The following is a 72,089-nucleotide window of genomic DNA, read 5'->3' on the forward strand; positions in this document are numbered from 1 at the left end:
GCTGCCTTGGTACCAAAACTTGGTTACTTCAGCGCTAGCCTCTGCTTATGTGGGGGTAGCAACTTGGGAATTTCTCTGTGGTAAAATCCATACTTCTGCAAGGAAGATGAGTTAAAAAAAGTGTTCAATACTCAAAATTCTATTTTCAAGTATTTGGTTATGCCCTTTGGACTCAGTAATATCTTCTGTTTCCAGAATTTGTCATAAAATTGTAGATCAAAAGCTACTAATTAATTTGCAAAAGTCATCAACTATACTCAACCGGCCCATCTGCAGGGGCTTAAAAACATCCAGCGTTTACTTGGAATTTCTAAACTAGCAGTGATAGTTTATTCCACACTGCTGCTCTCCAATAGAGGCCATCACCACCCTCACAAGAAAAAAGATCAAACCAAAAATTAGACTCCAGAGGCAGAATTGGCTTCTTCAGAAGATAAAATATGCCTGATCTTCTGCCACAGTCTTTTATTCTCCTGATTCAGCCCTTCTTTGTTGAGGGAAACCCTTCTTCTGTTGGTGTTGGAACCCTACTCTCCGAAAAAGGCAAAAAAAAGGGAAGCCTCACTCTTGATGCTTCTTTTTCAAGGCCTTTTTTTCTGTAGAGAAAGATTACAATATTTGTGATACTGAACTCCTTGCCAGTGAACTTGTGAATAGTGGAGGCACTTGTTGGGAAGGGTGGGCTCCTCCAGTGATACTTTATACCACACGCCAAAATGTGCTCTATTTAAACACTGCATAGTAACTGAATCCCCAACAAGCACATTGGTCCTTTTTCTTCCCTAGATTCAATCTCGTCCTGCACTACCGACCAGCAGGTAAAAATGTGAAGGTGAAAGTCCTTTCTCTATCTTTTGACCCTAAGTATGAAACTCTTGACCCATTTACAATCAAACCAAGCCAAATTCTTGCCAAAGCACCAATCTTAAACATATTTCTCTTTACAAAATTTTTGTTCCTCTATGATTTGGAGTATGGATACATTCTTGGGGAATATTTTTCCAAACCGGCAGGTCATACTGACAGATGGAAAAGTTTGAATCTCTTCTTACACACCTACTGGGGGCCTTTTCTGGCTAAGGATGTACATGACTTTATAAGCAGCCTTTTTTAATACAAATCATTTTCTTTCACATCGGTTTCAATAATTTATTGTAAACCATAGGAACGTTTCAGACTACTTGTCCTTCATCAGTGCAATTGGGTGAGACTCTCCATTCTCTGGCTGAGAATGACACCTTATGCCCCATAGTTTTCGTAATGACGCCCCAACCTATATTTCTCGACCCTATGACACAGTGGGTCTGAAAAATTGAGATTTTTATATACATTCTAGTGACAAAAGTTCCATAAAGACTGGATATGATTGGTTGTTACCCCTTGGCTAATTTGTCCTGGAATGACCCCTTATAGAGTTTGAAGCATCCAGTGTGCACTTGCAGAAGTTACATGAAATTGAGCCTCTGAGATGCCAATATAGTTGGAAACACATTCAATTTCACTGCAGTTCCTTAGGATATATGTCAACAAGTAGAGCATCTGACAGTTGTTTTTAAATGGTGTGTGGTTTAGATGACATCAGGGGGTCAAGGTTGTGTGTGTACTATTCTTGTGTGAATGTGTTATGTGCTACGGTAATGGTATTCCTTGACAAGATTTTATGTACTTGTCTGCAGGCTGTGGGGATTTCACAAGTCCCCGGGATAATTATTATGTCATTTTCAATTCCAATTCAACAAAGCATAAAATACCTATATATTAATAAATCAAATGTAAGAAAAGTAGTCAAAATTCAACTTTTTTTTTTTGCTTTTTTTCTCTAGTTCGTTATGGTACAGTAGCTGTTTTTGCAAAGTGACAACAATAAGTCAAACCATTGTGGTTAAAAGCTTTAAATTAGCTTCCTGGTAAATTAACACTTTTTTTTACTGATAGAATACGTGACAAGATGACAGATTGTTTTCAGTTTCTGAGGTGCTAATTCAAAAGTGACAACCAAATTAGCTGCACTTCCTGTTAATGTCAGTTTTTCAAAAATTGCTGCTGCAACTAAATAGAAAAATGCTAATAGCTCTGCAAGTAAAACACAAAACATCGCTTGCTGCTCTAGCTTCTAATTTAATAATGTACGGTGCTCCTATGTCTTGGCCTAAAGTCCTTCGACCCCTTCTTGCTGCAGACAGTTTTGGTTTCCTGATGAAGTCCCATTTTTCAAATCTCACATGTGTCACTTTAAGTGGTAATACCTTTGGAATGCTTTTACTCATCCAAGTGATTCTGATATTGTTTTTCATAACAAATTGTACTTTATGTTAATGGTCAATTTTTGTTTCATGTTCATTTATTAAGAAATCCTAAATTAATAGAATATTTTTGAAAATTTACAATTTCAATTTTTGATTTCTTTTTTTACTGGTTATGAAACAGATACCACGCAAAATATTTAATAATTACCATTTACCATACAGTTGGTCCAGAAGGTCTTTACTTTTTTTTTAAACATTTTGTTATGTTGTGGCCCCATCATTCTGGACTTAATACCCCATAGTGACAAAGTGAGGACAGAATGTTAGAAATCTTTGTAAATGCTTAAAAAATTAAAAACTAACATTTTGCATTGACATAAGTATTCAGACCCTTTAGTATGACACTTGAAATTCAGCTCTAGGGCCTCCTATTCCTCTTGATCCTCTTTGATTGGAGTCACCTGTGGTAAATTCAGTTGATTGGACACAATTTTTAAAGACACATCCTTGTCTGTATAAGGTCTCAAAGCGCATAATTCATATCAGAGCCCAAACAAAGCCATAAGGAGGAAATAAATACATTAAGAGCTCAGAGACAGAATTGTGTGGAGACACAGATCTGGAGAAGACTACAAACCATTTTTGCTACACTGAAAGTTCTCAAGAGCACAGTGGCTAATACTTAAATGGAAGAAATTTGGAACAGCCAGGAATCTTCCTAGAGCTGGCTGACCCCGTAAACCAAGTAATCGGCTGATAGGGCCTTGTAGGTTATTTTTTTGAACCTCAGAAACCTTAGAAGTTTAGAGGAAATTTTTCTACTTTTGAAAAGAATATCTAAGACCTACTGTATGTTCTAAAGGACAAATTTAGGTCTGATGTGACTTTGAGGAATTTATATATCAGAAACCCCTATAAATCACCCCAATTTAAATACTGATCCCACCACAGCCTTTGCTATAAGCTAAAAGCCACAGTTGGGTTCCCTTAAAAAACAGCCTTTATTGATATGTATTAAAATATATAATAATAACAATGAATTAAAAAATCAAAGTCTCAATATAGTGTGAATGAGTGTAATATATTAGACTAAACCATATGGCTGCCTGCACACGGGCGGAAATTCCGCGGCGTGATTTCCTGCGGAGTTTCCGCCGCTGGAAGCCTGCATAGGGTTGCGTTAACAAATGCAATCCTATGCAGACGGCTGCGATTTGGCCGCGCGAAATATCGCGCAGCAAACAGATCACGGCATGCTCTCTTTCTGTGCAGGGCTCTGCGAGCCCCGCACAGAAATGTCACTCATCCGCCGCCGGCTGCGGTCTGCGCATGCGCCAACTGCGCGGCAAGCCGGCACATCCAACAGCCGGAGCCGGTGGGCGCGGGTGAGTACGCGCTGGTCCCTGCAGGCGCTCGGGTCGGGTCCTTCGGTGAGAATCCTCGCTGCCGGATCCGACCCGCCCGTCTGCAGGCGGCCTAAGGCAGACATTATCCTGCCTTGCTAATTATACACAAACATCAGGGTCACAACTGTAACACTTGCTGCAAATGGTGCGCCCTACCATGCAGTAATACAGTGCTATATACTGAGGTTCAGCAAGTGATTAGATCCCTGCATAAACTGGTAGCATGTATGATAAGAGTGAAATAAGCTTAGCAGGATATACTACATGAGGCTCTGTGCTAAAAGACCAACTCCCCCAACATGTTTCACCAGAACTCTGACGTCATCAGGGGTATAGGATCTATAGTTGAAGCCTGGCTTTTGACAGGAAATAATAAAGGTGGAGAGCGGGCTCACTAGGATCCATGCGCGCAAGGAAATGGCATAAGGTCATAATGACTGAGCCAATAGGACTTGGGATTCTTTCTCTGACATCCTGCTATCATAACCAAGCACAGCAAATGTTTGCGACAGCCAATGGAGCGGCATCTAAGAAATAGCATCACAATAGCGCTCAATGATCAGACCAAGAATATGTATGGTCTTTGCTTTGCTCGCCTATTGTCTCTGGGCTTTGCCTTTTTGCCTCTAGATCTGTCTACAGCCTTTGTATGGCTCTGCCTATGACCTTTTATGTGTCTGCCTACGGCCTGAAAGCCTTTGTTGGTTCTCCCTATAGCCTTTGTTGTCTCTTATAATAGCCCTTGATGGCTCTTGCTATAGGATAATAGCACTGGATGGCTCTGCCTAAAGCAAACGGTCCTGGTTGGCTCTGTCTATAGCATAATGGCACTGGATAGCTCTGTCTATAGTATAATAGCCCTGGTTGGCTCTACCTATAGCATATTAGCCCTGGTTATGGCTCTATATATAGCAAAATCGCCTTTATGGATTTGTGTAATAGCCTTATAGCTTTACCTACTTGCATTTCGGCTCTGCCTGATAACTTTAATGGCTCTGTCTATTGCCTGATAGCCTTTATGGCTCTGCCTATAGCTTTACAGCTCTGCTTGTAGCCTGATAGCCTTTACGGCTTTTCCTACAGCTTGATAGCCTTACTGCTTTGCCTGTAGCTTGATAGCCTTTAGGGCTTTGTCTATAGCCTTACAACTCCGCCTGGTGGCCTTTGTGGCTTTGCCCAAAGCCTGATAGTCTTATGGCTCTGTCTTTAATCTGATGGCCTTCATGGCTTTGCCTATAGCCTTATGGGTTTTCCTGTAACCTGATGGCCTTTGTGGCTTTGCCTATAGCCATATGGCTCTGCCGGTTGGCCTTTCGGCTTTGACTGTAGCTTGATGGCCTTGTGGCTGTGCCTGTAGCCTGGTGGTCTGTAGGTAAGGGCCATGGGGATTGTCGGTCTGTGGCTGGAGACGGGGGCTGTGGGCAAGGCCATGAAGGCTTTCTGCTCTGTCTTTACCCTGATTGTCATACGGCTTTGCCTGTAGCTTGATGGCGTTTATGGCTTTGCCTGATGGCCTTTAGGCTCTGCCTGTAGCCTGGTGGCCTTAGTGGCTTTGCCTATGGCCTGATGGGATTACAACTTTGTGGCCTGATAGTCCTTATAGCTTTGCCTGTAACCTTTTGACTCTGCCTAATAAACTTTATGGCTTTGCCTATAGCCTTTATGGCTTTGTCTATAGCCTTGATGGCTCTACTTATAGCATAATACCTTCTATGACTTTACCTATAACCTTACGGCTTTGCCGAAAGCCTTATGGCTGGCTGCTACTTTACCTATAACCTTACGGCTCTGCCGATAGCCTTATGGCTGGCTGCAGCCTTTGTCTATAACTTTTGTGGTTTTGGCCCTGTGGCCTTTGTGGCCTCTGCCTTATCACCTAAAAATCTTGTATGACTTTACCTGTAGCTTTTGTGGCTTTGTGGCTCTGTCTATAGCCTTTGTGGCTTTTGCCTTGTGGCCTAATAGCCTTTGCAGGTTTGGCCTTTTAACTTTCGTGGTTTACCTATGGTCTATAGCCTTTGCTTATATCCTTTTTGTGTCTTAATTAGGGCCTCCATTTAGGTACTAATAGCGACTGTCCTTGGCCTATGGCTTTTGGCCTCTGGGCCTCACCTATTTAGGCTTGCGGCTACTTAGCTTTGCCTATGGTTCTACGAGCTGCCTTTAGCCTATAGTCTCTAGGCTCTGCTTATGACCTGTTTACTCATATCCTCTGTGTTGGGCTCCTAGCCCATGACCTCTGATTTTGACAGGTGATCTTCAGTGCAAAGATAATAGATGAAGCCTATTTTTCCTCATCACACATCATCAGTAAGAATGGTAAAGAATACCTTTGGAAATCTGAGGTAAGGCTAATCTGATGATTGCATAAGAACAAGATGACAAATAGATGGAGGTTATAATTTATCTCTGATGGGGAATTTTTATATAAGAATCTTTCTGGGATTGCTGCCATGCTGATAGTCTGGTGCAGGTTTTGCAGGTGGTTCTCCATCTTCTGGCCCTGGTGGGTGTGGTATTAGGTGAGACATTCTTAGCCGCACCTCGGGTAATTGTTATGGCTATTTAGCCTGGCTGATGCTGGGCTAAATTGCTGTTGAATCTTCAGTCAAGCTCTGCTTGTGGTCTCAGTCAGAGCTGGGTCCTGGACCTATCATTTGCCTGCTGCACTGCAAAGCTAAGTTTGTGCTTCTTATGTTATTTCCCTGTCCCACGTAGGGTTAACTAAGGACCAAGGTACTGTCAGGACTCGGGGTCCGGAAAACTGGAGGTCCCTGAAAAAACCCACAACCCCTGTCCCTACCTACTTGCCCCTTTGGGCTAAGCCCCAGGGCGACAACTGGGTGACGGTCCCTACACTCACTAAGGAAGGGAAACTCGGGGACTAACGAACAGACAGACACTGGAACAAAACAACAGCAAGGCGGGTCGGCAATGAGAAGTCCAAAAGCAGGGAGTCAAAATCAGGAGTCAAAACACGAAGTACGTGGGTGTAGCAGGAAAACCAAACTAACACTGGTATGCAGACACAGCCAGGTTTAAATCCTGTCAGAACTCCCGCCCAGCAGCTGGGGCGGGGAGTCTGACAGGAGCCAGGTACAGCCAACAGTGCTGGGGAACTTGCCCCCAGCCATGAAGGAGGCAGAGCAGGAGAAGCGTGCCAGGTTGCCATGGTGCCGAGGACACGGTGTAGGGCGATCCCCGCCTCGTCCCTAGCAACCCGGCAGCGAGAAGCCCGGCGGCCGGGGTAGCGAGGAGCGGGGCTCCCCTGCGCTGCATGGCAGCCACCTGAGTGACAAGACCGGCAGTGTGGACACAGAGGACCCACGAGCCACCGGTCCCGACAGGTACAAGGTCAGGTACGTCCTTGTCAGAGCAAATTGCCTGCATGTAGGCAGGTCCCTGTCTCTGAGGTTACTTAGATGGGGAAAAAGTTGTTTTAGTTTATTATTATTTTGACAGTTTGTGTGTTTATGTGCAAGATCTGCGAGTTATGGTTCCAGCACGTCCTGGGTGGACTTGACAGTTTCTTCCTGAAGTTCAATCCTTATGTGGAGTAGTTATAGGATGCTTTTATACTTTGTAACATTTATTTTTGATAAACTATCTAAACGGATCCTTCTAGCTTTAAAATCGAGAACTCAAGCTAGAATTTTGGCTTAGATTAATCCTAAGTACAATATATGAGTCTAATATTGTGTAAATAGTGTGTTCTTTCTTGGGAATCATACTTCCTAAGAACAGCATCAGAGCATATTCCACAGTTTAGCTAGCTCTAATAGAGAAACCAGTACAATGGGGCAAGTTGAAAAGGTGGAACATCTATTTGACAGTTTTCATCATTAAAAGGGAGTGTCAATACTTCCAGCGCATCAAGTTAGTTTTGGAGTTTCACTCGTACTTTATTGTTGGATTCTCCAATCCAATGAGTTTTTAGCCATCAGTAGAATATTAGTTCAGGCTATCAACCTTCCCTAGTTATTAATCTTCTTTAATCTCTCACTGGTACTGTCATGGATGAAAGGAAAACATAGGATTACTTACTGATTACTAATCAGTTCTCCACAAACACATGACAGCACCACTAATCCCCCCTCCATTGCAGTATTTAAGTTTAACTTTATATAATAAAATGTATTCATTTTTAAGTATACACAGTTGTGCAAAGGTTCATTTTGTGTGGTATGTCTTGTAGTTTTCGTTGGTGCCATTTTTGAATACATACGACTTTTTGATCACTTTTAATTACATTTGTCTTGGAGACGGTGACCAAAAAAGTGCATTTCTGGCGTTCTTAATTTTTCTTCGGACAATGTTCACAGTGCGCGGTAAATAATGCATTACTTTGCTAGATCGACTTTTACAGACACAGCAATACAAAATATGTATTTTTGTTTTATTATTTAGATTCTTTTATTGTAAATATGGCAAAAGGGTTTTTTTTTAATTTAGTAAAAATGTATTGTTCTTATTTTTACATTTTCTTTTAGTCCTCCTAGGTGACCACAACATACAATGCTTTGATCCCTCCTGCAGTATGATGTAATGCCATAGCCTTACATCATACTGCGAGCTGGCAGGCAGCCTATCAAGCCACCCCACGGGGACCAGGTGGAGCATGATCTCCCTGCATACACGTCCTGCAGCTGCAGGATGTAAAAACACTACAGGGCCGTCCCTAAGGGGTTAATGTATGTTAATAGTGGATCGAGCTCTGTTTTTCTAATGCAGATCTTCAATGCCTCACTAAAGACAAAAAGTTAATAAACTTTTATCTCCCTGCACCCACCACTAGGGGAAATTTAGGAGCTACCTTTCAGAATATTCGAAATCAATAATAAATGCACCTTGAGGAAGCTGCTGAGCAGATGATGTATGGATAAGCTGCTGTGCCTGGCTAAATAATGAAAGGGCTGCCTTCCCGACTGGAGCATAGCAGTCCCATCACAAGTTGGTGCACTATCCCAAGGAAATATTAAAGTTTCTGTTTTAATGATAGCACTCACATATGTCAAAAATCATGAAAAATTGATAACTTTTAATTCTGCAATGAATAAACATTATTTGCTGACACTAGAAACTCTAGTTGCTGTCATTGTTGAAAAATGCAATTTGTATGGCAAATTATGGTTTATGCACAAAGCGCAATAGTGATATTAATAATAAGGTTGCCGTACAGGATGAAGTCATAAACATGAGAAAATACAGAAAACCCATCCTAAAAGACACCACACTTACCGATGACACATGGTGGCAGAAACAATACAACTAGAGATGAGCGAGCGTACTCGGAAAAGCACTACTCGCTCGAGTAATTTGCTTTATCCGAGTATCGCTGTGCTCGGGTCTGAAGATTCGGGTGCCGGCACGGAGCGGGGAGCTGCAGGGGAGAGCGAGGAGGAACGGAGGTAAGATCTTTCTCTCCCTCTCTCCCGCCCGCTCTCCCCTGCTCCCCGCTGCGACTCACCTGTCAGCCGCAGAGGCTCCTGAATCTTCAGGCCAGAGCACAGTGATACTCGGATAAAGCACATTACTCGAGCGAGTAGTGCTTTTCCGAGTACGCTCGCTCATCTCTAAATACAACACATCACCTCCAATTGCAAGCTATTGGCACAGACAGACTATTTACACAGACATAATGAAACGGCAAATATATTGCAAGAGCTCGTACATAAACACAAAATATCAGACACTCATATTTCATACGACAAATACAGTCCACGGACAGTCCTAGAAAACAACATGCACAAACCACAGACAAAATAATCTGCCACAATAGACCAGACATCACACTCTTTGACAGACACAACCAACTACATCCATCATAGACATATCCATCCCAAACACAACATTCACAATACATACACTGAGAAAGTGAATAACTACACTGAACTCCCGCAGAAGGTGAGACGCCTATGCAGAATGGATGGGTACTTATCGTGCCTGTCCACCGGGGTTGGACCACAGACACTACACAAAAGTCCAGAAACTTTCCATCCAAACAAAAACGTATTCATGTTACAGCAAAAAGCAGCCGGACTAAATCCATATCACATTGTCAGGAAGTTTCTAGACCCGAGCACACACAGACAACACACAGGTTTAATATTGAAGCTTCCCTTTTAATAACAGCACTCCCATGCTTTGGTCGCTCTGTCTTAGGGCTCATTCACACGGGCTTATGAGTACAATGCTGCGAGTCTCTCAGTGTTGTACTCATCACAGCCCCCACGCTCTGCCGCAGAGATCGTGTACAGGCTGCGATAGGTACTGCACATGCTCAGAATTATGGCATCACGGACATGTACAGTGTGGCGCTTTTCTCAAATCCCCCGCTCTGTGCAGAGGGGGCTCCATATTAAACACTGACTATTTGCAGGCAATGTGAAGGGGCAGCGGTTCAATTCGCAGTCCTTCAAGGGCTCCGAATGAAACGCAGAGAAATAGAGCATGCTGCGATTCATGTCTCCTGCGTTTTATATGAAGTGGTTCAATGCACCTGTTAATGGAAGAATGAAAGACAATAGACTTTCATTGCCTCCATTCACCGCGTGTTACGCACAGGTGACAAAATGCCATGTGAATGAGCCCTTAACAGTTATTCGGCTTAAAGGGGTTGTCCCGCGCCGAAACGGGTTTTTTTTTTTCCAATAACCCCCCCGTTCGGCGCGAGACAAACCCGATGCAGGGGTTTAAAAAAAAAAACGGATAGTACTTACCCGAATCCCCGCGCTCCGGTGACTTCTTACTTACCTTGCGAAGATGGCCGCCGGGATCTTCACCCACGGTGGACCGCAGGTCTTCTCCCATGGTGCACCGTGGGCTCTGTGCGTTCCATTGCCGATTCCAGCCTCCGGATTGGCTGGAATCGGCACACGTGACGGGGCGGAGCTACGAGGAGCAGCTCTCCGGCACGAGCGGCCCCATTCAGAAGGGAGAAGACCGGACTGCGCAAGCGCGTCTAATCGGGAGACGGCACCATGGAGACGAGGACGCTAGCAACGGAACAGGTAAGTGAATAACTTCTGTATGGCTCATATTTAATGCACAATGTACATTACAAAGTGCATTAATATGGCCATACAGAAGTATATAACCCCACTTGCTTTCGCGGGACAACCCCTTTAACATTTGGTACCGGTATTAAGAGAGTTAAATATTCAACACATCATAATAACAATTGCAAATATTTTTTATGTCACAGGTTCTCCGTGTAACCACTTGGTTTGTTGGCTTCTGCTTCCTGGCACATCAGTGGGTCTTGTCAGTATCCGATTTCTATCCACTTGAAGTTGGAAGCGGGCAAATAGCTAGTTTTCTGCTTTCTTTTTTCTATTCCTTGCTGAGTAAGAGTGGTTTCACATCTGTGTCAAGGCTTCCGTTTCCCTGCTCCATTCGGGGAGCAGGAAAGGGTAATCTTCTGGCCGAACAGGTCCGTCTTATGACAGAACTGAAATCGGCGAACGGACCCCATTGACTATAAGTGTTCCGTTTGGTTTCCTCTTTGCAGCCCAACATTTTACCGGAAGAAAAAGAGCTTCATGCAATGCTTTTTATTCCTATATTTTGTGCCAAATCTATGACGGAACCTCAGACAGGAGCTTCTAACACAGATGTGAATCCACTTTGGTACGGTCATATATAAAAATCTTTGATGCTGCTAAGTCCCGATTTCTTGGATTAAAATCCAATATTCAGTGAGTTTATGGGTATGTCACCCCAGAATGTATTTTTATAAACGTCTTACCACATAAAATATTAGCATGGTAAAAAAGAGATGCTAATATTAAAGTATTCTCTGTGGTACAGTATCTAGGAAAGGTTAAAGCCACCATCAGAAATCACTTCTATCATCTACAAGTAGGATGAACATCAGCACATATGTAATTCTTTGCTATTTTTCTTTACCACTAGTTACCTGAGAAGATTCCACCTGTACCAACAACTCTGCTGAAACTACTCCTTACCCCTCCTCTGGCATCCAGTGCTGAAGTTCTTCCATGGTTCTGGTGTTTGTTGTGGCAGATGACATCAGCGAATGTCACCTGACTGCTACACTATTACCGCCTCGTCTCATGGCATCAGCATTCATATCCTGGGCGTCATGATATCAGGAGTTCAGAACATTGATGCTGCAGACTCTGATTGGCTAAAGCAGTCAGGTGATATGCGCTGATGTCATTGGCCACAAAAACACCAGGCCCATGGTGAGGCTGCATCAAGGAAGAGTAAGTATTTTAGAATGTCCTTACAGAGATAGGCAAGAACTGTCTGGATTGTAAAAGCGCAGTTACTGTCATCGCTGGGACGGCCTGTCAGGCATTTGTGCTTAACAGGTCATTATATGCAAAAGGGGCAACTTGTTTGCAACATGCAAAGGCAGCTGAGGAACCTCCAAGAGGTTTGCCCCTGAGCTTAAAGTCATTCCACATCCTTTGTTGTGGGTCCTAGCAGCGGACAGTGCCAAGCATCCTTTTCAGCAACCGCATAACTTGGCTGATGATCTGTTCCTTCCAAGAAGTTGGATGCTGATAGAGCCCTTTTAGCACGTTGTAATCTTGCTGGCCCATTAGCTGGACTATTAAACTTTTCTCCTTAAAGTTGTATCGTTTTAGGTCACTCTCACACACTGTTTTTTACAGCATTTAGTGCGGCATTTCTACAGCCTAGAACAGTGAAAGCATGTAAAGAAAAACTGGGCAGCCTCAATGTACAGTACTGTGCAAAAGTTTTAGGCAGGCGTGGAAAAATAATCCAAGTAAGAATTTTCTTGCAGAAAAAAGGAAAAAAAAAAAAAGGGCCCGGACTGCCTCAAATTTTTTTGTGCAGTATGAAAATGATGACCCCAAACACACAGTCAATATCAGTAACAATTTTCTTCAGCTTTAAGAAGAATAGGGTTCCTGGATATGATGATATGGCCCCCAACATTATCAAGTTTGTCGGGGATTACATAAAGAGACAGAAGGATTAGAGAAAGCTACGTCCACAGAAGATCTGGGGTTAGTTTTTCCAGATATTTAAAAAAACAAAACTTCCTGCTAATTTGCTTTCAAAACTGCAAGTGTATCTAGGAGAACTGACCTGTTGTGAAGGTAAACGGTGATCACACCAAATACTGATTTGATTTAGATTTCTCTTTTGTTCATTCACTTTGCATTTTGTTAATTGGCAAAAATAAACTTCTAAAGGCCCATTTAGACACAAGGATAATCGCTCAAATGATGTCGCTCAAGCGACTTTGAGCGATCATCGTTGTTGTGTCATTTACAGCTCAAGATGAGCGATCACCTTGCACTGCCAGGGGAGGATGCAGAAGACAAGCAGGGTGTCCCCGCTTGACTTCTGCATACAGCTGTTCCCCCGCTCCAGCTGTTATACAGCCGAGTGCTGGGAGCGGAGGATGCAGAAGACAAGCGGGGTGTCCCCGCTTGTCTTCTGCATCCAGATATTTTCTGCATGGAGCGCCCAGCTGTTATACTGCCAAGTGCTCCGTGCCGGGTATGGAGAACAGAGCTGGACTGCTCTGATCTTCATACTGAGCCTGTTATCGGGGACGGGATACAGCTGAAACAATAGTATCAGCTGTATCCCGCTGTGAATCCCTGATAAGGCTCATCATCGTCTTTCAGCACACTGGAAGACAACGAGCGACGGCTTAATGAAATCTGCACAATGGGCAAACATTTACACACAACGATTATCGCTGAAAAGACGGCTTTTGAGCGAATTTTGAGCAATAATCGTTGTGTCTAATTGGGCCTCTACGCTTCTGTTTTTGAAAGCATTCTTACTTTGCAACATTTTTCCCCACACCTGCCTAAAACCTTTGCACTGTACAGTAGACATGAGCATCACCCTACAGTAGGAGGGAGACAGTGTATAGCAGTGTTCCCCAACTCCAGTCCTCAGGGACCGCCAACAGGTCATGTTTTCAGGATTTCCTTAGTGTTACACAGGTGATGTAATTATTGTCAGTGCCTCAGACATTGCCACAGGTGTTCTCACCATAGGATATCCTGAAAACATGACCTGTTGGTGGTCCCTGAGGACTGGAGTTGGGGACCCCTGGTGTATAGTATGTGCTGGGTGATCACGCAGAAGGAGGGAGTTTGCAGTATGTATCACTAAAAGAGAATTCATAGTGGGTTCAAATTTGGAAATGTTCTGAAAAACAAACCTGAAAAGGTAAACATCAAAGCAACAAGAAAAATAATATTCAAATAAAAAAAAAAATAAACAAACTAAAGCGTCTCTTAAAGATGCAGGTAGTCTGAAAATAAGAATGTTGAGTGTAAAAACTGAACTCTCACTTTAATTGCTTTTAATATATTTACAAGGTTTTTGTTTTTTTTCGTCTGAAAATCCGATCATGTTCCAAAATAGTTTTTTCTTCTAACACAAAGTAAAAAGCAAAACACATCAATACTTTAAATAAATCACAGAACTGCAAACGTGTGGATTCTTGTGGCTATAAAAACACCCATGTGGAAGGTGATGGAGATAGTCTTGCACCCCAAATAAAAGAATGGCAATGATATTTAACATCATTTAATGAATATAAAACATTTTAAAGATTGCATAGAAAGGCTGCAGTCAAATATTTCAAAAAATCCATTTCCGAGTATTGTTTTTGCCAAAAATACATAATATCTGCGAGTGATTAACATACCGTTGACGTTTTGGTTTACCCTCTTTTTTTAACACCTGTAGTTTGCAGAAAAAGGGAAAGGCAAAAACTTCATATTTGATTGTACTACCAAAGGAAGAGAAGGCCCTAGTTATATCGGCTAACAAAGCTGTAATCAACATTTAAAAAAGAGAAAGGGTTGGGGAACATTTTTTTTTCCTAAATCCTTACATCTCTAGCAAAAAACTAGGATGTGCCTTCAGAAATCAAAGTTACAATTAGAAAATCGACTAAATGGAATTCTAATTTCAAAGTGTCTCATTAGATTCTTAAGGCCCGAACTGTAAGGACTGACACACTGAAGTCCAGTCTCTTTAAGAAAGTATCAGCCAGCTTAATAGTAATTTTCTTCTTTTAGGAATCCTTCCTTTAGCATTTCTCGAGGAGTGGTGGAGATGAAAAGCAGCTCCCGTTCAGTTTTGTGTCATTCCGCCCTGGAGTTTATACTTAAGTGATACACATCTTAGTAATTCCTCTCCTCACAACGGAAAGTGATACACTGCAGAAGAGGACAGTGTGTGCTTTGTCTTCTTATGCTGGTAAGCTGAGTTTCTTTCCCTTTAGGACTAGAATTAGAAAGAAAAAAAAAGAAATTTAAATTCTATTTTGTACGGTCAAACAGCAAAATAGCAGCAAAAGTCCTCTGCTGATAAGTACCTTATAGATGAATGGGGATGCCAGACAAACCTTATATTTTTACAGCCCTGAAAAGTTACATTTGTAGCTGTCAAAGCTAAGCTGGTGAATATCCATGGCTCAGTCTCATGACCGGTATGCTGGAAATTGCATGATCACCGAGACAGCAGCACAGCCAAATGTTTTATTGATTAGACCATGCCCAATTAATTAGGTAAGAAAGAACAAAAAAAAAATATCTGTCTTCCTTGTAAGGTATCCAGATATCTCTCACAGTTGGCAACAAAACACAGCTGCATAGTCCAATGTGTTGCATCTCAAAACCTATGATACACTTTCATTATGGTGGAAATTTAAAGCCCAGGCCTGCTGATGTATATGGTCCTCAAGAGGTTACATCTCGGCACTTTTTGGTAATGATGATGCTACCTAGCGAAGGTTAAGCTAATGCATGAATGAGGCAAGCAGTCGGCTCTAGTAGGCAGATGGTTTTTCTTGTAGTGACAAATCTCAATTAATGGATTCATGTAGTAGATAAAAGAATTTACACAACTGCAAGAATATCTGGGTGTCCCAAGAGACCATCTCTTTCACCTCCCTCCTTCTTTTATTCCTATGTATGGTTGTGATTCAACTGGCTGCAGCGGAAGCCTCCCCCACTAGAGATGAGCGAGCGTACTTGCTAAGGCAAACTACTCGAGCGAGTAGTGCCTTATGCGAGTACCTGCCCGCTCGTCTCAAAAGATTCGGGTGTCGGCGGGGGAGAGCGGTGAGTTGTGGGAGTGAGCAGGGGGGAAAGAGTGAGAGAGAGAGATCTCCCCGCTCTTCCCCGCCGGCACCCGAATCTTTTGAGACGAGCGGGCAGGTACTCGCATAAGGCACTACTCGCTCAAGTAGTTTGCCTTAGCGAGTACGCTCGCTAATCTCTATCCCCCACTAAATGCAATAGGAGACCAGGCATGTTCAAGAGGACTTGTCACTGAATAGAATCAGTGGGACTAGCTGCATGGTTCTGCTGTTGTGGTCCAGCTTACTGTATCTTTATTTTCTTTTCCCGCTCACCTCCACTTGCCTAGACAGGCTCTTCTTTGGTTTAGCTCTTAGCACTCTCAATTTGTCAAGTGGGCAGTCCCCTTCAATTACTCTCAATGGGTGATGCTGAACTGTCAATCAAGTCTGGTGTCACCCGCTGAGAGTAAAGGCCCTTTTATGAGTGTTGGACAAACGATGCCAGACACTTGTCCCCCGTGTATCCTCACTCCCGTACTGTTACAGAGAACCGAGTATTGCTGGATCACTCACAGAGCGGCCAGAAGAGAGGCGGGGCGGCTGGAAGAGAGTTCTCTCCCTCGCCTCTCCCGTCTCCATTTACTGTAAGCAGCGGCCGTTTAGTACTGAACAGCTGCTATTTACACTGAATGATGTTCATTCTGATTTTAAGCATGCTTAAAACTGAACAATTCTCATTCATTTAGTTTCTGCATGCTTTTACACGGGACGATTATCGTTCCAAGCCCCGTGGGAGTCCAGTGTTTTGAACAATCAGAATGATAATCACCCTGTGTAAAAGCGCCTTAAATGGTGGAGACTCTCCACTTGACACATTGGGAGCCCAGGAAACCGTACCTAAGGAGAGCTTGTCCAGGCAAAGGGGAGATGAGCATGAAAGAAAATGGGGAGTAAGTGGAGCCATGCAACCTCGCTGATTATACCCAGTGATAGATCCTCTTTAAGGCCTTCCCGTTAGTGAAAACCCATCTGCCTCAGCCAACTTGAAAATTAAAGGAATCAGAAGGGAATTAACACTAGTGTTCTCTACAAGACTTTCAGGAGCATGCAGAAAATCTTGCAGTGTGTTTACTTCTATGATGCATTTCCATATTTCTTTAACATGAAGTCTCACAATGCGGAGTACACCAGATACAACACTGGACAAAGTGTTTAATTCGGAAGATCAAGAGTGGCAGCTTTAATTCCACAGATATACTCCATATTTCCTCCTCACCTTTGGTAATGTATAGATAAAAGAAGTCGCAGTACAAGATCGTCTGTACAATTCCTGCTACTATTGCAATGAGATCAAAGAAGCCTTCAAACTGGTAGCGCCAAATCCAGTTAAAAAGATAGAGGGTACGATAGACTCCCAAAGCAAAGAGATAATGGCTGGTAATGGTCTCGGCTTCCCCAGTCTTGCTGACCATAAACAGTTGGGGCAGAATTGCAACAGACTCCAAGTAGATAGAAAATGTCCACAAAATCTGTGAAATAAATAAATTATAAATTAATAGTAAATAGTAGACGATATTGAATCTATCTAAATGATGAGCTTTACGGGTATAATCGTTACATTGTTTACTGTCCATGGAAAATTGACAACAGATAAAGATGGCATGGTTATTTAAGTCTCTCCTTATAATATATATATTTTTCTTCTCTCTTAGGCCACCTGCACATGGCAGAACTGGATTCCGAAAGCAGGAGCCCACGGCCGGCGACCCTGTGTACCTGCTTTCTTTCATTTTCATCTGTACTGCAGATGGTTTGCACGGCTCTCCATCACACATGCGCAGTACAGATTTTTTTGATCATAATCCCCCTTTTCCTTCTCTCCTCCAGGCTGTACAAATTCTGTTCTTTAAGTCTTTTCTGAAAAGTTTTGTAATTGAGACCTTCCACCATTTTTGTAGCCAGTCTTTGGACTCATTCTATTTTATCAGGTGTCTTTCTGTAGATGAGGTCTCCAGAAATATATAAAGTACTGCAGATGTGGTCTCACCAGTGATCTATACAGCTGGATCACAATCTCCCTCTTTCCACTGGTTATACCTCCAACTATACAGCTGAGCATCCTACTTGCTCTCTTTGCTGCCTGACTGCAGTGAGGACCCAGAACCCGTAAATCCTTCTATTCCGAAGTCCTGGATAACACAGAACAGCTGATATGATACTCAGTCTGAGGATTTCTTCTCCCAAAGTGCAGTATTTTACATCTGGAAATATTGGACTGCAGTTTTTATTGTTTTGACCATTTATCCAATAAAGCTAAACTCTTTCTCCATGATCAAGACAGCACCAGTACCATCAGCCCTATTATGCACTTTTGTGTCATCAGCAAGCAGAAAAACCCAACCAAAACAGTCTTAAACGGATTTATTAAATCAAGTTACCATCTGCATTAAAATGCTGATCCTGCGCCATTTTCCACGTAGAAGCAGATATTGGTCCCAGCACAATATCGGACTGCACCGCATATATGAAACCAGTGAACTTGTATTAAACGCACTATCAATTTTGGGCAATGCCTTTCTATATGCATTGCAAACGACATATGAAGGTTAGAGATCATGTTCCCAACTTCCACGTAGAGTGCAACATGTAACTAATGCCTATTAGTGGAGAGTGACTGTGCATGCTTGGCCTGCTCTTCACAAGCTCAGCTTGTTCTTGGTATCAGTGACAGACCCAGAGGCTAGATCCTGCAAGATTAGTGTCTCATAACATGTCATATAAAACGCTTCCCTTGTTATATCTAATAGATACTCACTTTTGTTTACCAGAGGGTGAATCTATTGTACTTTAGGAAACCGATCGTCATCATTTCTAGTCCCAGAATCCCCAGAAATAATACCATATGCTTCTTGATTTACAGTATAAAGTGACGGGCAATCAGAAATGATTTTTTTCTTCAACGTTGCCTAATAAGAGCTTGTTTGTAGAACAAGTTATATTTTTCAATGGTTCAACGTAATGTGCCATGTAAAGTAAAGAAAAACTTTTAAAAGTTTTAAAAATGAGATGAATTGGAAAAGAAATGCAATTGCACCTTTTCTGGGTAGGTTTTTTCCTCGCATACGTGGCACAGTAAAAAGGACATGCTGACTTTATTCTATGGGTAAGTAAGATTTTGATTATACTAAACTTACATTTTTTTGTTACACTACCTTTAAAAAAGTATAATTTTTTTCCTTAAAAATAAAAACCACTGTTTTCTGTTGCCATATTCTGATACCCATAACTTTTTTATTTTTCTGTCGATGGGACTGTGTGAGGACTCGATTTTTTTGCGGGGTATATATGACTTTTCGCTTGCTTTCTATTCAATTTTTTCTTGGATACAGATTGACCAAGAAAAAAAGCACAATTTTGGAATTGTGTATTTTTTTCCTACAGCATTCACTATATGATAAATAATGCAATATTTTAATAGTCTGGACTTAAGTAGACACTGTAATACCAAATATGTTCATTTTTTACAGTAATAATGGGTAGCAAGTTTTTTTTGGTAACTTTTAATATTTAAAAAACAAATAAAATCTATACAGGGTGTTCCCATCTAGGCTTTCCATGGTAGAGATGGAAAAACCTGGTGCTCTTTCCCAACCCCCTGTCAGAAAAAGCCGGGCACCATCTCCGAAGCTCACAGTGAAGTGAATTGGAATTACGAAGACCGTATAGTGAGCTATGCTACGCTGTTTCCATAGCAGCTATTAAATTCAATAAAAGATATGGAAACCCCTCTTTACTAGAGATGAGCGAACGTACTCGTCCGAGCTTGATATTCGTGCGAATATTAGGGTGTTCGGGATGCTCATTACTCGTAACGAGCACCACGCGGTGTTCCGGTTACTTTCAGTTTCCTCTCTGAGACGTTAACGCGCTTTTCTGGCCAATTGAAAGACAGGGAAGGCATCACAACTTCCCCCTGTGACGTTCAAGCCCTATACCACGCCCCTGCTGTGAGTGGCTGGGGCGATCAGATGTCACCCGAGTATAAAAGTCGGCCCCTCCCGCGGCTCGCCTCAGATGTCTTGTGAGTTAGCTGAGGGAAAGTGCTGTTGGTGCCGGAGCTGCTATAGGGAGAGTGTTAGGAGTGAGTGTAGGCTTCAAGAACCCCAACGGTCCTTCTCAGGGCCACATCTATCCGTGTGCAGTACTATGGAGGGTGCTGTTAGCAGTGTTGCACAAATTTTTTTTTTTCAAAATCGGCAGTCTGCAGAGCATTGCGCCCTGCAGTAATAGTCCAGGGATAGAAGTGGTGGTTAGGCAGGGAGAGTGTTAGGAGTGAGTGTAGGCTTCAAGAACCCCAACGGTCCTTCTTAGGGCCACATCTATCCGTGTGCAGTACTGTGCAGGCTGCTGTTAGCAGTGTTGCATATTTTTTTCTTTTCAAAATCGGCTGTCTGCAGAGCATTGCGCCTTGCAGTAATACTACAGGGAGAGAATTGTGTAGGCAGGGCCAGAAGACATATATTATTGATTGAATATAGTCAGTGGGCCCTCCGTTTCCAAAAAAGGGAAAAATTGTATTTGTCCTGCAGTCTTGCGCCAATTTATTTCCTGCCTGGGAAAAGTCTCCGCTGTGCTGCACTTCATATAACTGCATTTCTGTGCAACACATATCTTATCTGATTGAATATAGTCAGTGGGCCCTCCGTTTCCCAAAAAGGGAAACATTCTATTTGTCCTGCAGGCTTGCGCCAATTTATTTCCTGCCTGGGAAAAGTCTCCGCTGTGCTGCACTTCATATAACTGCATTTCTGTGCAACACATATCTTATCTGATTGAATATAGTCAGTGGGCCCTCCGTTTCCCAAAAAGGGAAACATTCTATTTGTCCTGCAGGCTTGCGCCAATTTATTTCCTGCCTGGGAAAAGTAACCGCTGTGCTGCACTTCATATAACTGCATTTCTGTGCAACACATATCTTATCTGATTGAATATAGTCAGTGGGCCCTCCGTTTCCCAAAAAGGGAAACATTCTATTTGTCCTGCAGGCTTGCGCCAATTTATTTCCTGCCTGGGAAAATTAACCGCTGTGCTGCACTTCATATAACTGCATTTCTGTGCAACACATATCTTATCTGATTGAATATAGTCAGTGGGCCCTCCGTTTCCCAAAAAGGGAAACATTCTATTTGTCCTGCAGGCTTGCGCCAATTTATTTGCTGCCTGTGAAAAGTAACTGCTCTGCTGCACTTCATATAACTGCATTTCTGTGCAACACATATCTTATCTGATTGAATATAGTCAGTGGGCCTTTTCTTTTTAAAAAAAGGGAAACATTCTATGTGCCCTGCCTCTGTCAGTCCTCAGCGTTCTGTGTACGTGTGTGGTGGGTGGAGATAGTAAACAAATCATACGCAGCCAGCTACGTTTAACAGCAGGCTTGCGCCAATTTATTTCCTGCCTGGGAAATCAAATCACTGCTAATACACCATGCTGAGGGGTAGGGGTAGGCCTATAGGACGTGGACGCGGGCGAGGACGCGGAGGCCCAAGTCAGGGTGTGGGCACAGGCCGAGCCAGTGCGGTGGCCAGCGGTAGAGGCAGGGCCAGACCGAATAATCCACCAACTGTTTCCCAGGTGTGCAACCTTTGTCGCGCCAAGATCAGCTGGGGAGGCACCACCACCAGCATGCGCAGGCATATGATGGCCAAGCACCCCACAAGGTGGGACGATGCCCGTTCACCGCCTCCGGTTTGCACCACTGCCTCTCCCCCTGTGCCCCAACCTGCCACTGAGATCCAACCCCTCTCTGAGGACACAGGCACTACCGTCTCCTGGCCTGCACCCACACCCTCACCTCCGCTGTCCTCGGCCCCATCCAGCAATGTCTCTCAGCGTAGCGTCCAGACGTCGCTAGCGCCACAGTTTGAGCGCAAGCGCAAGTACGACGCCACGCACCCGCACGCTCAAGCGTTAAACGTGCACATAGCCAAATTGATCAGCCTAGAGATGCTGCCGTATAGGCTTGTGGAAACGGAGGCTTTCAAAAGCATGATGGCGGCGGTGGCCCCGCGCTACTCGGTTCCCAGTCGCCACTACTTTTCCCGATGTGCCGTCCCAGGCCTGCACGACCACGTCTCCCGCAACATTGTACGTGCCCTCACCAACGCGGTTACTGCCAAAGTCCACTTAACAACAGACACGTGGACAAGCACAGGCGGGCAGGGCCACTATATCTCCCTGACGGCACATTGGGTGAATTTAGTGGAGGCTGGGACAGAGTCAGAGCCTGGGACCGCTCACGTCCTACCCACCCCCCGAATTGCGTGCCCCAGCTCGGTGGTGGTATCTGCGGGGGTGTATGCTTCCTCCACTAAACCACCCTCCTCCTCCTCCTACGCAACCTCTGTCTCGCAATCAAGATGTGTCAGCAGCAGCACGTCGCCAGCAGTCGGTGTCACGCGGCGTGGCAGCACAGCGGTGGGCAAGCGTCAGCAGGCCGTGCTGAAACTACTCAGCTTAGGAGAGAAGAGGCACACGGCCCACGAACTGCTGCAGGGTCTGACAGAGCAGACCGACCGCTGGCTTGCGCCGCTGAGCCTCCAACCGGGCATGGTCGTGTGTGACAACGGCCGTAAGCTGGTGGCGGCTCTGCAGCTCGGCAGCCTCACGCACGTGCCATGCCTGGCCCATGTGTTTAATTTGGTGGTTCATCGCTTTCTGAAAAGCTACCCCCACTTGTCATACCTGCTCGGAAAGGTGCGCCGGATCTGCGCACATTTCCGCAAATCACACACGCACGCTGCCACCCTGCGGACCCTGCAACATCGGTTTAATCTGCCAGTGCACCGACTGCTGTGCGACGTGCCCACACAGTGGAACTCTACGCTCCACATGTTGGCCAGACTCTATGAGCAGCGTAGAGCTATAGTGAAATACCAACTCCAACTTGCGCGGCGCAGTGGGAGTCAGCCTCCTCAATTATTTACATAAGAGTGAGCCTGGTTGGCAGCCATCTGCCAGGTCCTTGGAAAATTTGAGGAGTCTACCCAGGTGGTGATCGGCGATGCTGCAATCATTAGCGTCACCATTCCTCTGCTATGCATCTTGAGAAGTTCCCTGCAAAGCATAAAGGCAGACGCTTTGCGCTCGGAAACAGAGCCGGGGGAAGACAGTATGTCGCTGGATAGTCAGAGCACCCTCCTGTCTATATCTCAGCGCGTTCAGGAGGAGGAGGAGGAGCATGAGGAGGATGAGGAGGAGGGGGAAGAGACAGCTTGGCCCACTGCTGACGGTACCCATGCTGCTTGCCTGTCATCCTTTCAGCGTGTATGGCCTGAGGAGGAGGAAGAGGAGGAGGAGGAGGATCCTGAAAGTGATCTTCCTAGTGAAGACAGCCATGTGTTGCGTACAGGTACCCTGGCACACATGGCTGACTTCATGTTAGGATGCCTTTCTCGTGACCCTCGCGTTACACGCATTCTGGCCACTACGGATTACTGGGTGTACACACTGCTCGATCCACGGTATAAGGAGAGCCTTTGCACTCTCATTCCCGAAGAGGAAAGGGGTTCAAGAATGATGCTATACCACAGGGCGCTGGTGGACAAACTGATGGTAAACTTCCCATCTGACAGCGCTAGTGGCAGAAGGCGCAGTTCCGAGGGCCAGGTAGCAGGGGAGGCGCAGAGATCAGGCAGCATGTACAGCGCAGGCAGGGGAACATTCTCCAAGGCCTTTGCCAGCTTTATGGCTCCCCAGCAAGACTGTGTCACCGCTCCCCAGTCAAGGCTGAGTCGGTGGGAGCACTGTAAAAGGATGGTGAGGGAGTACGTAGCCGATCGCACGACCGTCCTCCGTGACGCCTCTGCCACCTACAACTACTGGGTGTCGAAGCTGGACACGTGGCCTGAACTCGCGCTGTATGCCCTGGAGGTGCTTGCTTGTCCTGCGGCTAGCGTCTTGTCAGAGAGTGTGTTTAGTGTGGCTGGGGGAATCATCACGGATAAGCGTACCCACCTGTCAACCGACAGTGCCGACAGGCTTACACTCATCAAGATGAACAAAGCCTGGATTTCCCCAGACTTCTCTTCTGCACCAGCGGACAGCAGAGATAGCTAAGCAATACGTAGGCTGCACCCGCGGATGGAAGCATCGTTCTCTCTCACCATCCAAAACGGGGACATTTCTGCTTCATCAATCTGTGTATAATATTCCTCCTCCTCCTCCTCCTGCTCCCCCTCCTGAAACCTCACGTAATCACGACGAACGGGCAATTTTTCTTAGGGCCACAAGGCTCACTCATATAATTTTTCTAAACAATTTTTATACGTTTCAATGTTCTTAAAAGCGTTGAAACTTTAACTTGAACCAATTTTTCGTTAAACTGGGCTGCCTCCAGGCCTAGTTACCACTTAAGCCACATTAACCAAAGCGATTAATGGGTTTCACCTGCCCTCTTGGTTGGCCATGGCCAATTTTTTGGATGTACATTAGTACTGTTGATACAGCAATTTTTGTGGGCCCTCGCTACAGTGTAATCAAATGAATTTTTAGCCCACCTGCATTACAGCTGACGTTACATCCGCTGTGTTGGGCAATGCAATGGGATATATTTATGTACCGCCGGTGGCTTCCTGGCACCCACCCATGCTGTGGGTCCACAGAGAATTATAAATGCATCTGTTTCCACATCTAAAGAACCCCAGTCAGACTGGGGCATGCAGTGTGGGCCGAAGCCCACCTGCATTAAGCACGACATTGCTACCTCAGCTGTGTTGGGCAATGCAATGGAATATTTTTATGTACCGCCGGTGGGTTCCAGGGAGCCACCCATGCTGTGGGTCCACAGGGAATTATAAATGCATCTGTTTCCACTTCTAAAGAACCCCAGTCTGACTGGGGCATGCAGTGTGGGCCGAAGCCCACCTGCATTAAGCACGACATTACTACCTCAGCTGTGTTGGGCAATGCAATGGGATATTTTTATGTACCGCCGGTGGGTTCCAGGGAGCCACGCATGCTGTGGGTCCACAGGGACTTCACAATAGGGAGTTGTACCTGCCTGTGTCTATGAATTAAAAACCGCGGTCTGACTGGGGCATGCAGACACCTTGACAGAATGAATAGTGTGTGGCACATAGGTTCCCCATTGCTATGCCCACGTGTGCAGCTCCTGATGGCGGTGGCACAGGATTTTATTTCTCATTGCTTCTGTACAGCATTGTGGGCTGTCGCCCCGCCCCTTTTAAAGAGGGTCGCTGCCTAGCCGTGCCAACCCTCTGCAGTGTGTGCCTGCTTTTCGTCTGGCAGACGCACTTATAAATAGACATGAGTGTGGCGTGGCATGAGGGCAGCTGAAGGCTGGGCAGGGACAGTTTGGTGTGCGCTGTGGACACTGGTCGTGGGGGGGGGGGGGTTGGTCAGCATGTAACCCAGGAGAAGTGGCAGCGGAGTGTCATGCAGGCAGTGATTGTGCTTTGTTGGAGGTAGTGTGGTGCTTACCTAAGGTATGCATTGCTAATGAGGGCTTTTCAGAAGTAAAAGTTGTTGGGGGGGGGGGGGGGGGCCCACTCTTGCCGGTATTGTGGCTTAATAGTGGGACCTGTGAACTTGAGATGCAGCCCAACATGTAGCCCCTCGCCTGCCCTATCCGTTGCTGTGTCGTTCCCATCACTTTCTTGAATTGCCCAGATTTTCACACATGAAAACCTTAGCGAGCATCGGCGAAATACAAAAATGCTCGGGTCGCCCATTGACTTCAATGGGGTTCGTTACTCGAAACGAACCCTCGAGCATCGCGAAAATTTCGTCCCGAGTAACGAGCACCCGAGCATTTTGGTGCTCGCTCATCTCTACTCTTTACCCTTTCCATAGGCTCCAACTGGGTGGTTGGTAACCTAAGCAATGATTTTCCATCTCTGCCATGAAAAGCACAGATGAGAAAACCTCTGACGTATTTTCTTTTATTTTTTGAAGTCCTACTAGGGGACTTGAGCTTTTGAGCAACCAATTGCTTGTGCAATATACTGCAATAATCAGTATTGCAGAATATTGTACTTTTAACAGTAAGTCTAAGTAGGATGAAATTCATGCCAGCCCTGGAATAAGTCTCTTCCATGCAAACCCTGTGTATATCTGCTGTACATGTACATGTTGCAAAGTGTTAAAGCAATGGAATACCAAGTATTCAAAAGAAGGAGAGCGACAGCATCAGTGGGTGCAGAGAAGTGAACAGCTTTATTCTTCCATGCCAAAGATAAACAGCTACGTGTCAAGCTCGACAAAGACCCACAGGGTCGAAATGCAGCTGTTTATCTTTGGCATGGAAGAATAAAGCTGTTCCCTACTCTGCACCCACTTATGCTGCCACTCTTCTTATTTTGGATCTAACCTGGGAACGGTGGTTCAAGTTCTTTGGTCACTGTGTCATTACTCCAGTCCTACCCAATTTGGGTCTAGTTGTGTGCTGCTGGTAAGCCATCCTTATCTAAACTACATGGAATACCAGGTATTGTGATTAGAGATGAGCGAACGTGCTCGTTTAGGACAATTACTCGATCGAGCATCGCTTTTTTCGAGTAATTGCCTACTCAGACGGAAAGATTCGGGGGGCGGCGGGGTGGAGCGGGGGGTAGACCTTTTACTGCAAAAGTACAATGAATAAAGAAAATGAGCAGTGGGAGGAGACTGCTGGGTAAACCCCACTAGGCACCCATAACAGTGAAGAAGTCTAGAAACAATATATTTTCCTTACCTCTAGAGGAGTGAAATCGTGATTAACAAGAAAGGCCAAAATAGCTGTGGGAACAATAAGGAACTCCACTCGGAAAGTATCGTGGTTCCCATCATAGGTAGCTTTGAATTTGTTGTAGATCATCCACACTGTGGCATACGAACTTGCAACATATACAAGCTGAGAAAGGAAAAGTTTTCATTAGTATGAAGTAAAGAAAAGCAAAAATATCATAACGTTTTGGTAGCATTTAATCTATATGACTTTTTTCTTTTAAGTATGGGAAAATACATAAAACAGCAATTTTGTGGCGTTCACTGTTAACCCCTTGGAGAAGAGGCAACTTTTCATTTTTGTTTTCCTCCCTGTGACAATTACTTAATTCTATGGGTCAGAACGATTATGGAGGTATCAGATTTATATAGCTTTTTTGTATCTATTATAAATATCTTTTTAAGAGAAGAGAAGATTAAAATTCCTTTCGGCCGCCCTCTTCTGACAACCATACTTTACTTTTTTTTTTTTTAGTTTTTTTTTTTTTTTTCAATCTTTAGTTTCTATTGGTACCATTTCGGGGTTAATATGACTTTTTGATCGCTTTTATAAAATTTTGTCTTGGACACAGGGAGACTGACAAAACGTAATTCTGGAGTTGTGTATTCTCTTTTTTTGGAGAGCATTCAATATGCGAGAAAAATAATGCAATCCATACTATTATAAATGCAAAAGTAACTGTTTGTTACCTTTTCACGGCTAAACCACTGAAGCGATTTTGACGAAATGTGGCAGGGAGATAGCTTGCATCTTGAAAATTTAGAAAGTTCTCTAGGAAGCGCGACAAGACAGATTTGGTGATGCGTAGGCGCACCTCCACTCTGCCGTGCGGCAAGGCAGAGGGGAAAGGGGCGCACATCATTAGCTAGGCCTACACAAACGGGCAGACACGTGAGAGAAGACGTTGTTGCCGCATGTATGCGATTATTAAGCTAGCAGGGATACCCTGCGTTGCCCAGGATTAAATCTTGAATGAAATACATGGATTGAGACTTTGAAGAAAATGTGTCCCGGGCCACGCCGGGTATCCCTGATAGTATGTTAATAGATCAGACTTTTATGGACACAGTCATACCAAATATATGTTAAAAATAAGTGTTGGAAGAAATATTTAACTGTTTTTAAACTTTTTTTTTTAGTCCCCACAGGGAACTAGTGGTAGTTAGATCATTTAGACAATATCTTGCAATACTATTTGTAGCTCTGAGGATCTTCACAAGGCCCAGGTTGCCATTGCAAATGCACAGCCCCTCGTGATCTTATTGTGAGAGCCATTTAAATGCCACGGTCAATGCGGTCTACATATACTGTAGGTGGGAGGTTGCCATGGTGTTACAATTAGAAGAGAGGGCATCATTTAATTGTTCGGCTTAAGATACATGTGAAGATATGACCAGTATATGTTCTGTAGGTTTTTATAAAATCTATTTAGTTGAAAAATCACATTTTAATTAATTAATTAATTTAATTCTTGTGTGCCTTCTTTCTTTAAATCATTTATTTCACTTACATTTTCTTAACTTTTGCTGTCAACTATTGGTTTCCAATAGAGAGCTTAGGCGTTTACAGCATATACTTATACATTGAGCTCCCTCTACTGGTGGTTGCAGGCAGACGGAATTGTATCAGAAAATTACAGATGTAGCAACATTTAATGTAATGTTAATAATTAACTGCAACAACTCATCCTGTCCCCATAGAAACAATTACAAATCTATAGAAAAAGGTCTGTGCCACATTTTATTTGACGAATTAGGTGTGGTTAAACTTTGCTATATCTGTATATACACTGTGGGTTTGGAGTTCGATATTAAAAAAATAAAGCTCCGACCAGTATAAAGCCTTAACCCTTTCCAATCCGATTTGTATCCTGGCGTCCTAGAGGGCTTACTCCTTTTCTGCCGTTATACAACGGCGCTATATGCTGGCTAAAGCCAGTACTGCATGAGGTGACACGTTGGATAGGCTCCGACAGCAGAGAGGCTGGCAATATACAGTAAGAGAACCCTGACGGATGTCTTCCAACATCGGAGCTGTACAGCCTTAAATCATAATGTCTTCAGAGGTCAGACAGTGGATTGGAAAGGGTTAAATGGTCACTAATGTTGCAAAGCTTTTATGCTGGCCAGTGTGACAACTAGGAAAACTGCTATTTACTTTACCTAAAATTATGTTTTTGTGCCAAAAAATTATTCTCTTGTGCTGGCCGCTGGGGGTCTTCTTACCTCCCAGCTTTCTTCATAGGATGTGGAGGATGGGGATGAGTCATCACGCTATAACTGTTAGGGCTCATTCACATGGGCAGATTTATGCAGCATATTACGCATGTAATATGTAATGCTGAAACCCTATTGATTTGCATTGGGGTATTCAGACCTGCGTTTTTCAGGGCCCTTATTACGGCCCATTGAAGTCAATGGAATTGCATAAATATGCATGATGCTTGCATATTTACTGTGTTTTTGCAAAGGAAGATAAGAGAAATCTATTGGACCGCCTTGCAGGGTTTTTGGTGCCCTTAAATACACAGTGATTATGTGCACAAAAAACCACAAGAAGGTTAAAATACACATTGAGGCCTTAGTCAGACGGGCGTTTTTCGCGCGATTTGCGCATGCGATTCGCGCATATATAGAACCAATGGTTCGCTATGGTATCGGTCACATGTCCGCTTTTTATGCGGATATGCGATAAATTATAGGACACGACGATTCGCAGATTGCGCCTACCTGCGTTCGGCGTTTTATGTGCGCACCAAAATCATTTACTGCAGCTAGCTGCGTTTTTTTCGCAGGCCAGTCTAAGTTTCATGCGCATTTTGATGCGCACGGCGATTTTTCTCCGGTCAGACGGGCGTTTTGCTGCGACGATTAACGCGGCTAGGTGCAGATTTTTCCCGCGATTTTTCGCCCCTGGTCACGCGATTTGCGCATGCGCATCCGTCATGCGATCCGCAAATCGCGCGAAAAACCGCCCGTCTGACTAAGGCCTGAATGTGCAGAGTTTTAGTCCATGAATGAGCCCTTAGGTTGTATTTACACAGGCGAGTGCAATATAGGTCAGTGAAAATCTGTCCTACATTATACTTGTTTAACCTGCGATTTTCCTACCAGTGTGATGCATTTTGGCATTTAAACATGCGTTTTATACATGTACGAGGGGTGGGGAAGAAATTGCATATGCTTCCAATAGTTATAATGTTAAAAAAAAATGGATTGCACTCAAATGCAAAGTGCGATTTTTTTTTTTCAGGCTTCCATAGGAAATGAGTAATTCTTGAATAGGAATAGTCCAAAGATAGGATATGCTTGGATTTTTCTATCTCGGACTCTTGGTCTGAGAGAAACATTGCAAGTGTACATGAACCCATTGCAATCAATGGGTTGGTTCTTTTCCTGTGCGATTTCTATCCATATCTCAACCGGACTAAACTGGCATGGAAATATCATTTGTGCAAGTACACCCTCATGTGAACTGTATAGGGGGAGGGAGAGACACATAGAGGCATGGGGTAAGAGCTTATGGCGAGGTGACTGCTGCTATTCACATGTACTATTCTCAGTAATGCTGTACATTCCTACACGATAATATTATGCCTCTGTGTGTTACAGACAGTTAGAGAGCAGAATCTGCAGTTGTCTGTGTATAGTCTATAGAACACAGCACAGCAGCAGGCTCCTCCCACTAGTCCTGAGAGAACTGATAATCCAAAAAATACACCCTGCACAGAAAAAACTACAAGTCGTATAACACCCAGAAATAGTGCTCTGTCTTATGTACACACACATAGCAGCTTAATCTGAAAAGTCGTCTGAAAAGTTGGGCACATTTTCATTAAAGATTTATTTAAAAATAATGAAACACCTTGGCTAAGCCCCACAGCTCATATCCCTAATGCCGCTTCAGAGGAATGGGCAAGTATATGCCGGTGTGTGACATCACCAGCTGTAACTGACTGCCGGTTACTAGGCTGTCCTGGCATCGCATTCTAATGGGGTAAGAAGTGGAAGTCCAAAAGTCATGGAAAGATCATGCTTAATTAGATCAGTCATTGCCTTACAGATGGACTTTCGCATGGAAAATCGGCAATGTGGGAACATACCCTGACCCTCACATAAGGAAATATATATTTATTCTAAAGTGATTTGTGCAAAGCGACAGATGTTCTAACGACAGCTGGAGGATTTGGTAATACATACCTTCATAGAGGTATTGTAGAAGGAGATGTAGTTAGTGAACAGGTCTAAGTATCGAGTGGTGAATACAACCGCAAAGAGGATCTGGCTCTTCCCAGAGATGCCTAGAAGAAAGAAGTGAATATGATAAACGCTGCATTGTGATTTACTACATTTTGTGTACAAAGAAACAGAATCTCATGCATGTGTATGGGAATCCTTATTCTCCTCTACCTGTTTGTTCTACAAAGCGAGTAACATCCTCCCTGCTTTGCAGATCTCACACATTATTCTCTTCGCCCTATGCAGCCTATTTTATCAGAGTCGGGATGACTGTTTTGCGCGCTTTTGTGGTTTCTCAAGGCAAAAGAAAAAAAAATGTAAATGTTTCTGACACTTTCATGTTCCAGAACATTTCTTTAATATCTGAAATAAAATGCAACAACCTGTTCGTCAATATAAATTTCAATTAAGACTCCTTGAGAATAGCTTCTTACTATGCGACCGAGGATAGTCCGATCCTCCTTATCAAAGCAGCTTTAGCGGTAATATCCCAGGAGCCTCCTTTACCGCTGCCTCTTGAATACGACTCTCATAGTTAATGGCTTCTGCAGCAGAAATCATTATTCTGTGCATGTCACAACTCACACATTTTCATTTACGCTGATGTGTAGCCAAGTATGACAGGATGCATGTAAGCGAATGCTTATTGGTGTGATCAATATAGTCTTGGAAATACAAGACGGGAGATAATAACATCACCCACTGCAATTTACAAAAGGAGAGAAGAAGAAGGATTCCCATCTCAGAAGGGTGCGATAACTCCATAGCTTTATGATAGGTGGGGATCGAACTCTGCGGCGGGGGTGCAACAATGAATCACCGTTTTTTGCCTGCACAGCCATCGGGAGGGTAACAATTTCTCCTTAAGGGGGCCATCTAAAGGTGTAGGGAGATCATGTAATACTCCTCTGGGAAATTTGGTAAGTAAATAGTAGATGGTACAATACCTCTGCAGCACCACCTATTAGAAGGCAGCTTTCCTACAAGTCAATGATGGATCTTTTAACAGGCCTTGTAACATGACTGGGAATATAAGCCAAATCCAGAGTACATGGCTACTGAAGAGGACTATGGCTTTGATATACGTAAAGGCCTGTTAAAAGGTTGGACATTGACTCATAGGAGAGCTACCATCTAGTAAGTGACACTGCTGAAGCATTGCAACATCTCCCATTTGCATGACTGCACTGGCGTACCTGTTTTTGCAGGTCAGAAGGGGTATCATCACTCCTTAAAGGGGTTGTCCCACGCCGAAACGTTTTTTTTTTTTTTATTCAATAGGCCCCCCCCGTTCGGCGCGAGACAAACCCAATGCATAGGTTAAAAAAAAACAAACCGTTTAGTACTTACCCGAATCCCCGCGCTGCGGCGACTTCTTACTTACCTTACCAAGATGGCCGCCGGGATCTTCACCCACGATGCACCGCGGGTCTTCTCCCATGGTGCACCGTGGGCTCTGTGCGGTCCATTGCCGATTCCAGCCTCCTGATTGGCTGGAATCGGCACACGTGACGGGGCAGAGCTACGAGGACCAGCTCTCCGGCACGAGCGGCCCCATTCACCAGGGAGAAGACCGGACTGCGCAAGCGCGTCTAATCGGGCGATTAGACGCTGAAATTAGACGGCACCATGGAGACGAGGACGCTAGCAACGGAACAGGTAAGTGAATAACTTCTGTATGGCTCATAATTAATGCACAATGTACATTACAAAGTGCATTAATATGGCCATACAGAAGTGTATAACCCCACTTGCTTTCGCGGGACAACCCCTTTAAGGAGAGCACTTAGAAAGTGAGTGAGGAGACTTACAAGGCCATGCATGCTCCTCTGGGATATATATGTGCATAAGTCAATCAGTGTTACAAGGATCTGTATAAAAGGTCGGACACTGATTTGCAGAAATGCTGCCATCCAATAGGTGGCGCTGCAGAGGTATTGTTCCATCTTCCTTATTTGCATATTACCCAGAGAAGCATGCATGACCTTATAAGTCTCCTCATTCACCTTCTAGGTACTCTCCTTAATCGATTGAAACAAAGTGACTGGTGAGCGACTTCCCTGGCTGTGTGGACATTCTACCTTCTTCTGCCACCCCATTCGGTTAGAGGAGGTGGTGGGGAGCGCACACCTCAGGCTGGGTTCCCATACGGTGTATTGCTGGCGGAAATCTCGCAGTTTGGCCACAGCAAAAAAACGCGAGATTTCCACGGGGAAAGCGCTGCTTCAAAACCCGCGGCACAACGCCGCAGGTTTTGGAGCGGCTTGGCCGCACGCTTTTCTGTTGCATTTCCGGTTTCTCTTGCTGCGAACAATCACATTTTCCTCTACTGGCTAACACCGTACCAAACTTTTTTCATTACCCTTAATTATAACATGAGCATGTCACATCAGAACACTAGTTAAATACCAAAGAACACACACACACCCTCCTTCCACCTATGCAATTAGCCAAAACAAGTATATACTCCTGCATCATTAATGACATACACACAGAACATAAAACAACAAATTGTAATAATTCGGGACTTTTCAAAAAAATTCCCAAGAGCAGGGAATAGACTAAAATACAAAAAAACATAAGCCGTATTTAGCTGTAAAATGTCCCACCGCTCCAGTACAGCTGCCCATTTCCAGAAGTTCCAGCAGCGGTCAGGTGCCATTCATCTTTTATGTGACTGCTGCAGCCAATCACTGGCCTGTGTGCATGAACACCACATGACTACTAAGGTCAGCCATTGGCTGCAGCAGTCACGTGAATGATGAAATGCAGTTTCCACCTTGAGCCAGCAAGGAATGCTGGGAGGTTTTAAGTGGTGCTCTAGTGATGATTTAGCTGCGTCTCCAAGACTAATGTAGGAAAGTTGTTGGGTATCGTGCATTTGTTTGGCAACTTGCTGCCAACACTACATTATCTGCTGCCGACTGCACGTTTTCAGTGAGAGATGCAGCTACACACATCAAGAGAGTGAAAAGTTAATACTAGAAGGCAGCAGAGTGAATGCAGCTCTGAAGTACATGCTGCAACTTTAAGGCCAGGTTCAGACACAGTCTGCATTTGGACTGTGTTTTGCAGACTGTAATACAGAGCTAACGTATATGTATTCACGTGGCCGGATTTTCCACGCCTGGTTTTGAAAAATGCAGCATGACCTATTTTTGTATTTTTTTGCCTCCTTATGGATATTATATTTTTAATAGGCAAAAAAGGATCAGTATTTAAAATAAAACCAAACAGCTTGTTTGCCTTACAATACGCTTGTCTGAAACTGACCTAGCAGTGTGGAACGTGGATCGGGTCAGAGGAGCCAGGGGACTGAAACAACTCCGTCATGGGCGAAATTAAACTTAAAGGGGTTGTCCCGCCATAGCAAGTGGGGTTAAGCACTTCTGTATGGCCATATTAATGCACTTTGTAATATACATCGTGCATTAAATATGAGCCATACAGAAGTTATATACTTACCCCCTCCGGTGTTGGCGTCCCCGTCTCCATGGCGCCGACCGAAGCCTTCTTCTGCCTGGATTAGACGCGCTTTCACTGTCTGCTTCTTCACACAGGTCTTCTGCGCATGCACAGAAGACCTCTGCGGCGCGAGCACGCCGGAGCGGGACAGAAGAGGGCAGACTGCACAAGCGCGTCTAATTCAGGCACAAGAAGGCTTTGGTCGGTGCCATGGAGACGGGGACGCCAACACCGGAGGGGGTAAGTATATAACTTCTGTATGGCTCATATTTAATGCACGATATATATTACAAAGTGCATTTAAATAACCATACAGAACTGCTTAACCCCACTTGCTTTCGCGGGACAACCCCTTTAAGCCTTGAAAATAGATAACTGGGGGACTTACATTTTTAGTTAGGCTGGTTTCACATCTATGTTTGAACCTCTGCTCGGAGCTTCCGCTGTCGATCTGGCACAAAATACCCAATATAAAGGTTGTATCGCACATCACGAAAACTGCATTCTCGTGCGATGCAATGCAACACAAAGGAGGCTCCATAGGGAAACATAGGCTACATTGCAAATCATGGCTGTATAAAGCATGCCGCGATTTTATATACAAAACATGTGAAGAACCCATTGGAAAGCATGGGATTCATATACATACGATTTGTAGCATTGTCACATTGCGAGAAAATCACGTGATTGTGTTGCCTGTGTGAAAGCGGCCTTACAGAACTACAGACAGTGCAGTTTAGGTTACAAGATGTGATTGTTCTCAGTGAGAGAAACCAAGTAATCTTGTAGATATGACACCTTTTAATGGCTAACAAAAATACATGATGTTATAGCGAGCTTTCAAACCTACTCAGGGTTCTTTCTCAGGCTTAATGGAATAGCAGAAAAAAACTGCATTTTTTCTTGTGCATTTCCGTGTGGAAATGATTTGGATATTCCACAGATTTTACACTTCGCAATGCAAAGGGTGAAATCGGTGGCGAATATCTGCAGTATAAATAATCATGCTACAGATTAAGGCCCAATGTCCACGGGCGGATTTGATTTGCAAAATCCGTGTGTGATCCGCAGTTCAAGCCGCCCATAGAGAAGCATGGGGCGTTCGCACTTCATGCAACACCTGCGGATTTGATTGTAAATGATTATCACGGCTCTGACTCCATTCATCTCTATGGGAGCTTAGAATTCGCAGTGCATTTGCAAATACATTTAAATTCACTGCGTATTTAAAGGTTAAAATCAATAAGGGAGGTAGGGAAAAGGCTGGGAGGTGGGGTTGCAAATTTTTTTCACGCGGTTGAACAGCGGGGAAAAAAAAAACGTAATCCGCGATCTTCCACAAGCAACAAAAAATCCCTCTAACGACAACCCGCAGTGAATCCGCTGCAAATATCTGCATGAAAAATCCGTGTGTGCCGCGGACACAAGGCCTTAAAATAAGCACCGCAGGTCAATTTATGCTGTGCTGTTCCTCAGCATGTGAATGAGATTTCCTGAAATCTCATCCACATTGCTTAGGCCTCCTTCCCACGGATGGATTTCCGCCGCGTAATTCGCGGCGAAAATCCGCTGCATTGCCCGCAGCTATTAGGTTCTATTGAACCTAATAGCTCAGGGCTCACTGTGCGGAATTCCGCACCGTGAAATCTCCCGTCCTCACCCGTGGCAGGCTCTATTTGCTGCGGGTGTACGCGCGGACGGTTTCCATTGCAGTCAATGTAAGCCATCCGTTCACGCTATCTTCCGCTGTAGCACAGCGGAAGATAGCGTGAAACCGCCTCTCCGACCTACCGCCGGCGCGTCATATGACACGGCTGTCCGCGTCATGTGACACGGTGGGCGTGTCATGTGACGTGGCCGGCGTGTCACATGACGCTGCAGCGCATCACGCCGCAGCGTCATGCGTGAGCGAGGACGCCGGATCCGCAGGTAAGTTTGGGGGGTGTCTGGGGGGCGCCGTGACGGGCTCCGCCGCGGTCACGGCCGTGTGCAGCCGGCCTTATACTGTGAAACGCTGAACAGCTTTAGGGCAGCTTACTGTCACATCAGACAAAGGAGGCGCATGCATTGTCAAGAAGAATCAAGCATCGAGAAGGAGTTGCCGGAATTGAATGAAACATAAAGGCCTCCAGCACACAACAGGGTCGGATCCGGCATGCGGGATCCAACCCGGTGCCCGGCCGGTGACCCTGCTCACCTGTCTGGATTCTTCTTTACCTGTACTGCGGAAGCGCCGGCCAGCGGGCATGTGCAGTACAGTAAAGCCGCACCGTCGCTAGGTGATGACGCGGATCCTGAGACCCTTTTGCAGTGCTCACTGCGGAAGGGCAGCGGGACAGACAGGTTCCATTGACTTCAATAGCAGCCGTTGGTGTGGAAAACCACACAGAATGGAGCATGCTGCCATGAGCAGAAATTTAAGCTCGTATGCAGGAAGCAGCGGGTCTCCGTAGGAGGCTATGGCCGGTATTTGCAGCGGAATCCAGGGGCAGCCGCCGGCCCCAGATTCTGCAAATCAAATCTGCCTGTATGCAGGGGCCTTTAATGTAGAATTGTAATGCTGATGTAAGTAAGTGATTACAATAGCAGAGCAAAATGATGATGCGGAAAACTGAACACTTGAAGGGAGGCTCTAGTACCCTGTTATACTGCCTCTAGCTTGGATACAAGATGTGATACAGGCGGACATGGAGGCTCTAGTACCCTGTTTTACCGCCTCTAGCTTGGATGTAAAATGTAATATGGGGGGCATGGAGTTGGATGTAAAATGTAATATGGGGGGCATGGAGGCTCTAGTACCCTTTTGTACCAGCTCTAGCTTGGATACAGAAGGGCATGGACGCTCTAGTACCCTGTTGTACCGCCTATAGCTTGGATGTAAAATGTAATATGGGGGGCATGGAGGCTCTAGTACCCTGTTGTACCAGCTCTAGCTTGGATACAAGATGTGATACAGGCGGACATGGAGGCTCTAGTACCCTGTTGTACCGCCTTTAGCTTGGATACAAGATGTGATACAGGCGGACATGGAGGCTCTAGTACCCTGTTGTACCGCCTCTAGCTTGGATACAAGATGTGATACAGGCGGACATGGAGGCTCTAGTACCCAGTTGTCCCGCCCCTAGCTTGGCTACAAGATGTGACAGAGGAGGGCATGGAGGCTCTAGTACCCTGCTGTACCGCCTCTAGCTTGTATACAAGATGTGATATGGGTGGGCATGGAGGCTCTAGTACCCTGTTGTACCACCTCTAGCTTGTATACAAGATGTGATACGGGTGGGCATGGAGGCTCTAGTACTTTGTTGTACCACCTCTAGCTTGTATACAAGATGTGATACGGGTGGGCATGGAGGCTCTAGCACCCTGTTGTGCCACCTCTAGCTTGGATACAAAATGTAATACAGGCGGCATGCATACATACAGGTTTTATATGGTATCCTGCAGCATATTGGTCTACATTTGCTGTAGCTGAGCCTATAGAGCATGTAAACGTGTAGGCTGTCGAAGTTGGCGTCCTAGAAGGTCCCATACATGTTCTATTGGAAATAAATTTGGAGACAGTAGACCACAGAAGTGTGACAATGATGTGGAGATATTTCTGTAACACCCTTGCTGTGTGCGGCTGAGCATTATCCTGATAGAAGCCACCATGAGAGAAACCCATGTGGCTGCAGGATGTCCTGAACATATCGCTGAGCTGTCATTGTCCCTCGTACCACTACTAGGGGTGACCGACTGTTGTGATGGTCTGGGGGCCATAGCAGACACCAGCAGTGGGGGCAGTGTGTCTCTCCACAATAAAGGCAGGATTGAGGCGCTCACCCCGAGGTCTCCAGACATGAACACGGCTGTTGTCAGTGTCCAAACTAAACCTGGATTTGTCACTGAAGACAATCTGCTTCTACTCCATAGCAGTCCAGTTTTGACATTCATGATATCCGCTGCAAACGGAGGAGTGGGTGGATGTCAAAGGCAGTACATGTAATGGGCACCGTGAGACCAAATACCCTTTCACCAAGTGCCTGGAAATGGTTCAGACAGAGACAGTGGTAGCGCCCCCTGTCTCTAGCTGGTGGACAATGAAACAATTGGAGCTGCTCGTGCTTGTCGGGCGATCAGACCATTCTCTTTACTGGTGGTCTGTCGAGGGCGTCCTGTGTGCGTACCACTCATACCAACACCTTCTAACAGTCTGGTCAGAACATCCCAGGTGGTGGGCAATTTGTCAATACGACCATCCAGCTTCTTGCATTCCAATAATGCGCTTCCTATCTAAGTCTTGTTAACTGGGTGAAATCTCTTTGGTTGCGTCGTAGAGGCGTCTAGTGGTCAACAAGATCTACACAAGCGGAAGAAGAGGTCACTACACACAAGGAACCTCTGAGAGCCTTTTTATAGGCCAAGGGTGGAACCAGTTTTAGGGCCTCAGGTAGCAAGACCGTTCATCTAATCACCACAACTCTCATCATTTGTATATCTGCTGAGATGTAACTGCATGCCGTGTTTTGTAGCAAAACGACAACTCCTTCTAGGGGCGCGATTTATTTATTTTACAAAGTTTGTATAAGGGCTCCTGCACACCGGCAATAAATCCGTGCAAGACTTGTGCGTTGCGAGACGCACAAATATGAACCCCATTCTTTTGAATGGGTTCATTCACATTTGCAACGTTTTCCTGCATGGCACGGCAATGTGATGCAGGAAACAAATCGCAGCATGTTCTTTCTTTTGGCGATATCATGCATTGGTTGCAATGGGGCCGGCAGCAGCAGCGTTGTCTCCATTGAAACCAATGAGAAAATATCACGATCCCTTGCTGTGGCTGTGACAGCTACAGCAGGGGATTCCTCCAGCGATTTTCTTCCATAGATTTCAATTGGGCCGGCGCTGCTGCTGCCAGAACTACCGGAAGCAATAGGAGAACATAGTGATCTCCTGCCGCAGCGGTGATGAAGGGAACCCCCGCCAATGAAAACACCTCGCATCCACGGGTTTCCTCGTTTTCAATGGGGCTGGCGGGTTCCTGCGGTGAGACAGTTGTGTATATAATTCACAAGCCAGCTGCAGGCCTTGGTAGTAAGCACTCATACGTACCAATGAAGGTGCCTTTACACGGGGCGATTATTGGGCAAATGATCACATGAAAGAGCAGATTCAAATAATAGTTGTTGTAACCAAAGGGTGACGGCGATCAGTGGCCGGTTTCAGTCTCACAACAAAGAGCTGCTGGTTGATCAAAAGTCACTGATGTAAAATTACAGTCATTCGTATTTGAATGACTTGTGAGAGAATTTGCATGCAAGCCCTACGCCCAAAAAAGCCCTGGCTACATTAAAAAATAAAACCAATACATTACCAAACAGTTGCTGTCTGCTCCGCCGCAGTTCCGCGGCACTTGTCTGTAGTCTTCAGCCAGCGCTTCCTGGTCAGGGGGGTTTAAAAATCCTGCCTCCAGGAAGTGCTGGCTCTGATTGGTTCTCGAGTGCTGCGGCTCAGCCAATCACTTCAGCGCTTGATGAACCAATCGCAGCCATCACATTGAATAGCTGTGACTGGTTCATCGAGCGCTGCAGTGATTGGTTCATCGAGCGCTGTAGATCAGCCAATCACTGCAGCACTCAATGAACCAATCACAGCCATCGCATTGAATGGCTGTGATTGGTTCATCGAGTGCTGCAGTGATTGGTTCACAGAACCAATCAGAGCCAGCACTTCCTGGAGGCGGGGTTTTGAACCTCTAAACAAGTGCCGTGGAACTGCTGGAGGAGAAGTGCGGCCGAGTGGACAGCGCCTCTTATGGTTTTTTTTTTTTTAATGCAACTAGGGCTTATTTCAGGGACAAACGGTAGGACTTCCTCCTGTAAAAGTTGCATTGCACAAAAACCACAATTTCGTGCAAGGCTCCATAGGGAAACATGGGCTACAAAACTTTGCAAATTGTGGCTGCATAGAGCATGCTGCTATTGTGCCGGAACCCATTGGAAAGCACGGGCTTCACATACATGTGATATGTAGCGCTGTGGCATCGCGAGATCGTGTGATTTTGTCGCTTCTGTGGAAGCAGCCTAAGAATGTGATCACACGGGCGGCTCTTGTTTATAACGGAAACCACGATGCTGTGAAGGATCAGAAGACGTGTCCAAACATTAGACGGACTTGATTGGCTTAGAGCGTAGCAGAACTTTTAACCAACTTTTGACTTGTCAGAGGGAAATGTCAAAACTTGATCAGCTGTGGTCCGGCTACAGAGATCCTCGCTGAATGCTAGAACAGGGGGCTGTGGCGCTCACCTGCGCCCCTCTGACGGTCTTCGCTGCTTGTTGGAGGCAGATCTAGAAGACGTTTGTAGACTTTCTGGGTTCGTCTTCAGCTGCTGAGAGGAGCAGCAGACAGAGGAGACAACTGAAGGGGCGCAGTACTGGGGGACGGTCAGCGAGGGTCTCTGAAGCCGGACCACCACTCATCAAAACTTTTGCCATTTCTCTTTGACATATCAAAAGTTTGTTAAAAGTTCTAATCATTACAATACCTCTCCCGGATTAGATAACACTAGTTCTGCGTACTGCGCTATTCTGACAAACCGCCGAAGCGTAAACATAATACAAGACCGCGTTCAGACATGGCGGATCAGTCAGCACCATAGTTGTGAATGTACGGCACATACAGGTCAGTATCAGGCCGGCACTGTACTCTGAAGGCAGCCATCAGCAGTCACCCCCATCATCTCACAGAGCACAACCCCCATCATAGCCCGCACTGCATTGTGGGAGTTGTGGTACCCCCTCCAGAAGAAGCAGGGGGTGCCGGCTGTACAAGGGTGCCGCAAACACCTGCAGCCGCCGCCCTCCATGCACTCATCTGCCGGGAGCGGGCCTCCACGTCATCACACCCCGCCGCCGGTTGTGTCGTCTGCACTGCGGCTTACCGGCACACGAGCGGGACTTCCATATCTTCAGCAGCAAGATGAGGATGGCGGACAGGTGGGAGATGTCCCCCAGGAACCTGAAGATGTTCATGGCGGCCGGGCCGAGCTGTGGAGCCGGAGGAGGCTGTGCTGTGTGCTAGGCCGGGAGTGGGAGGAGGGAGATTCCGGCAGGAGGGAGGGAGCCGCACAGGAACCAGGAACTGCGCGGTACAACCGGGAGCGCCGCAGGCCGCCGGTCTCACACAGACGCTGTTCCTACTCCTCCGCTGTGCCGAGGGGTCTGCAGTCACACGGGCCGTTATGGCTGCGGTTTTGCAGCGATTTTCAGTGTTTTTTACCTCATAACCCTCCCCTCCCCCGTCACCGCCATCCTCACTCCCCAGATTTTAGGTGGTTTTGCGCTCCTTCTGCACCACAATCTCTATTGCCATCCTTTGTCTTGAAGGGAATCCCCACCGCGGTTTCGGACGCGTCACTTCTTGATGCGGAATGAGATTTTCCACGGCGACATTCCGCATGCGGATTTTACAGCAGAATTCACGTGGGGTTTTCCAAAAGGCGAATCCTGCGGTGTGAGCGCCCCTCGCTCCGTGCGGAAGCGCAGACATGTAGTGTGCCACATGAGGAGTTTACCTGCTGAACGTGGCTTCAGGGTGCACTCACACGGGCACATGCCACCCACGTATGATGTGTAAAATACGCAGTACACGGCAAGTCTGTGTGTAACGTGTGTGCTGCGTATGTTCGGGCCCGTCGCCTGTACTGGTCATTTACATGCGCGCCAAAATGGGACCTTCTGTTCTTTTTTCCTTGCGTGTGTAAAAAAAAAAACCGCAGATGTGAGTAGCCAATAGAATTCAATGGGCTTCTAGTCCTGTATATTACACAGCATACACCCGTGCCCGCGGGCTTCTAGTCCTGTATATTACACACACAGCATACACCCGTGCCCGCGGGCTTCTAGTCCTGTATATTACACACACAGCATACACCCGTGCCCGCGGGCTTCTAGTCCTGTATATTACACAGCATACACCCGTGCCCGCGGGCTTCTAGTCCTGTATATTACACAGCATACACCCGTGCCCGCGGGCTTCTAGTCCTGTATATTACACACACAGCATACACCCGTGCCCGCGGGCTTCTAGTCCTGTATATTACACAGCATACACCTGTGCCCGCGGGCTTCTAGTCCTGTATATTACACACACAGCATACACTCGTGCCCGCAGGCTTCTAGTCCTGTATATTACACACACAGCATACACCCGTGCCCACGGGCTTCTAGTCCTGTATATTACACACACGGCATACACCCGTGCCCACGGGCTTCTAGTCCTGTATATTACACACACGGCATATACCCGTGCCCGCGGGCTTCTAGTCCTGTATATTACACACACGGCATACACCCGTGCCCGCGGGCTTCTAGTCCTCTATATTACACACACGGCCTACACCCGTGCCCGCGGGCTTCTAGTCCTGTATATTACACACACAGCATACACCCGTGCCCGCGGGCTTCTAGTCCTGTATATTACACACACAGCATACACCCGTGCCCGCGGGCTTCTAGTCCTGTATATTACACACACAGCATACACCCGTGCCCGCGGGCTTCTAGTCCTGTATATTACACAGCATACACCCGTGCCCGCGGGCTTCTAGTCCTGTATATTACACAGCATACACCCGTGCCCGCGGGCTTCTAGTCCTGTATATTACACACACAGCATACACCCGTGCCCGCGGGCTTCTAGTCCTGTATATTACACAGCATACACCTATGCCCGCGGGCTTCTAGTCCTGTATATTACACACACAGCATACACTCGTGCCCGCAGGCTTCTAGTCCTGTATATTACACACACAGCATACACCCGTGCCCACGGGCTTCTAGTCCTGTATATTACACACACGGCATACACCCGTGCCCACGGGCTTCTAGTCCTGTATATTACACACACGGCATATACCCGTGCCCGCGGGCTTCTAGTCCTGTATATTACACACACGGCATACACCCGTGCCCGCGGGCTTCTAGTCCTCTATATTACACACACGGCCTACACCCGTGCCCGCGGGCTTCTAGTCCTGTATATTACACACACAGCATACTCCCGTGCCTGCAGGTTTCTAGTCCTCTATATTACACACACAGCATACACCCGTGCCCGCGGGCTTCTAGTACTGTATATTACACAGCATACACCCGTGCCCGCTGGCTTCTAGTCCTGTATATTACACACACAGCATACTCCCGTGCCTGCGGGTTTCTAGTCCTCTATATTACACACACAGCATACACCCGTGCCCGCGGGCTTCTAGTCCTCTATATTGCATACACCTGTGCCCGCATGTTCTTAGTACTATATATTGCACACACAGCATACACCCGTGCCCGTGGTTTTTAGTCCTGTATATTGCACAATATTCGCACACATATAAAACCCATTCTTTAGAATGCGTTCATTCACATTAGCGTTTTTTTTTTACATGTATTGCACGGCATTGCGATACAGAAAACAAGGCCCAATTGAAATCAATGGGAGAAGATCACAAAGGAATCACCCATATGGAGGGTGGGGCGGACCTATAGGGGATCTCTCCATATTTGGAGAGATAGGGGGTGGGGCTAGATGGCTTTCTCACCCCACCCACTCTTGGCTAGAGAGGAATCACTATGAGAACCCCCTCTAGCCTCATCCTGCTCTCGGGGAAGCCCTGGTGAGCTCTGCAGCCCCTCCCCCTATCTCTTCAAATATGGGTAGATCTGTAGGAGATCCCCTGTAGCTACGCCTCCCTGTCTCTCCTCACTATGGGAGATTCCTTCAGCTCTTCTGTGATGCAAGGCTGATTCCCTGTGAAAGCGCTTTGCATCCAGGGCTTGAATCAGAGCTCTCGCCAGTGTGCAGGAGCCCTTACGGATACATGGGATGGAAGTGCTGCGGAATGTCTGCAGAGGATAATTCCGCAGCATTTCTGCCCCATGTGAACATACTACGACAGTGTAAATTACGCATGTGGATTTGCGTGAAAGTGCATATTTTGCCGCAGATTATGGCGTAAACGCATGAGCATCCCATGAACATTTCTTTTTCTGATATAATCACAGCCGCATAATGACAAAATGAAGCCATGGATTTCAGTGGTTTGTTTTCACTATCGGGATTCTCGCCCATTAATAGTACAGGCAAAAAAAGATAGGACTTGCTCTAACATCCTGCTGTTTGAAAGAAGAAAAAAAAAACTCCTGCGCTATGGCGCCGAGTTTAAAAAGACCGAGAAGAGGAGAAAAAGGGGCGAGCGTAGTTAGGCATACGACTGTCTGTAACTGCCATTAAAGGCTCCTGCACACTGGCGAGAGCCACATCAGGCCATGTTCACGGCCCAGTATTGCCCCTGCAATCCTTCTGAAAACCCCTGGGTGCGAGGCGTTTTTACATGAAAACAGACTCACATCACCTTGGGGGTTCCTTTCATCCCCTTCGTGGCTGTGACAGCTGCGGCAGAGGATCAAGATGTCCTCCCATTGTTTTTTTATTAGGCCGACGCTGCTGCCATCGGCTCCATTGAAAACCATGGTCCATTCTGCAAAAAGAAAGGAAATGCAATTTTTTTCTCACGCAACATCACAGGTGTGAAAACATCGCAAACGAGAATTGACAATCATTGGTTTCATAATCATGCATTTTCACTCACCTTAAAAATCTGCGTCTTTCTGCTTGATTTTTTGGCACGGATCCACATGCGGATTTAGCCATTTTTAACCCCTTAGTGACCGCCCTATAGTGTTTGAACTTTTAAAAAATTCTAAGTGGAGTAAAGTGAAAAAAAACCGACATTCCGCCATCTTTCAGTGCGTCTTGCTTCTACGGCGCACAAACTGCAACAAAAACGACATGATAACTTTATTCTATGGGTCCGTACGATTACTATGATACCAAACTTGTATTTTTTTTTTTTTTACTATACTACTCTTTTTTTTTTTTTTTTTTATATATATTTAAATTATTTTCTGCGATCATCTTGTGCGCGCAATAACTTTTTTATTTTTCCATTGACGTAGTTCAGCGATGGCTCATTATTTGCAGGATGTCCTGTAGTTTCCGTTAGTACTAATTTGGAATGCGTACGACTTTTTGATCGCTTTTTATTGCATTTTTCTGGGAGACGGGGGTGACTGAAAAAGTGCATTTCTGGCGTTTTTTTTTTTTTTTTTTTTCGGACATCGTTCACCGTGTGGGGTAAATAATGTGCTACTTTGATAGATCGGACTTTTACGGACGCGACGCTACCAAATATGTATTTTTATTTTATTATTTAGACTTTTTAATCATAGATATGGCAAAAGGGGGGGGGGGATTTAAAGATTTATCACTTTTTTTTTTAACAATTAAAACTTTATTGCTCTTTTTTCACTTCACTTTTAAGTCCCCCTGGGGGACTACAATATGCGATACTTTGATCACTCCTGTAGTATGACGTAATGCTATGGCATTACGTCATACTGCATTCTGACAGGCAGCATATCAAGCCACTCCATGGGGATGGCTTGATAGGTAGTCTCTCAAGGCAGCCCTGGGGCCTTTCAGAAGGCCCCCGGCAGCCATGACACCTGCACAGCTCCCCCGATCTCACCGCGCACGGGGGGCGTACGGGACCCCCGAACAGTGTTCGGGGGCTTTAAATGCCGCTGTTAGAATTGACAGCGGCATTTATAGGGTTAATAGCCATGTTTGGGTTAATTGCCCACGGGTGTCAGCTGTAGTAAACAGCTGACTCTCGCGCTGTATGCGGAGAGGTCGCCACGCGACCTCTCTGCATACATACCCTGCTGCTCCAGGACGTAAATGTACGTCCTGCAGCGGGTAGGGGTTAAAACTTCATAAAAATTCAGAACTTGACTTGTAATAATGTTGCCATCCAATAGGTGGTTCTGTATCTCCTTTCATGTGCAGGTTGAATGATCGATAAGACACATCATAAAACTATCCTGAGCTCAGTGGACTGATTTAGAATGTATGCCTTAGCTCTGTTTGTCTGTTGTTTTAAGTTTTGAGTGCAAAACAGTCTCAAATTTCTGTTTGTAAACATTTATTTAGCTCAAGAGGAATGTGTTCTCCCCTCTTCGAAGGGGGCGAGATATCCCCGAAAGCTTGTTGTAACATCATGCATTTTTGTTAGCCATAAAAAGGTATCCTATCCACTTGGTTTGGCTCACTGAGAACAATCACACAAGACTTGAACGGACATCTGACAGAAGATCACACAGCGGCAGGCCACTAAAAACGAGCATTGAGTGCCACGTCTAGTATTTAAGCAACAATGTTCCACAGTGGACCAACTGACCTGGCAGTACAACGGCGGGGAAGTTAGACAAATTTTCACAATAACCATGCAGCGTAACCCCATTGAACATGTTGGAGATATTCTGGTAAGGGCTGTGAGATCTGCTTCCACTTCTCCAAAAAATGTTTACCAACTGATGGAGCTACTGCAGCAGGCATGGGTCAAGTTGAGTATGGAGGATGTTTGTCACCTTTGGGATTCTGTTCCACAACAACTGAACGCTGTGTTTGCTCAACAATGGTTGGAAAAACCCATTATTAACTAGGTGTTCCTAATATAGTGATTGCTCAGTGTATAGGCTATAACTAATTGCCCCTGAAACATGGACATAGTACACATTCATGTATGTGCCCATACTGTGCCTCTTTATACCTCCAGATCTGGATGAATGGTTATGAGAGTAGTTCAAGGGGAGAATACATTGCGTTGCTGTATTCAGGCTCCATATGATGGCACAGAGTGACTACAGCTACGTAGTAAGAAACTAAAAGAACTCTCCTGCCATTCAGACCCATGCTCATAGCTTTGCCATGTAAAATTAAACAAAGTGACATTTTTCCAGATCTTTCCAGGACTGACTAAACTATATAGTCTGCTTGTACGTACATTTTGTTGTTTTTAACTCATGTAAGAATGGGAGATAATAGGGAGGAATGGGGTTGAACAGTCTCTTTTTTTATTCAATATCTCTTTAAAATTTGAGCATAAATTGTTAGCGATTCATGATTTTTATGTTTTATTGCTTCTTCGTGGCTTGAGGCTTTATGATTGCTTGTAGCATTCAAGAGTGCAAAATGAAAAATGCTAAATAGCAGCCACTATCACTGAGCAAAGCATGGTTATTATGAAGGTTCTTTTATTTGTTTTCAAATAAAAATTGTGTATGGATTTAAATGAATATGTGACTAGGTATCCATGTCAGGCAGGCGAGGACATTCTAAATATTGGCTGTATCAATAGCTAACTAGTTGTAAACTTTGTGCTGCCTTAGGGTGAATGCCCATAAACAGATTTCTACCGCATTTTCCGCGGTGGAAATCCGCAATTGAATTCTGCAGCTATTAGGATCTATTGACCCTAATAGCTTTCTGCCTGCCAATGCTCACATGTGGAATTTAACTAGATTTCCACAGTGGGAAAAAAATCGCGGCATGTTCTATTTGCCACAGATTTATGCTGTGGGAGGTCTCCATTAATATAGTATTAATAGAGATTGCAGCCTATGCTAGGTGTGAGTAAGGAGAGGTTGCAGTTCCGTTGTCGGAGAGGAGGAGTCAGTTTCATCATGTTTGTTACCTGAGGTAGAGTGAGGTGAAAAACCTGCTCCCTTGGCATCTTGCAGCAGAGAAAAAGCAGAGCCTTCTTTAAAGGCCATCTTTCACAAACAGTGAGTTATATAGCTACCCGGTGAAATCACAACCAGGATTAGCCAACAGCCACTTGTCCCTCTGCTTCATAAATCCTTCAGTGAAATCAACTCAATTATTCCATCTAAATCCACCAGTGGGGAAATTGTCTATTTAAGCAATATCCAGAAAAGGAAGTGAGAGCGCGTTGACGTTAGAGTACCTTCAATTCAATATTGTTGTATTCAAATTGCCCGCTTGCTGTTGCATCTTAGTGTACTCATCTCAAATACATTTACCAGAAAACTGTGTACTCAATCTGTTTCTGCGATTATCAAAGTTAGTAAATCTGCACTCTCTCAGATTGCTAAAATTCCACTGGACTCGTCTTCGTTTTTTCCGTGGCATATCATCCATAAGTGTCCAGTTAGAGAGTTGGCGTCACGTGACAAGAACTAGGCCTCCAGCCATACGGACAGTAAGTTCATTATGGTGTTACACAATCATGGAGCATGTCTGGTTATATCAGGCACCTTCCGCCTAAGGAAGGTGCCTAAACCTTTGATCCAGCTGAAGATGTTATTCCTTTGTGCTGACTTCCTGGTTTCTGACTCCCTTTCTGACTGGCTATTCCTGACTTCTCTGCATTCTACGCTTCTGACCATGGCTTGTTACATTGACCATTCTTCTGTTAGCTGTCTTGACATATCTGTTTTATTAAATACATGCATTTCACATAAAATAACAACTCTGGAGCATCTTGTCTTACAAATTGACATTGTGTTATTCATCTGTTATTCTTTCCTGCAGGCGAATACATTGATGACTTGGTGTTGCCATTCTTCTTGTCAATAAGGTGTGTCTCTACACAATCCAATAGTGTCAGTACTGATAGAGCAGTGTCAGTGTACAGAGAAACACTCCATTGACAAGGGCAATGGTAACACCCAGTTGTCAATTTAGTCATACATTTCCCAGACAAATAATAGAAGGATGTCACAGCACCTTTCTAGTTAAGGATGCTGTAAAATTATATTATATGGAATACTAGTATTTTTTTATTTTTTTTAATGTTTTAAACATTCATGTCAAGGGAGCTGACAGATCATCTTTAACTAATGTCTTATCACAAAAGACCACTGAACAGAGACACTCTAAGACAAAGTGCTTTCTTGTGCCAGAAATCTTATGCACATTTTAGATCCCAAAGTATCCATTCTAATCAAAACTACGTCATTAGCTTGTAATAAAATTATTGAAAAATGTCCTCTGGCTAATATGAGAGAGTGGAATTAAGAATCTGAATTTAATTTTCATCATCTTCTGCAAGAGAAGGAAGAATTCCCTAAACAGTGGGTCGTAATAGTTTGCAAAGTTTGCAGAGTCACTTTTCAGAAGTTTTAGTTAAAATCTGGATTGTCTAGAGAGGTTAGAAAAGCCCATTATTCTGTAACATCAATGTTTATTCTCTTCTCACATTAGAAGAATACTGTGGGCAAAACTGACATATTTTGTTATATCTACTCAGAGGCTAAAGGGAGCGGAGTGTTACACGGGGATTCTCTTATTGGCTTTCTTTGAATTCTACGCACTACCCCCCGAGACCCTACACTAGTTATAAAAGCATATCAGTTTTGCCTGGAGTGTTCCTTTACAGTTAGTTGGAAGTTTAATGTGCATAATCCACCTGTTCAAATGTTATAAACCCTTTGTAAAGGAGTGTCTATGTTCTCAAAGAACATTTATGGGTGGTTCCACACATAGTGTTCTGAGGAAAAGCTATTTTTTTCAGCATTTTCCCTGGTATGTTTTTGCTGCTTTTTTGAGGGGCAAAAAAGGTGTTGTCAGATGTTAGTTGAAAGTCTATAGAGAGACATTAAAGGGGTTTTCTGGGATAAAATATATATTTTAAATGACCTGTGCCGAAAATAGTAAATTAGCGCATCCGGACCCATCACATGTCCTCACAGCTCCAGCGCCACATCTTCATTCTTTTTATTTGTGCCCCATCTACAGATTGCAGTCAGCCTGTTCACGGGGGATCACAGGCTGCAGCTAATTAGAGACCTCAATGGTCAACCGCTGAAGTCTGTATGACTGGCTATAGCAGCCTGTGGTGTTCTGTTCACAGACTGAAGGCTCAGTCACACAGGCGCATCGGCACCCATACACTGGAGCCAATGCGCCCGTGTGACTGAGCTGTTACTGCAGAAAGAAGACGTCCGTACCTGAAGACGGACGTCTCTCTGCAGCGCTGAAGAAAGAACACGACTGGCAATGAAGCCGGTCACATGTACTTTCCTCCGGCGCTGCAGAGAGACGTCCGTCTTCAGGTACGGCTGTCTGCTACCTGCAGTAACACGGGCGCCGATGTGCCCATATGACTGAGCCCTGAGGGCTCTTTCACATGAACGTATATCGTCCACTGTTTCACGGCCGGCCAATATACGCTACGATTTGGTGCATTGGATTCCAATGCACCAGATTACATGGCCGTTTTCCTGTGGCGTATGAGTGCCCGGCCGGGCCAATATAAGGCCCGGCGCTTTCATGATGGCCCAAAAAGATAGTCTTAGAAGTATCTTTTGGGCCAAAAAAGTCGACCGCAACATGGGCTCCTATGGGAGCCAATAACAGTGGCCAGAAAAGGGAGCTGGGAGGGAGTTTAGCAGCGTGACTATTAAACTCCCTCTCCCCTTCCCTCCAGCTCTTTGCAATGGGGGGAGGGGGGGGGGGTCGGGGCAGAGCTAAGCCCCACACCCTCCCATTGCTGGTTGCAGACAAGGGGCGGCTGCTTAGCTCCACCCTCGTCCTGCCCACTCCCATTGCAAAAAGCCGAAGGGAAGGAGAGAGGAAGTGAGCCTGCAGGGGGAGGGAAGGGGAAGCAATGGCACTGTGGCCTTGGCGTATCTGTGCTGGGGCCTGTGACGTCTGAATGGGCGCACAAAAATTTTATAGTTGTGAGCCTGTTCATGCGCTTTTACGGCTCCAGCAGGTGCACATAAATAGCCCTATGGCCGAGTGAAAGAGACCTGACTCTACAGCTTAAAAACAGACACAAAAGCATGAATGAAGCAGCAGCACTGAAGCTGCGGGAAGCAGAGACAGCTGAATGAAATGCCGGTCTTAATAAATTACCCCCTGTGTTTTTTGTGGCATCTTTCTTTAGGTTTTGTTGTTTTTATGTCTGTGGCATTTTTTTAATTGCCACAGGCTTTAGGTTTGGCTTTTTTTATGACAATAATACATAGGCTACTCTATAGAACCCGTCAGACTCCAAAAAAAAAAAAAGTTAAAAATATGTAATTTAAAAAGGTTTTAAAAAGCCACAACAATTCTATATGAAGGCAGCTTTCTTCAAGTCGCAACTTGAGGAAAACTGTTTCAGATAATAGTTTCTGTTGTCTTAAAAATGTTACCCAAAAGTTAAACAAAAGGTATATTAAACAAAGTTAAGTTGATATTTAATATAGATAAAACAAGTAAAAAACAAACCCTGTGGTGAACTCACCATTCATATTTTAGCCAATGTAATCCTGCTCGGAATCTCCTAAAGCAGGGGCAAAGTAGATCCACCAATGCGAATCCCAACAGTGGGATCAGTGGAATTAAAATCCAAATCTTTATTAGCTGTATTGATTTTTAGATTTCTGTCTGCTTTCTCTAAATTTATGCTATGCCTGCAATCCCTTGATGCATCAGCACAGCATCACATGACCAGTTAGAGCCAGTGCCATCTCTGCCTATTAGAAGGACAATATAATTATCACTACCCCCTGTATTCTTGTAACTAAGCTAAACACTGTAAGTATACAGTCAGGGAAAATCAATTGTCATCTGGACAGGAGCCTCTCAACATCATCAATGTCTGTGATAAGACTTTTTTTTCCTATGTGAAGAATTCAGGAAGTTCTGGAGGCTGAGATTGTTTTATTCAGGAGTCAGAGAGACAAGTAATTCCCCGGTGGTCATAACGAGATCATATGATCCAACTGAAGAAATGAACTCGAGGAATTTTCAAATAGAGAGAAATAACTAAACAAGGTAACACTAGCTGACTCAGAAGTACTGGAGGAATAGTTACATAATGAATGAAAAAAATGTCACCAGAGTGGCCCTTTAGGGCTGCCTGTAGAGATGAGCGAACGTACTCGTCCGAGCTTGATACTCGTTCGAGTATTAGCGTGTTCGAGATGCTCGTTACTCGAGACGAGTACCACGCGATGTTCGAGTTACTTTCACTTTCATCTCTGAGACGTTAGCGCGCTTTTCTGGCCAATAGAAAGACAGGGAAGGCATTACAACTTCCCCCTGCGACGTTCAAGCCCTATACCACCCCCCTGCAGTGAGTGGCTGGGGAGATCAGGTGTCACCCGAGTATATAAATCGGCCCCTCCCGCGGCTCGCCACAGATGCATTCTGACATAGTTCAGGGAAAGTGCTGCTGGTGCCGGAGCTGCTATAGGGAGAGTGTTAGGAGTTATTTTAGGCTTCAAGAAACCCAACGGTCCTTCTTAGGGCCACATCTGACCGTGTGCAGTAGTGTGGAGGCTGCTTTTTGCAGTGTTGCACTTTTTTTTTTTGTATATCGGCCGTGCAGAGCATTGCGTCCTGCAGTAATTTTACATTGTCCAGGGCCAGCAGTGGTGAGGCAGGGACAGAAGACATATTTAGTGTATATAGGCAGTGGGCCTTTCCAAAAACATTTGGGAAAAAAATCTATTTGGGCTGCCTGTGACCGTCCTCAGTGTACATGGTCTCTGCTGGGGGTAGTTGTCCTAATTCATACGCAGCCAGCTAAGTGTTACAGCAGGCTTGCGCAAAATTCTTTCCTACCTCTGTGTTGCCTGTTACATCACCGCTGTATTCCTGTCCACAGTGAAACAGTCTGCAGTAATTTTACATTGTCCAGGGCCAGTAGTGGTGAGGCAGGGACAGAAGACATATTTAGTGTATATAGGCAGTGGGCCTTTCCAAAAACATTTGGGAAAAAAAATCTATTTGGGCTGCCTGTGACCGTCCTCAGTGTACAGGGTCTCTGCTGGGGGTAGTTGTCCTAATTAATACACAGCCAGCTAAGTGTTACAGCAGGCTTGCGCAAAATTCTTTCCTGGCTCTGCTGTGCGTTCCGTAAGCGAAGTCAGCCTCCAACCACAGGCCAATAAGCGGCACATTTAATTACAGCGTTCTGTTTCTGCACTACTGGTAATACAGCATGCTGAGGGGTAGGGGTAGGCCTAGAGGATGTGGGCGAGGACACGGAGGCCCAAGTCAGGGTGTGGGCACAGGCCGAGCCAGTGCGGTGGCCAGGGGTAGAGGCAGGGCCAGAACGAATAATCCACCAACTGTTTCCCAAAGCGCCCCCTCGCGCCATGCCACCCTGCAGAGGCCAAGGTGCTCTAAGGTGTGGCAGTTTTTCACAGAGACGCCTGACGACTGACGAACAGTGGTGTGCAACCTTTGTCGCGCCAAGATCAGCTGGGGAGCCACCACCAGCATGCGCAGGCATATGATGGCCAAGCACCCCACAAGGTGGGACAAAGGCCGTCCACCGCCTCTGGTTTGCACCACTGCCTCTCCCCCTGTGCCCCAACCTGCCACTGAGATCCAACCCCCCTCTGAGGACACAGGCACGAGTGCCTACCGGCCTGCACCCACACCCTCACCTCCGCTGTCCTCGGCCCCATCCAGCAATGTCTCTCAGCGCAGCGTCCAGACGTCGCTAGCGCAACTGTTTGAGCGCAAGCGCAAGTACGCCGCCACGCACCCGCACGCTCAAGCGTTAAACGTCCACATAGCCAAATTGATCAGCCTGGAGATGCTGCCGTATAGGCTTGTGGAAACGGAGGCTTTCAAAAGCATGATGGCGCCGGCGGCGCCGCCCTACTCGGTTCCCAGTCGCCACTACTTTTCCCGATGTGCCGTCCCAGCCCTGCACGACCACGTCTCCCGCAACATTGTACGCGCCCTCACCAACGCGGTTACTGCCAAGGTCCACTTAACAACGGACACATGGACAAGCACAGGCGGGCAGGGCCACTATATCTCCCTGACGGCACATTGGGTGAATTTAGTGGAGGCTGGGACAGAGTCAGAGCCTGAGACCGCTCACGTCCTACCCACCCCCAGAATTGCGGGCCCCAGCTCTATGCTGGTATCTGCGGTGGTGTATGCTTCCTCCACTAAACCACCCTCCTCCTCCTCCAACGCAACCTCTGTCTCGCAATCAACATGTGTCAGCAGCAGCAGCACGTCGCCAGCAGTCGGTGTCGCGCGGCGTGGCAGCACAGCGGTGGGCAAGCGTCAGCAGGCCGTGCTGAAACTACTCAGCTTAGGAGAGAAGAGGCACATGGCCCACGAACTGCTGCAGGGTCTGACAGAGCAGACTGACCGCTGGCTTGCGCCGCTGAGCCTCCAACCGGGTATGGTCGTGTGTGACAACGGCCGTAACCTGGTGGCGGCTCTGCAGCTCGGCAGCCTCACACACATGCCATGCCTGGCCCATGTCTTTAATTTGGTGGTTCAGCGCTTTCTGAAAAGCTACCCACACTTGTCATACCTGCTCGGAAACGTGCGCCGGGTCAGCGCACATTTCCGCAAGTCCAAGACGGACGCTGCCACCCTGCGGACCCTGCAACATCGGTTTAATCTGCCAGTGCACCGACTGCTGTGCGACGTGCCCACACGGTGGAACTCTACGCTCCACATGTTGGCCAGACTCTATGAGCAGCGTAGAGCTATAGTGGAATACCAACTCCAACATGGGCGGCGTAGTGGGAGTCAGCCTCCTCAATTCTTTTCAGAAGAGTGGGCCTGGTTGGCAGCCATCTGCCAGGTCCTTGGAAACTTTGAGGAGTCTACCCAGATGGTGAGCGGCAATGCTGCAATCATTAGCGTCACCATTCCTCTGCTATGCCTCTTGAGAAGTTCCCTGCAAAGCATAAAGGCAGACGCTTTGCGCTTGGAAACGGAGGCGGGGGAAGACAGTATGTCGCTGGATAGTCAGAGCACCCTCATGTCTATATCTCAGCGCGTTGAGGAGGAGGGGGAGGAGCATGAGGAGGAGGGGGAAGAGACAGCTTGGCCCACTGCTGAGGGTACCCATGCTGCTTGCCTGTCATCCTTTCAGCGTGTATGGCCGGAGGAGGAGGAGGATCCTGAAAGTGATCTTCCTAGTGAGCACAGCCATGTGTTGCATACAGGTACCCTGGCACACATGGCTGACTTCATGTTAGGATGCCTTTCTCGAGACCCTCGCGTTACACGCATTCTGGCCACTACGGATTACTGGGTGTACACACTGCTCGACCCACGGTATAAGGAGAACCTTTCCACTCTCATACCCGAAGAGGAAAGGGGTTCGAGAGTGATGTTATACCACAGGACCCTGGCGAACAAACTGATGGTAACATTCCCATCCGACAGCGCTAGTGGCAGAAGGTGCAGTTCCGAGGGCCAGGTAGCAGGGGAGGCGCAGAGATCAGGCAGCATGTACAGCGCAGGCAGGGGAACATTCTCCAAGGCCTTTGCCAGCTTTATGGCTCCCCAGCAAGACTGTGTCACCGCTCCCCAGTCAAGGCTGAGTTGGCGGGAGCACTGTAAAAGGATGGTGAGGGAGTACGTAGCCGATCGCACGACCGTCCTCGGTGACGCCTCTGCCCCCTACAACTACTGGGTGTCGAAGCTGGACACGTGGCCTGAACTCGCGCTGTATGCCCTGGAGGTGCTTGCTTGTCCTGCGGCTAGCGTCTTGTCAGAGAGGGTGTTTAGTGCGGCTGGGGGAATCATCACGGATAAGCGTACCCGCCTGTCAACCGACAGTGCCGACAGGCTTACACTCATCAAGATGAACAAAGCCTGGATTTCCCCAGACTTCTCTTCTCCACCAGCGGACAGCAGCGATACGTAAGCAATACGTAGGCTGCACCCTCGGATGGAAGCATCGTTCTCTATCACCATCAAAAACAGGGACCTTTTTGCTTCATCAATCTGTGTATTCTATTCATCCTCCTCCTCCTGCTCCTCTTCCTGAAACCTGACGTAATCACGCCGAACGGGCAATTTTTCTTAGGCCCACAAGGCTCAGTCATATAATTTTTGTAAACAATTTTTATACGTTTCAATGCTCATTAAAGCGTTGAAACTTTCACCTGAACCAATTTTTATTTTAACTGGGCTGCCTCCAGGCCTAGTTACAAATTAAGCCACATTAACCAAAGCGATTACTGGGTTTCACCTGCCCTCTTGGTTGGGCATGGGCAATTTCTCTGACGTACATTAGTACTGTTGGTACACCAATTTTTTTGGGCCCTCGCCTACAGTGTAATCCAATAAATTTTTTGCCCACCTGCATTAAAGCTGACGTTACATCAGCTGTGATGGGCAATGTAATGGGATATATTTATGTACCGCCGGTGGCTTCCTGGCACCCACCCATGCTGTGGGTCCACAGGGACTTGTAACTGCATGTGTCCACTTCTAAAGAACCCCAGTCTGACTGGGGCATGCAGTGTGGGCCGAAGCCCACCTGCATTTAATCGGACGTTACCTCAGCTGTGATGGGCACTGCAATGGGATACATTTATGTACAGCCGGTGGGTTCCAGGGAGCCACCCATGCTGTGGGTGCACACGGAATTCCCATTGTGGAGTTGTACCTGCCTGTGACTATTTATAAAAAACCGCGGTCTGACTGGGGCATGCAGACACCTTGACAGAATGAATAGTGTGTGGCACATAGGTTCCCCATTGCTATGCCCACGTGTGCAGCTCCTGATGGCGGTGGCACAGGATTATATTTCTCATTGCTTCTGTACAGCATTGTGGTCTATCGCCCCGCCCCTTTTAAAGAGGGTCGCTGCCTAGCCGTGCCAACCCTCTGCAGTGTGTGCCTGCGGTTCCTCCTCATGGCAGACGCACTTATAAATAGACATGAGGGTGGTGTGGCATGAGTGCAGCTGAAGGCTGCGCAGGGACACTTTGGTGTGCGCTGTGGACACTGGGTCATGCGGGGAGTTGGGCAGCATGTAACCCAGGAGAAGTGGCAGCGGAGTGTCATGCAGGCAGTGATTGTGCTTTGTTGGAGGTAGTGTGGTGCTTAGCTAAGGTATGCATTGCTAATGAGGGCTTTTCAGAAGTAAAAGTTGTTGGGGGGGCACTCTTGCCGCTATTGTGGCTTAATAGTGGGGCCTGGGAACTTGAGATGCAGCCTAACATGTAGCCCCTCGCCTGCCCTATCCGTTGCTGTGTCGTTCCCATCACTTTCTTGAATTGCCCAGATTTTCACAAATGAAAACCTTAGCGAGCATCGGTGATATACAAAAATGCTCGGGTCGCCCATTGACTTCAATGGGGTTCGTTACTCGAAACGAACCCTCGAGCATCGCGATAATTTCGTCCCGAGTAACGAGCACCCGAGCATTTTGGTGCTCGCTCATCTCTAGCTGCCTGCCAAAACTTGTAAGCTATGCTGGTTGCGCTCTGTTTTGGATGGATGTATCATACACCTAATAAAAATTCACTTTTAATTCTACTGCGTCCACAGCTGGAATCTGTATTTGTAAATAAAGCAAGTCCGTAAATATAAAAATCCAAAAAAGCTGTTGGAGCTACCAATTACTTTCTATGTATTAAGGACCAAAACTTCTTCAGGGTCCAGTACAGAACATATGTTGTTAGCCATTTAGTCATTCATGACCCTCGGTGACCCTAAGGCTGGGTTCAGACAGGGCAGATTTGCCGCGGCAAATCCGCCCGCGGCCGCTAATCTCGGGATTAGCCAGCCATGTAGATAAGATTTCTCAGAAATCTCGTCCACACGGGACAGCCAATCCGCTGCGGTAAGTCAGGCTGGAACCGCGGCTGCGGCGGCCGCAGCCGCGGTTTCAGAATATGCAGCATGTCTATTTACTTTTCTTTTTTGTTTATTTTCGTTGCGGCCGCGCTCTCCTCTATGGAGCGCCGGCCGCAACGGAAAAGCGAGCGGCCGGGCCGCTTCAAAGCCGCGGCAGCTTAAACCACGGCGGTTCTCCCGGCGGAAATCTTGCGGTTTTTGCTGCGGCCAAACCGCGAGATTTCCGACGGGAATACGCCCCGTGTGAACCCAGCCTAAAGGCTTCCTCCCTCCATGTTTTTCGGTTTTGCACTACTTCTTCCAGTTGTGTGATATCCATGCCAGTATCGGCTCTGACAATATCAGCAATCGTATTCTTTGGCATGCAGGTCTTCTTTTGTTATTGTATCTTGAGAGATCACTTGTATCTAGTATTTCCATCATAGTGGGAAATAATATGCAAATAACTCTATAACCAAATATTGTTTCCACAGTATATTCCTTTTTTGCATAAAATGATATCATAATTCACAGTTCATCATATGTCATCAAGCATTCTCTCATTTCTACATAGTCCAGGAGAATTGAAATCCAACCCTGCTTTATTCTAAGTATGAGTTAGAGAATTTCTTAAAAATTGTTTCAGTCCAAAAAAAAAGTGTTGCGCAATTTAACAATCCAAGCACAGTGTTTCCTGCTGAAAAGTCTGGAGAATACAAAAACAGCAAAGTGTACCCAGGCACCATGCACACAACATAACTATCTGCACAATGCCTTTACTGAGATACATGGAGTTACTGCAGCTTGATACTATGAATCTACAGAGACATTGCCATATGGTGCTCCATATACAGTAAAACCTCTACTAGCATTGACATCTACTAATGCTGATTTTTTTAGCAAGGCCAATTTTTTTGCCAAAATTTTGTTTCTAGTAACATTGGTTGCCTCTAATGACATCGGCCACGTGGCCTTGCTTCTGAACCCACATGATCTCCTTCGGTGTCTCCTGCTGCTAATGCAACCCACTCTTCTCCATCATCACAGACGGATAATACACTAGTACAGTACTGTACAATTGCACTCTAATGTAACAGCACAGAGAACACAGTGATAATGTTGAGGACAGATAATGATGCCACCTGCAGTTCTATGTAACAGCACAGAGAACACAGTGATAACGCTGAGGACAGATGATGTACTCTAGTACAGCAGATGTCACATGCAGTCCTATGCAACAGCACAGAGAACACAGTGATAACGCTGAGGACAGATGATGTAGTAGATGTGACCTATGTAACACCACAGATAACACATAGTAACATGTTCAATAACATGTTAAATCTTCATTTATTCTTTACAGTAGTCTTTTATATTCATTTATTATTGTTATTGTTTTTGGTATTAAAGACCATATTTATTCTCCATTAAATGTGGTTTGGTGTGTTTTTTTGGAATGTCTAGAACAAATTAATTGGATTTACATTGATTCCTATGGAAATAATTACCTCGAGTAGCAACAATTTCAGGTAAAGCCGATTGCTTTCGGACGGATTACCAACGTTAGTAGAGGTTTTACTGTAGTATCTAATGGAGCATGTCGCCATTTTTCGTCCGAAACTATTTGAAATCTGGCAGAAAAATAGCTCTGTATGCTTCTGTATGAAATCAGAGGTGCAGGACAGCCCCAGAGAATTATATGGGTGCAATATTACGATTCCTACAACTTGACGGTTGCATGAAGCTGTAATGCAGTTGTGTGCATCATCCCTATGCTTCGTACATATCTCTACCTGTGGTTTCTACTAAAAAAGGTGGAGCTGTAAAGAACCCCATTAAGCTCATTTTTTAAAATATTTTGTTGCACTGCTTTTGCACTGGAAAAGTATACTAATAAAAGTACACTAATAAACAGCCTGGAAATGCATTCTGCTCTTGCAGTAGTTTTATTAGTCTTGGAAAACATTTCTAGAACTGCTACCACAGAAGACCAAGTTGTGGCGCCACATGTAAAAGATGCAATCATTCTTTTCACATTTATTCTTTTAAGCTGCATTTTCTTCTTTTGTAGAAAAGATACAGAAAACCTGTGACAACCCATAAGAGATAATGCACAGAGCGGTTATAAAGAGAATGTAGCATGCATTGAGATCTGTTTGGCTTTTTATCTCTGTTTTACTGTTATAGACTAGCAACATTTTAGTTTACTGTACATTCAGAGGTTGAAAATCAGGACAGTACTAATACTTCTCCCAGCTTAGAGTTTGCCTCTATTGTATCTATGCTAGGCAATTCACTGTCAGTTAAACATATCCTCTACAGCACAAATCTCTCTTCTGTCCTAATAGTTTACTACAATGTATTAGGAGAAATGAATTAGCTGTCTAGTTTACGGATAAAGTCTACACCGGATACATTGGCAGTTACAGAGCTGGTTTTAGGGGATGGCAAACTAGGCAGTAATATATGGAAACTATTTGGCAATATAAGGGATCCTGCACACGGGCATATCAAAAGTTACACCAGAGATTCTCAGGTGTGACTCGCATCGGACAGCACTAGGACATGTCATGTGATATGTGCTATTCTCATCCGAAAATCAGACAAGAATAGGAGATGTTGCAATTTTTTTTACTTGGACAAGCCAAAAAAGGGCATGTGCATACACTAGAGATGAGCTAGCATACTCGCTAAGGGCAATTACTCGATCGAGCATTGCCCTTAGCGAGTACCTGCCCGCTCGGAAGAAAAGGTTCGGCTGGCGGCGGCGGTGGGGGAGAGCGGGGAGGAACAGAGGGGAGATCTCTCCCCCCCCCCCCGCCCCCCCCCTCCCTGCTCACTGCCGCAACTCACCTCTCACCCGCGCCGGCAGCCGAACCTTGTCTTCCAAGCGGGCAGGTACTCGCTAAGGACAATGCTCGATCGAGTAATTGTCCTTAGCGAGTATGCTCGCTCATCTCTAGCATACACCCATTCAAATGAATGGGGGTTATTTCTGTCCAGTTTTTGAACAGTTCTTTTGGTCCGAAAATCAGACAGGAATATTCCCTGTGGGCATGTACCCTTATGTGGGTTTTTTCTTACAGAATTACTGTATATTTGATGTAACATTACATTTTACTTCACCGCTATATGGTGGTATTATATGTGCTCTGAAAGCCTGTGTTGTGTGAATACTGAATAAAGGCTCCCACACACTTGCATTTTTTTAAATGCAAATGTCAATGGGACTTTCTAGTTTATGCTTCGCGATTTTTGTGCGATGCGTCTTTAACGTTAGAAAGTCCCATCGACAATCACGTTAAAAAACGCAGCGATATCGCAGCATTAAAAAAAACGCAAGTGGGTGTGAGCCTTAAAAGATATGTTATTTGGCATAGTATTCATTTATAGACATTGGGGGTAAAACCCATGCATTTCTGTGCTTTAAAAGTTTTATGTATGAAATGGGAAGTGGGTGTAGGGATATTCTGCTTGTTGTCCAGGGTCCCATTTTCTTTAGGATTGGCCTTGTTCAGCTGTGAGAGATATTAGGTTTGTAGCCTCTGAATGTGAACAAGAATATTCCCATTCACTGGTAGTTAACAGATATCTTGAATTTAGTGAGGGATTGATACATAAGTTAGGTTGCCTTATGTGAGGCAACTTTTTAAAAATCGATCCAGGCCTGTTAAAAGAAGAGGTAAAAAGCTAGGGCTCCGGCACAGCCTGTAGATAATACTCAATAATAGTTTTTTTGTTGCCAATAAAACCGATTATTGGTAGAATCCAAAGGTTTTTTATTTATCACAATTAGAACCAGCACTGTTATGCGTTTCAAGGTTAGCAGACTTCTTCATCAGACAATTGGATTTAAACTAGTATTGACAATGTAAGGTAATATGCCCTATGCCAGTCAATGCACTGGCTGTCCGTGAAATACAGAATTCAATTTAAACTCAGCACCCTTATTCACAAAGCCCTCCATAGCACCGTGCCGCCTTACATTGCTTCTCTCATCTCAATTCCCCACCCAGCCCACGCCCTCCACTCTGCTAACGAAATCAGACTAAGTGCCCATTTAATTCAAACCTCTCATTCCCACCTCCAAGACTTCTCCAGAGCAGCACCAGTCTTCTGGAATACACTAACTAAAACTATCCGGGCAATCACTAACACACAAAACGTCAGGCGTGCACTAAAAACGAACCTCTTCAGGGAGGCATAGCGCATCCCCTAAACCAAACCCCTCTGTACTCCCCCTGATAACATGCTCCCTGACCTACTGACTGCAATCCCTGCTAGCCGTAATCAACCGGCACCTGCAGTCACACTGATCCAGCCATTACACAGCCCAAGTTGACTATTGTCTGTGTGTACAGCATCCCTCACTCTCCACCTCGCCATACCGTGCACATCTCCAGCCCCTTTACCTTCTGTATCACCCCATTATTTGTAGTATGCAAGCTCATTGAAGCAGGACCCTCACCCCTATTGTTTCCATCAATCGATTACTACATGTAACCGTGGTTTTGTTTTTATTCCCCCTGTCTTGTAAGCGCTGCGGAGTTGGCACAATATAAATAAAGATTATTATTATATGCGTAATTTACTTTATTTTATTTTTTTATTTTACTTTTTATGCAACACATTTTAATTCAATAGATTTTTTATTTTATTGTATTCTATTTTTATATGTGAACTACATTTATTTTGTATGTGAACTATATTCATTTATTTTATAAAATGCATTGCATTAAAATAAAAAACTAAATAGAGTATATTCCGCATATTACCTTACATATCAATACTAGTTTAAATCCAACTGTCTGATGAAGAGGTCTGTGAACCTTGAAACGTATAACAGTGCTGTGATAATTAGAAAACCTTTGGATTCTATAACGCATTGACTTTATTGCTAGTGAAAATCTATTATTGAGTATTATCTATAGGTGGCGCTTGAGCCCTGGCTTTTTACTCCTTCATCATTGCTATAAACGCTAATCTGAACATTGGACTCCTAGTGTACTAGACCGGCAGCACCTTTCATTTTCATCATCTTCTCTTCTTCTATACCTCTTGCCAGCCATCCAGGCCACCAGTACAACAGCTATATTAGCTCTTTTTGGAGGCACTCCATCTGCTCTCCTTATTTTTCCTTTCAGCTAAAACATTAAAAGCAGGGGTATTTACCCGTTCTCTGCCCCAGCGATACAGCACTACAGCCCCATGGTCCTCCTGGTCTTTGTTGTAGAATGGAAACTACATGACCACTGCAGCCAATCAAAGGCCGCAGTGGTCAGGTGCCATTCTCCTTCTATCATGGCTCCCAGCATCTGACCACGGTGGCCTCTGATTGGCTGCAGCAGTCAGGTGGCTTCCTTTCCACAATAATGTCCAAGAAGATCTTGGGGCTGCAGCACTAGATCGCTGGGGTGAAAAAACTGGTAAGTACCCATGCTTTTATTGCTTTAACAGGATTTGATCAATTTTTAAATGTTGCCTTGCACCCAGACAACCCCTTTAAAAGTTTCAGTACATTCCATTATACAGTGTTAAGTAATTTAAGGCCTTTTCACACAGGCCAATGACTGTGATCTGACATTCACACGAGTACAGCCTCACGGAAACAAGGCAGCTATCAGTCAACAAACAAGCAAGTGCTCATTTGTTAGCTGATCAGATCTTTTGTGCTGACGTAAAAATCACCATTGTCAGCAGTTAGAGATGAGTGAGCACTAGAGATGAGCGAGCACCAAAATGCTCGGGTGCTCGTTACTCGAGACGAATTTTTCGTGATGCTTGAGGGTTCGTTTCGAGTAATGAACCCCATTGAAGTCAATGGGCGACCCGAGCATTTTTGTATATCGCCGATGCTCGCTAAGGTTTTCATTTGTGAAAATCGGGGCAATTCAAGAAAGTGATGGGAACGACACAGCAACGGATAGGGCAGGCGAGGGGCTACATGTTGGGCTGCATCTCAAGTTCCCAGGTCCCACTATTAAGCCACAATAGCAGCAAGAGTGGGCCCCCCCCAACAACTTTTACATCTGAAAAGCCCTCATTAGCAATGCATACCTTAGCTAAGCACCACACTACCTCCAACAAAGCACAATCACTGCCTGCATGACACTCCGCTGCCACTTCTCCTGGGTTACATGCTGCCAAATCCCCCCCCCCACGACCCAGTGTCCACAGCGCACACCAAACTGTCCCTGCCCAGCCTTCAGCTGCCCTCATGCCACGCCACCTTCATGTCTATTTATAAGTGCGTCTGCCACAGGAAAAGCAGGCATACACTGCAGAGGGTTGGCACGGCTAGGCAGCGACCCTCTTTAAAAGGGGCGGGGCGATAGCCCACAATGCTGTACAGAAGCAATGAGAAATTCAATCCTGTGCCACCTCCATCTGGAGCTGCACACGTGGGCATAGCAATGGGGAACCTATGTGCCACACACTATTCATTCTGTCAAGGTGTCTGCATGCCCCAGTCAGACCGCGTTTTTTTATATATAGTCACAGGCAGGTACAACTCCGCAATGGGAATTCCGTGTGCACCCACAGCATGGGTGGCTCCCTGGAACCCACCGGCGGTACATAAATATATCCCATTGCAGTGCCCATCACAGCTGATGTAATGTCGTGCTTAATGCAGGTGGGCTTCGGCCCACACTGCATACCCCAGTCAGACTGGGGTTCTTTAGAAGTGGAAACAGATGCATTTACAACTCCCTGTGGACCCACAGCATGGGTGGGTGCCAGGAAGCCACCGGCGGTACATAAAAATATCCCATTGCATTGCCCATCACAGCTGAGGTAGTATTGTCATGTTTAATGCAGGTGGGCTTCGGCCCACACTGCATGCCCCAGTCAGACTGGGGTTCTTTAGAAGTGGAAACAGATGCATTTACAACTCCCTGTGGACCCACAGCATGGGTGGGTGCCAGGAAGCCACTGGCGGTACATAAATATATCCCATTGCATTGCCCAACACAGCTGAGGTAGTAATGTCATGTTTAATGCAGGTGGGCTTCGGCCCACACTGCATGCCCCAGTCAGACTGGGGTTCTTTAGAAGTGGAAACAGATGCATTTACAACTCCCTGTGGACCCACAGCATGGGTGGCTCCCTGGAACCCACCGGCGGTACATAAAAATATCCCATTGCATTGCCCATTACAGCTGAGGTAGTATTGTCATGTTTAATGCAGGTGGGCTTCAGCCCACACTGCATGCCCCAGTCAGACTGGGGTTCTTTAGAAGTGGAAACAGATGCATTTACAACTCCCTGTGGACCCACAGCATGGGTGGGTGCCAGGAAGCCACCGGCGGTACATAAATATATCCCATTGCATTGCCCATCACAGCTGAGGTAGTATTGTCATGTTTAATGCATGTGGGCTTCGGCCCACACTGCATGCCCCAGTCAGACTGGGGTTCTTTAGAAGTGGAAACAGATGCATTTACAACTCCCTGTGGACCCACAGCATGGGTGGGTGCCAGGAAGCCACCGGCGGTACATAACAATATCCCATTGCATTGCCCATCACAGCTGAGGTAGTAATGTCATGTTTAATGCAGGTGGGCTTCGGCCCACACTGCATGCCCCAGTCAGACTGGGGTTCTTTAGAAGTGGACACATGTAGTTACAACTCCCTGTGGACCCACAGTATGGGTGGCTCCCTGGAACCCACCGGCGGTACATAAATATATCCCATTGCATTGCCCATCACAGCTGATGTTATGTAAGCTGTAATGCAGGTGGGCCAAAAATTTATTGGATTACACTGTAGGCAAGGGCCCACAAAAATTGGTGTACCAACAGTACTAATGTACCTGAGAAAAATTGCCCATGCCCAACCGAGAGGGCAGGTGAAACCCATTAATGGCTTTGGTTAATGTGGCTTAATTGGTAACTAGGCCTGGAGGCAGCCCAGTTAAAATAAAAATTGGTTGAGGTGAAAGTTTCAACGCTTTAATGAGCATTGAAACGTATAAAAATTGTTTAGAAAAATTATATGACTGAGCCTTGTGGGTCTAAGAAAAATTGCACGTTCGGCGTGATTACGTGAGGTTTCAGGAGGAGGAGCAGGAGGAGGAGGATGAATATTATACACAGATTGATGAAGCAAAAAGGTCCCCGTTTTGGATGGTGATAGAGAACGATGCTTCCATCCGCGGGTGCAGCCTACGTATTGCTTAGGTATCGCTGCTGTCCGCTGGTGGAGAAGAGAAATCTGGGGAAATCCAGGCTTTGTTCATCTTGATGAGTGTAAGCCTGTCGGCACTGTCGGTTGACAGGTGGGTACGCTTATCCGTGATGATTCCCCCAGCCACACTAAACACACTCTCTGACAAGACGCTAGCCGCAGGACAAGCAAGCACCTCCAGGGCATACAGCGCGAGTTCAGGCCACGTGTCCAGCTTCAACACCCAGTAGTTGTAGGGGGCAGAGGCGTCACCGAGGACGGTGCTGCAATCGGCTACGTACTCCCTCACCATCCTTTTACAGTGCTCCCGCCAACTCAGCCTTGACTGGGGACCGGTGACACAGTCTTGCTGGGGAGCCATAAAGCTGTCAAAGGCCTTAGAGAGTGTTCCCCTGCCTGCGCTGTACATGCTGCCTGATCTCTGCGCCTCCCCTGCTACCTGGGCCGCGGAAATGCGCCTTCGGCCACTAGCGCTGTCGGATGGGAAGTTTACCATCAGTTTGTCCACCAGTGCCCTGTGGTATAGCATCATTCTCGAACCCCTTTCCTCTTCGGGAATGAGAGTGCAAAGGCTCTCCTTATACCGTGGATCGAGCAGTGTGTACACCCAGTAATCCGTAGTGGCCAGAATGCGTGTAACGCGAGGGTCACGAGAAAGGCATCCTAACATGAAGTGAGCCATGTGTGCCAGGGTACCTGTACGCAACACATGGCTGTCCTCACTCGGAAGATCACTTTCAGGATCCTCCTCCTCCTCCTCTGGCCATACATGCTGAAAGGATGACAGGCAAGCTGCATCTGTACCCTCAGCAGTGGGCCAAGCTGTCTCTTCCCCCTCCTCCTCATGCTCCTCCCCCTCCTCCTCCTCCTCCTCCTCTGGCCATACACGCTGAAAGGATGACAGGCAAGCAGCATCTGTCCCCTCAGCAGTGGGCCAAGCTGTCTCTTCCCCCTCCTCCTCATGCTCCTCCCCCTCCTCCTCAACGCGCTGAGATATAGACATGAGGTTGCTCTGACTATCCAGCAACATACTGTCTTCCCCCGCCTCCGTTTCTGATTCCAAAGCTTCTGCCTTTATGCTTTGCAGGGAACTTCTCAAGAGGCATAGTAGAGGAATGGTGACGCTAATGATTGCAGCATCCCCGCTCACCATCTGGGTAGACTCCTCAAATTTTCCAAGGACCTGGCAGATGGCTGCCAACCAGGCCCACTCTTCTGTAAAGAATTGAGGAGGCTGACTCCCACTGCGCCGCGCAAGTTGGAGTTGGTATTCCACTATAGCTCTACGCTGCTCATAGAGTCTGGCCAACATGTGGAGCGTAGAGTTCCACTGTGTGGGCACGTCGCACAGCAGTCGGTGCACTGGCAGATTAAACCGATGTTGCAGGGTCCGCAGGGTGGCAGCGTGCGTGTGGGATTTGCGGAAATGTGCGCAGAGCTGGCGCACCTTTCCGAGCAGGTATGACAAGTGGGGGTAGCTTTTCAGAAACCGCTGAACCACCAAATTAAAGACATGGGCCAGGCATGGCACGTGCGTGAGGCTGCCGAGCTGCAGAGCCGCCACCAGGTTACGGCCGTTGTCACACACGATGGAGGCTCAGCGGCGCAAGCCAGCGGTCGGTCTGCTCTGTCAGACCCTGCAGCAGTTCGTGGGCCGTGTGGCTCTTCTCTCCTAAGCTGAGTAGTTTCAGCACGGCCTGCTGACGCTTGCCCACCGCTGTGCTGCCACGCCGCGTGACACCGACTGCTGGCGACGTGCTGCTGCTGCTGACACATCTTGATTGCGAGACAGAGGTTGTGTAGGAGGAGGAGGAGGAGGGTGGTTTAGTGGAGGAAGCATACACCCCCGCAGATACCACCACCGAGCTGGGGCACGCAATTCGGGGGGTGGGTAGGACGTGAGCGGTCCCAGGCTCTGACTCTGTCCCAGCCTCCACTAAATTCACCCAATGTGCCGTCAGGGAGATATAGTGGCCCTGCCCGCCTGTGCTTGTCCACGTGTCTGTTGTTAAGTGGACCTTGGCAGGTAACCGCATTGGTGAGGGCGCGTACAATGTTGCGGGAGACGTGGTCGTGCAGGCCTGGGACGGCACATCGGGAAAAGTAGTGGCGACTGGGAACCGAGTACCGCGGGGCCGCCGCCGCCATCATGCTTTTGAAAGCCTCCGTTTCCACAAGCCTATACGGCAGCATCTCTAGGCTGATCAATTTTGCAATGTGCACGTTTAACGCTTGAGCGTGCGGGTGCGTGGCGGCGTACTTGCGCTTGCGCTCAAACTGTGGTGCTAGCGACGTCTGGATGCTACGCTGAGAGACATTGCTGGATGGGGCCGAGGACAGCGGAGGTGAGGGTGTGGGTGCAGGCCAGGAGACGGTACTGCCTGTGTCCTCAGAGGGGGGTTGGATCTCAGTGGCAGGTTGGGGCACAGGGGGAGAGGCAGTGGTGCAAACCGGAGGCGGTGAACGGGCATCGTCCCACCTTGTGGGGTGCTTGGCCATCATATGCCTGCGCATGCTGGTGGTGGTGCCTCCCCAGCTGATCTTGGCGCGACAAAGGTTGCACACCACTGTTCGTCGGTCGTCAGGCGTCTCTGTGAAAAACTGCCACACCGTAGAGCACCTTGACCTCTGCAGGGTGGCATGGCGCGAGGGGGCGCTTTGGGAAGCAGTTGGTGGATTATTCGTTCTGGCCCTGCCTCTACCCCTGGCCACCGCACTGGCTCGGCCTGTGCCCACACCCTGACTTGGGCCTCCGCGTCCTCGCCCGCGTCCACGTCCTATAGGCCTACCCCTACCCCTCAGCATGGTGTATTAGCAGTAGTGCAGAAACAGAACGCTGTAATTAAATGTGCCGCTTATTGGCCTGTGGTTGGAGGCTGACTTCGTTTACGGAACCCCAGGAAATAATTTGGCGCACGCCTGCTGTAACACTTAGCTGCCTGCGTATTTATTTGGAGAACTACTACCCCCCAGCAGACACGGACCCAGAACACTGGGCACAGTGACAGGCAGGCCAAATAGTTTTTTTTCCAATATTTTTTTGAAAAGGACCACTGCGTATATTCAATCTATAATATATGTCTTCTGGCCCTGCCTACACAATTCTGTCCCTGCAGTGTGTCACGGAACTGCAGTGTTGCACTGTTATTAACTGCAACAGACCGGTGATTTCAGAGCCAGGAAATAATTTGGTGCAAGCCTGCTGTAACACTTAGCTGGCTGCGTATTTATTTGGAGAACTACTACCCCCAGCAGACACGGACCCAGAACACTGAGCACAGTGACAGGCAGGCCAAATAGATTTTTTTCCAATATTTTTTTCAAAAGGACCACTGCGTATATTCAATCTATAATATATGTCTTCTGGCCCTGCCTACACAATTCTGTCCCTGCAGTGTGTCACGGAACTGCAGTGTTGCACTGTTATTAACTGCAACAGACCGGTGATTTCAGAGCCAGGAAATAATTTGGCGCAAGCCTGCTGTAACACTTAGCTGGCTGCGTATTTATTTGGAGAAATACTACCCCCAGCAGACACGGACCCAGAACACTGAGCACAGTGACAGGCAGGCCAAATAGATTTTTTTCCAATATTTTTTTCAAAAGGACCACTGCGTATATTCAATCTATAATATATGTCTTTGGGCCCTGCCTACACAATTCTGTCCCTGATGTGTGTGTCACGGAACTGCAGTGTTGCACTGTTATTAACTGCAACAGACCGGTGATTTCAGAGCCAGGAAATAATTTGGCGCAAGCCTGCTGTAACACTTAGCTGGCTGCGTATTTATTTAGAGAACTACTACCCCCAGCAGACACGGACCCAGAACACTGAGCACAGTGACAGGCAGGCCAAATAGATTTTTTTTCAATATTTTTTTCAAAAGGACCACTGCGTATATTCAATCTATAATATATGTCTTCTGGCCCTGCCTACACAATTCTATCCCTGGAGTATTACTGCAGGGCGCAATGCTCTGCACGGCCAATATACCAAAAAAAAAAAATGTGCAACACTGCTAAAAGCAGCCTCCACAGTACTGCACACGGTTAGATGTGGCCCTAAGAAGGACCGTTGGGGTTCTTGAAGCCTACAATAACTCCTAACGCTCTCCCTGCCTCCACACTTCTGTCCCTGGACTATTACTGCAGGGCGCAATGCTCTGCGCGGCCGATATACCAAAAAAAAAAAAAAGTGCAACACTGCTAAAAGCAGCCTTCACACTACTGCACACGGTTAGATGTGGCCCTAAGAAGGACCGTTGGGGTTCTTGAAGCCTACACTAACTCCTAACACTCTCCCTACAGCAGCTCCAACACGATACCACTGTCCCTCAGCTATCTCACAACGCATCTGAGGCGAGCCGCGGGAGGGGCCGATTTTTATATTCATGTGACACCTGATCTCCCCAGCCACTCACTGCAGGGGGGTGGTATAGGGCTTGAACGTCGCAGGGGGAAGTTGTAATGCCTTCCCTGTCTTTCAATTGGCCAGAAAAGCGCGCTAACGTCTCAGAGATGAAAGTGAAAGAAACCCGAACATCGCGTGGTACTCGTTACGAGTAACGAGCATCCCGAACACGCTAATACTCGAACGAGTATCAAGCTCGGACGAGTACGTTCGCTCATCTCTAGTGAGCACCCAAATGCTCGGGTCCTCGTTATTTGAGTCGAGCTTTTCGTAAAATTCGAGAGCTCTATTCAAGTAACGAACCCCATTGACTTCAAAGGGAGACTCGAGCATTTTTGTATGGGACTCACAGGTTGCCAAGCTTTTTTTCCCCCTGTGTTCATGTTTTTTTTTTTTCTATCTCTCTCCGCCCTCCACCAAGCCAGCCACAAACTACTGTTGATGTGCGCAGTGTCGCAGCGTGGAGGGGTCAAATCTGACACGTCAGCGGCGGGAAGGGGCCAAAACTGGGATGGGGTCGAGCACAGCGTGATGCTCGCTCGAGTAGCGAGCACCATCAAATATGCTAATACTCGAAGGAGCATCAAGCTGGGAAGAGTACATTCACTCAACTCTATCATCAGTCCATCTCCATACTCTGTATAAATGGTGGATGCTCTGCTGAAGGTGATGAAAGTATATGGGGAGTGAATGATCATCCCCCATTCAGTCTGAATTAGGCTGTGCAAAGGCTCTTTAAATGAACGTTTGTTTTGTCAACTGGCGTTAATCGTTTGTCTCATAGCGAGCCGCCGTGTAAAAGGAGCTTAAGATTGCACAGCTAATCTAAAAGCCTATTAGTTTCTAAATTCAAAAATAAATATTGATAGGGGACATCTAGTATGTCTTTTATTGCATTATTCACAAAGACATATGAATAGTACCAATGTATGTGCATAAAAAAAGTAGGGGCACCTTATTAGCGATATAGTAGATTGATGAGAGGAACGTTTCTGCACACAAAATGTACAAAGTCAAAAACACATTTAATTGCTAATTATACTGGAAATCACTGACAGTAAAAAAAACAAAAAAAAAAACACAGAATGCTAACTATGTAATTGGCACAATAAAGAGGAGCTGAGGGTCTAGGGTGCATTTTGTCAGTTTAAAAGAAGATTCCGGTTTTCATTAGAAAGTCATTCAGACTTCCTAATGAATAGGCTTCGCAAATAAGTTTTAGCAGCTGGATAACAACCAGCAAAGTTTTTTCTAATCTGAAAAGTAGACTCATATGCAAACCTCTAATATACTTTGTGGTTGAATTTCCAAATTTTCTCCTCCAGAAGTGCTGAGTTTGTAGACGGGTCCAAAACAGTCAAAAAGACAAACCTGTGTTTCTCCACATCTAGAACAAGCCGTTGAGTTAATACCACCCATTGCAAAGTTGCGTTTGGGTGATATATCTCCTTAGAGCAATCGTTAGAGACCTTTCTCAATAGGAAGTATTGTAGTGAGTGACTATTTGATAGCCTGGGAAAGATTGCTTAGACTGGTGCTCAATGGGACGTTTGTGTACTTGCTAACTGCTTGCAGGTGAGCAGCACTGGAACAGAGAAGAGTATGTAAAAAAGACTAGGATTTTGTAATCACGTGCTGTAACAGATTGTTATTGGTTGGTAGGATCTTCACTCTTGCAATGTAATATAAGTATTTAGTAATTGCAGGTCTTGGCTAGTAGTTTTGTCTTCGGAAGTCCTACTCAGACAGTGGGTATGTCCAAGGAGAGGTCCTGAGAAAACAAGAGTTCCAGGGCTTGAGGTAAGAACTGAGCTAGGAATGTCTCCCTGTTGATTGATTC

At 46.1% G+C, this 72,089-nt stretch overlaps 1 protein-coding gene across 1 annotated transcript; it reads right to left on the minus strand.

Moving 5' to 3' along the window:
• Positions 1-14,187: 14,187 nt before the first annotated feature.
• On the minus strand, positions 14,188-41,291 carry KDELR1 (KDEL endoplasmic reticulum protein retention receptor 1). Its single transcript, XM_066607727.1, has 5 exons — positions 41,122-41,291; positions 30,693-30,793; positions 26,461-26,619; positions 16,984-17,236; positions 14,188-14,908 (listed from the first exon to the last, which is right to left on the minus strand). The coding sequence occupies exons 1-5, from the start codon at positions 41,210-41,212 to the stop codon at positions 14,874-14,876; spliced, it is 639 nt and encodes a 212-aa protein (XP_066463824.1). The 5' UTR covers positions 41,213-41,291; the 3' UTR covers positions 14,188-14,873.
• Between the last annotated feature and the right edge of the window lie 30,798 nt (positions 41,292-72,089).

The sequence above is a fragment of the Eleutherodactylus coqui genome, chromosome 6 (genome assembly GCF_035609145.1).
Source record: "Eleutherodactylus coqui strain aEleCoq1 chromosome 6, aEleCoq1.hap1, whole genome shotgun sequence".
Lineage (NCBI taxonomy): Eukaryota > Metazoa > Chordata > Amphibia > Anura > Eleutherodactylidae > Eleutherodactylus > Eleutherodactylus coqui.

Bases quoted from the DNA above. Each gene is read 5' to 3' on its own strand.
- KDELR1 (XM_066607727.1), bottom strand. From the start codon at position 41,212: ATGAACATCTTCAGGTTCCTGGGGGACATCTCCCACCTGTCCGCCATC. The intron at 30,794-41,121 runs GTAAGCCGCAGT...TCTTTCTTCTAG, and splicing joins GAAGTCCCGCTCGTGTGCCG to GCATCTCTGGGAAGAGCCAG. The intron at 26,620-30,692 runs GTATGTATTACC...TTCCTTTCTCAG, and splicing joins TCTACAATACCTCTATGAAG to CTTGTATATGTTGCAAGTTC.